The following is a 72089-nucleotide window of genomic DNA, read 5'->3' on the forward strand; positions in this document are numbered from 1 at the left end:
TGTTGCCTACCTCACTAGAATATTGTTTCAAAGGAGGTAACTTTAAATACTCCTATGGATAACATATAGTAAAGGCTGTATAAGTTGTGGTTATTTTCATTAAAGTGAATTACTTTTTTGCACTGTAAGATTTACCATTCCAACTATAGTCAGCTTTGGCTAAAAATAAATCTTATCTGCTTAGGTAAACACCTATTAATGGTGGGGCTTTAGAGTAGGCGTGTGCTCTGAATATTCCCAGAACCAAGAGTGCTTAAAAATACTATTAGCTGCTGTATAGCACAGGGAGCTCAGCTCGGTGCTCTGTGATGACCTAGATGGGTGGCATGGAGGGAGAGGGAGGTCCAAAAAGGAGGGGATATACAAATACGCAGAGCTGATTCACTTTGTTATACAGCAGAAAACTAACACAACAGTGTAAAGCAATTATCTTCTGCTCAGAGTGATGGCAAGATAGAGTAAAACAGGGGCAATGGTGGTGTGTGTGGTGAGGGAGGGTTGGTGTGGACATGGGCAAGCGGAAGCAATCTTCTGACTGAATGTACTGATGGATTTGAAGGTGGTGTGCAAAGAACATGTGCCGTGCACATCATCATCAGCGATCCACCTCAAGTTACCAGTGTGTTAGTGGCAGAGGGAGGATGGAACACGGGGTTCCTAAAACCCAGCCAGATGCTTCCTCCGGCACCATGCCATCTTGGGAACGTGGAGGCTACACCTCTCCTCTGATATTTTATGGTTATTTAGAGTTTAGCTGTAGTACAGTCTGCATGTGTCAGTGCCTGATGGGAGAAAGTGAATTAATTAAAGTCTCCTTGCGCTGTTATTTATCAGTTTGTCTACAGTTTTCATTGTAAGGCCAAGTTATCCCAGAGATATCAAGACTTTCCTTGGTGGAGTACCAAGCATGGGGGAAGGAGAGACTCAATCCTTAGAAAAGTTCAAGAGGCTAGAACTTTGAGGAAAAGGGACAACTCAGCCTGAAAGCTTTGAAACTTGCTTCTGAAGAAGGTCAGGGAGTGTGTGTGTGTTGGAGGTGTTCAGTCAACCAGAAGGAATTCTGAACAGCTTGGCTTTTGCTGTGTATATGGAATGGAACTGGGTTTTTTCTTTTCTTCTTTTCAGTAGATTGTAAAGATGGTTACAAAAAAAAATTACCAGCTTCCTGAGGAAGAATGATGGGACATTAGTCTGGAAACTACTTTGTAACTATGTTTCTGTGTATTTTAGATATTTTGGCTTAAATTAAAGGTAGCAAAAACATAGTTTATGCTATGATGTAGGTTTCGTTTTTATCAAAAAAAAATTTGCATACTACATTACCGAAGGTGGGTTCAGATATTAAGAATAAATGGCATAAAAAAATATTTCCAGAGATGATTAAGGTGAGGTACCTGAATCAGTCACTATTTGCAATTACTATTGTCGTGTGTGATTTTGTAGACCAGGTAAAGATAATTTCCTGCAAAATTCTCCTAATCTAGAACTATTGCTTACACTACTCATTTTGCAGACATTTGAGAGGAAAACATAGCAAGAGAAGGCCCAGTGCTTACCTAGTGTAGAAGTATGCATTTAGTTCTCTAGTCCGCATCATTTATATGTTATACTCTCTGGGACTATAAACTGCTTAAACAAAAGAATAGGAATGAATGGTAGGGAATCAACCACTTTGTTTACTCATTGTAAGCAAACCATCAGATAATCAAATCACAAAAATCTTTGTCTCGCTAGCAGTTTCACTTATCTGAGTATGTAAATCATCGTCTCACCTCTTCACCTTATGTCACAAGAGAAATAGGAATTGAATGGTATCCAAAGTGTCTTGGATACATTTGCTTGCTTTACTGTGCCTTACACTCAGAGTAAAGATAAGGTCTGAGAGTTCTTTTTCCATTTTTAAACCCAAAGCTGATTATAAGTGCAAAACACTTCCAAAATATATACTAAGAGAAATGAATGTATGTTACATTTAGATTAAACAGGAGCTCCCAGGGGAATTTTAGAAACACTTTGGAAGTTGAGGAAGTAGAGAAAAGAATGTATATTTATTCATAGGGCTTATGGTGCTTACCTACAAGAAATTTCAAATATTTCCCTTCCAAACAAGAACATATGCCTAATACATTCCATCATGATTTATAGATGTGAGTTCAGGAGGTAAAGTCATGTGGGGTAAGAAGAAGGTATTGAACAATAGTCAAATCAGTTGAGAGTTGCTTAAGTCATCGACCTTTGTGAATTCTAGTTCTGGTGGCAATGATAGGTGCTTTAAAATATTTAATTATTGAACACTTACTTTGCACTTCCTATGTACAGGACTACTCTAAATACTTTATAAGTAATTAATAGAACACTATGAGGTAGGTGCTGTAATTATCTTTATAGAGGAGGTTATGGAGGTTCAGGGAGGTTAAATAAATTTCCCAAGAACACATAGCTTGTAAGAGGCAAACCTGGGATTGGAACTCAGTCTGGATCTGGAGTCTGTGTTCTCTGCTGCTCCATCTGCTGAAGAGCGAATTAATAAGCATTTGATAGTTGCATTCTATGTGTCAGTCTTTCAAATAGGTCAAGGTGGCTACCGAATTCCTAAGAATGTATACATACAGTTTCTCTAAAAGCTCCAGCCATATAATGCTGCAGTATGAGAAGCAAGGGAGAATATACTCTTGCTGTATTTTCTGTTTTCCCTAGACAGTTTTGTTCTCTAGGTATGCCCAGGATAGTTAAAGGGTCTAAAAACCATTTAACATAAGGAGATGATGAAGAATCTAGGGACATTTAACCTGGAGAAGAGAACTCTTGTTGGGAAAACGACCAGAGCAATTCTAGGCTTTACATGATGTTCATGAAATACAGAGGAAGAAAGAGCATCATTCCCAGCACCTTAAGAAGAGCAAAGAGGCTTATTTTCTAGAAGCCTCCAGCAAACTCCCTGTGTTAGGGTCCTCCAAGAGCAGACATCAAAGTAGGATTATATGTGCTGAGCTTTTATAAGAGAAAGTGCAAGTGTGAAACGAAATAAGGAACTGGGAAGGCTGGAAGAGCTGTCAGACCTTGCCAGAGGTCTCCTGTGCAGTGAGTATGCAGTGAGCAAAGCCTCAGGGAAATCCTTTAGGCAAAATCGGTTGACAAAGGAGTTCAGTGTCTCCCAGGAACCAGTCTGTCTTAGTACCCTTAGGATCCATAAACCAGGGGATGGATTTCAAAGTGCAGCACCTGGAGCCTGTGGTCAACCACGCTCCTGTGACAGGAGATGCGATGCATTCTCATGGCTGCTGTGTCTCTCCTCACAGTTCGTTGGTCCATTATTAAATTAATCTTTGTATCAGGGGATTAAATGCCCTGATTGGCTGAGGCCTGATTTCTTGAACCAGTCACCCTGGCAAGGGGGATGGGATTTCCCATAGGCCCATTAAGTCCACTGTCTGAGTTAACTTCCCCTCCAGCATGTGGGTTGTGGGGAGGAGGGATTGATACCTAAATAAAAATCTGGGAACCCCTAGGAAGGGGAAAGGGGGATAACATTTATGGTTTTGTAATTCTAATCCTGATCTAACACCAAAGCCTGCGCTTTGTTTATCTGCATCACAGTATTTCTTAAAATCTATGGTGAGCAGGTATTAAAAGTCGTGGTGTTTGGGGTGGGAGAATGGGGATCAAATTCTGTCTCACTGAAAATCATCCAATCTATGACATATGACTAGTTTTAGATCACGTCATAAATTGTTGATGACCTCACATCTTGAAGTAGGAATACAGCAATTGTAATAGCGAATATTTACAGAGCAATAATTATCTGCTTGACTGTGCTTTATATCCACTCTCACGCTTAATGCCCACAGTACCCTGTCAGATAAACATTCTTACCAGCTCCAGATGAAGTAGGAGGACACTAAAGGCTCAAAGGGTTAAGAAACTCTGCTGAACAGAGCAACAGAGCAACAGAACAGAAGTGGCTGATTCTCTGATGGCAACGTTGTACCATCTCTTCCTCCTCCAATTCTCCCTCTATCACTTCCCCAGCTTTCTTCAACAAAGCTTTTGAAAAGTAAGTTTGCTTTCCAGGAGCTGTTCTCTTCTAGGTGAAAATGGGAGAGCTGGGTGTTCTCTCAGGCACTGTATTAGTGGCATTCTGCCAACGTTGTCTTGAGATGGCTGTTGAAGGCTCTTGAGGCTGGCATGATGACAAGTGGAAGGGCAGGTTGCCCTTAATGTCCAGTAACTGCAGGTAGCAAAATACAGTGCAGTGCTTTAGAATCATAGTGTTTGGCTGACTTTGTAAAGAGAACTGTTCTATGTATCCATCGTGGGTGCTCAGCTAGGTATGGATACACACCAAGATCACATGCAGCTGGCATTTTAGGGAACCCATAGAAAGACAGACAAGGACCTAAATAACGAGGGCCATGGAGAGAATTCCAGTGGTCATCTCAGTAACAACTTATTTCATTGCAGTAATCTTTACTGTGGTGTGCCCTGCTGTAAAGAATACAAGTCAACAACACAGATAAATGAAAGGGTGATTATCCACTTTGAAAAGGCATAATGAGTTTACACGAGAATCTCTTAAATATCAACAAAATGCATTTAAAATGCAATTCATTATGTACAATACTTCACGTTTTTTTCCGGAGTACAGCCATTGGGTTAAGGGCTGTTCACATACACATGTTTTGAAGAAATATATTTCAGATTGATCTTGCTGAACCCAAAACACATTTTTATATATCTATAATACATCCAGAAATATTCATGAAGGCCCTACTATGTGCAAGGCCCTATACTACACTTTTATACTTTGACTAGGTGGTTCTGGGGTGAGGCCCAGATTCTGCATTCCCAACAGGTTCCCAGACCACACTTTCAGTAGCAAGGGTTTCTAGAAAATCAAGCTGGGAAACTGGGCAGAAACGTAGAAAATATGAGAGGCGTGGAAACTCCTAGCCCAGTGTCAACCACAGGATGAGTCTGGGAAGGATGCTTCCTGCTGTCCGCTAGTGGTTGGGCCTCTGGTAACCTCACTGCCACCAGCACTAGCTGCTGCATGCCCTCAGCTTCCCCGGTTGTTACTGGACACTGGGTGCTGTAGTCCCTGAAGCTGAACTGAATTCCTATTTGCGGTAATTGCTCCTGCCTCTGAGACCTGAGTGAGACCATTTGGTTGAACAAGCCAGGGGAGCACACCTGTACTCTTTTCCTTGGAGAATGGGAAAAGCTGGTGGTATCTACTCTTTTCTGCTTCTGTAGTGGGGGTCGGGCCCTGCTTTCAGCCATGACTCACAGTATAAGAAATTCCCCAGGGCTTCCCTGGTGGTGCAGTGGTTAAGAATCCGCCTGCCAATGCAGGGGACACGGGTTTGAGCCCTGGTCCGGGAAGATCCCACATGCTGTGGAGCAGCTAAGCCCGTGGGCCACAACTACTGAGCCTGCGCTCTAGAGCCTGGGAGCCACAACTACTGAAGCCCATGCACCTAGAGCCCGTGCTCCGCAACAAGAGAAGCCACTGCAATGAGAAGCCCGCGCACCACAATGAAGAGTAGCCCCCGCTCACCACAACTAGAGAAAGCCTGCGCGGCAACAAAGACACAACACAGCCAAAAAGAAAGAAAGAAAAGAAAAAAAAGAAATTCCCCAGACCTAAGAAGGAGTTTCAGATGCTGGACAGCTAAAAAAAAGAAAAGAAAAGATAAATGTCCACTATGAATGATGTGAGTTTATGTGTATAAAAAAGACTCATTTAGGCATGTAGCTCACCTTCACATGAGCCAATGCACGGAGGTAAAATTCCCACATAGCTTAACCTTGGGCTCACCACTCCTCTCCCAACCTCAAATGGAAGAAGTGGCTCTCCTGTGTTATGTGGCATGCTCATGTGGCCCCTTTCCAGAACATCCCCCTGTTCCAATTCTCATTTGCTTTATTTCATCTCCCATTTCACTGCAAATTTTTCTTGTGTCAGGAAGTTTTTTCTGGACTTAGTTTGTGAGGGTCAGTGAGCTCCAAATGTATCCCATTCATCTTCCTGATGGGATTTATAGGGTAACTTCTCCAATATTAAAAAATAAACGTAAATCTTAATGTTGTGGCTAAGAAGAATGAGAAATGTCAAAGTGTATGCACATTGGTTCCCCTTTAAAGATCACTCTTCCTCTCCACACAGGAAGCTGGTTTTCATTAAAATGTGACATTTATCTTCCCAAAGTGAATTTGTCTTGCTACAATAATAGAAAAATGTCACAATTTGCTGCCAAAAAAAAAAAAAAATACAGGAAAAGATAAATAGTAGTTTTTAATGAAAACCTTAATTTTAAAATAACGCTTTTCTTAAATATACAATAATCTAAGAGAGGCAAAAAATGTCATGAGAATTCAAATAAAGTGAATTCTAATGTCCTCTGAGGAGAATACACTGAACAAAGATGCTTGTTGTCAAAACACTGCAAAGCACTGCAATAGAGCCTTTCATTGCTACATACGTTCCCCTGTTACCAGTCATGAAATGCAGGAATTGTAGATGATTAGGAATGGAGATGGTAGGTTTAGACTTTGTTGGGTGAGATGGGGAAAGGGTGCCTGGGACAAGCAGCCACTGGATGGAACTTCCCCACTTTTTTTTTTTTTTTTTTTTTTCGGTACGCGGGCCTCTCACTGTTGTGGCCTCTCCCGCTGCGGAGCACAGGCTCCGGACGCACAGGCTCAGCGGCCGTGGCTCACGGGCCCAGCCACTCCGTGGCATGTGGGATCTTCCCGGACCAGAGCACGACCCCGCGTCCCTTGTATTGGCAGGCGGACTCTCAACCACCGGGCCACCAGGGAAGCCCGGAACTTCCCCCACTTTTAATCATATGTAGACACAGCCTTCAGTAAGAGGGCTCAGCTGCTGAAGTGGGTGTGACTTCTCCAGGCCGGACAGACTGCCCCAGGGCTGGCATTACAGACCATAGTTAACTTAAAAACTAACTATGCATAACTTAAACATTAACTTCACAGACGTAGCTAATAGAAGAAGCATTGGGCTGGAGGTCCCAGACCTAATTTTAATTCTGGCTCTGACCCTCTTTCCTCATCTGAAGAATGAAAGGATTGGTATAAATGTTCACAAAGATTTTCACTCTTTTCAGATTGTGGGGTCCTAAAGATGAAAAGACTTTCTCTCTGCAACATGCTCTGCTGGGAGGAGAAGGGCAAGGATAGGAAAGGACTTTAACGAGAAATGGAGGAAATGATAACCTTCAAAAGTCAGAAGTAGGGCTTCCCTGGTGGCGCAGTGGTTGAGAGTCTGCCTGCCGATGCAGGGTACACGGGTTCGTGCCCCGGTCCGGGAAGATCCCACATGCCGCGGAGCGGCTGGGCCCGTGAGCCATGGCCGCTGAGCCTGCGCGTCCGCAGCCTGTGCTCCGCAACGGGAAAGGCCACAACAGTGAGAGGCCCGCGTACCGAAAAAAGTAAAAAAAAAAAAAAAAAAAAAAAGTCAGAAGTAGCTGGAGAAAGAGGAAAATATGGAGAGGCCTTTGGTGGGTAGATAATAAGAGGACGCCTCGTCAAAATACACCGCTGTTGCTTCTCCCTTTCCCTGGGGCTGAGGAATGGAGGGGACAGTTCGACACAATCATTCGCTGATGGTTCTAGTAGTTTTACTATCTGTTTCCGAATGAGATAATCGTAGTAACTCACTACTAGGCGAAATGATATTCTGATTATAAGTGGGGACAAGATAAAATCAAGTCTCATATCACAGTTTCTCTTCCATTGATCCTTCAGACCCTCTTTTTGAATAAAAGACCAGTAATCTCTATACTTAGACCTTGAAACATGATTCAGAACCAAGGTAGAGATAAGAATCAGAAACCAAACCCTAGCCACAGCCATGCAAGAGTCTAAGTGAAGGTGCCTGGTTTTTGTTTTTATATACATTGGATTTCAATATGTTCAATATATTGAGGAAAGAAAAAGAGGAGGCTGGCTTTTTAAAAAAGAATTTGTGGGCTTCCCTGGTGGCACAGCGGTTAAGAGTCCACCTGCCAATGCAGGGGACACGGGTTCGTGCCCCGGTCCGGGAAGATCCCACATGCTGCGGAGCGGCTGGGCCCGTGAGCCGTGGCCGCTGAGCCTGCGCGTCCCGGGGCCTGTGCTGCGCAACGGGAGAGGCCACAACAGTGAGAGGCCCACGTACCGCAAAAAAATAAAAAAAAAGAATTCGTTTTTAATCTTCTGGTAGTTGAGATTTACACAGATCGATAGATTTACTTACTTTATTTTTAATTTTTGCCACTTGAATTATAATATGCCTTTTGGTATGGTCCTCTTTGGGTTCCTCTTGTTTGGGACTCTCTGTGCTTCCTGGACCTAGATGTCTGTTTGCTTTCCCAGGTTAGCGAAGTGTTCAGCTATTATTTCTTTAAATAATTTCTCTGCCTCTTTCTCGCTCTTCTCTGTCTGGGACCCCTATAATGAGAATGTCAGTACATTTGATGTTTTCCCAGAGGGCTCTTAAACTATCCTCATTTCTTTTAATTCTATTTTCTGTTCATCCTGGGTGATTTCCACTACTGTCTTCCAGTGTGCTATCTGTTCCTCTGTATCATCTAATTGATTGTTGATTCCTTCTAGTGTAGTTTTCATTTCATTTATTGAATTCTTCAATTCTGTATGGTTCTTCTCTACATTTTCTTTGTTAAAATTCTCACTGTGTTCATCCACTCTTCTCCTGAGTTTGTTGAGCATCTTTCTGATCACGACCTTGAACTCTTCCTTGAGTAGATTGCTTTGCTTTTCTCCACTTCATTTAGTTTTTGTTCTGAGGTGTTGTTTGGTGCCTGCATTTGGAACATATTCCTTTGTCTCCTCATTTTGCCTAATTTTCTGTGATTATTTCTATGTAGTAGATAGGTCGGTTACATTTCCTGCTCTTGGAGAGGTGGCCTTATGTAGGAGATGCCCTGTGGGGCCCAGCAGCACACTGCCCTCTGGTCACCAGAGCTGTATACTCTTGAGAGCCCCCTCTGTGGGCTGCGTGGGCTCTTCTGTTGCGGTGGGCTGACTACTGGCAGGCAGGGCTTGTGCAATGGCTGCGCACCTGCTGGCGTGGGCCTGGGTCCCAGCATGGTGGGCTGGGGTGTCCGGGACTGGTGCTGGCCCACTGATGGGCAGTTAAGCCCCTGCTTCTAGTAGGTTAGAGGGAGGACTCCAAAGTGGCACTTGTCAGCACCAGTTTCTTGCGGTAGAATGAGCTCTCAGAAATGCTTGCTGCCAGCTTCTGTGTCTCCAGGGGGAGTCCCAGTTGCCTCCTGCCTCTTTGGGAAGCTCTCCAAGATCAGCAAGTGTGTCTCACCCAGGCTCCCTTCAAACTACTGTCTCCGCACTGGGACCCAACAAATTTATAATTGTGAACCATTGGAAACAAACATCAATTGTGAAGGGGTAAGTTAAAGAATTAGGAACTCTGATGATGGAGATCAGTGTCGCTCAACCTTTGACCTGTTTCCACATCATTCCACGTACACATCCTACTCTTAACCGGAAGGGAATGGAGGACATAATGAGAACCACGGATGCAGAGCTGTGCTTTATTGGCATGGAAAAATGTCCCAACACTGCTGACTGGAAAAGCCAGGATCTTTGACATGATGTAGAATTACATCTACACATACACATCCATAGGTAACTCTAAGCACATTCAGCAAAATGCAAATGGTGGCTGTCCTTAGAGAGTGGGGTTTCAAGTGATTTCTAATATCATATTTGTGCTTTTCTGCTCTGTTTGAATTCTTATAATGAGCATATATCATATTTATACTCAGAAGAAAAAGCAGGAAAGCATTTTTAAAAAGAATAATAAACATAAGCAGTAGTAAATCAGCAATAGGTTTAAAAAGCTGGAAAATAATTTTTTCTCAGAATATAGCAACTCAACAGAATATTAACAGTTTTTTAAATGCAGCACAGTTTGGTGGTCTTGTGTTTCATTAGTTTTTATACCATTTGTATGGTGTATATAAATACATGCTGTAAGTGGAATCCACCAAAGTATTCAGATAAAAAGTGAGATCTAAAGATGTGATGTGGGTCAAACATCTGAAACTTTAGTCAGAAATAATACCAAATGGTTAGCTGTTTTTTATCATTTACAAAAAGTATGTAAACGATGAAGTTTTCATTTGTCATGCAGACATTGTTAGAATTATTGAGACATAGCTTAGAGAGAAAGGGAAGAGGCGTTTGGTTTTATACTTGCTTTTTAGAAGACATCTGTATGAAAGAGAAATAACAGTGTCAGTAACATCTCAAATACAGAGGACATCTAAAGGTACAGGACACATCAGATGTATATTTCAGACATAGCGACAAATTTCAAAGAGCAGTCCATTGTTAGAAGGTTATGCAATGTTGAAATACTAGTTTGGTACTCAAGAGGTAAGGTTTTTAAATGGTTATCTTTCATTAGATTTATTCAGAAATTTAGTATGTGAGAGTTTAGTGTTAATAAAGAGTTACAAGGCTCAGCAGACAATTGGAATAAAAGATTTTGAATTGAGCAGAAATACCTCTCCTCCCTGCAGACTTATGATTATGTGCAGTGAATGAGTGTTGGCGTTAGAATGCTAAACCACATAGCACATACAGAATATTAGTATTCAGTAAACAATCACGATTGCAGTCATCAAGTGCCGAAAGTCTGCCACGTGTGTTCCCAGCCTCCTTTAAAAGTAGTGCAGCTGTTACATTAATGGATGAGAATCCGGGGTAATATCAAGGAATAAAAAATTGTTCAGTTTGATTATTTCTAGGGGGATGTCATCTTCAAAATGTGCCTAATTCGATAATACCAGGGCATTTCTGAGAGACGATAGAAAATAAGGATAATGTGATGTGAATAGATACATTATTACTTTCATCTCTTTTGACATAAACCATTCTATAAGCAAAATGACAGCAAAGAGGTGAGAAATAGGGAAGCAGCCTCTTCCATCTGTAGAAAATTGCGTGGTGGGCTGAGAGCCATGGGTCAGAGGATCAAGAGTGGACCCCAAGCTGACTGGCTTCCCCCTAATAATTGCAGTAGTAGATCACATTCATGGAATGTTTAATATGTTCCAGACCTTTCGCTAGCTGCCTCACATGGATTAGATCACTTGACCTTCACCACCACCCTGCAGGGAAAGAACTGTTATCACTGTCATTTTACAGATATGAAAATTGAAGCTTGGAAAAGCTAGGTAACTTCTCAAGGTCACATAGTAAGAAGTGGAGCTGGTATTCGGACTCAGATATGCCGATGGGTCCCTCAGTCACTACATTTCATTGCTTCCCCGTGCCTGCTGGCTAAGGAGGGCCTTCGTGTATGTAACCTGCCAGAGCTCTCATCCTCAATATCCCAATCCAGTTTCTTTTCGGGAAATTTGGAATCTTTTTTGTCTTATGCCTTGGAAACACTTTCTGTCAAGCCAGGTTCAGGCTGTTTTTATCCTGTTGTCCTTGAAATGCTCTCTCTCCACCTGCCTTTCCCCCCCAACCCCCTGAAAGCTCTTGAAGTTGATCTACAGAAGAGTTAAATACATATGTAATTAGAAAGCAAGAGGGAAAGGATGGGCCTGGAAGGGCTCAGAACTGAAATTTGGGTGTTGAACCCTCTGGCAGTATTCTTCCTTACTCTGTCTAGTGACTTGAATATGGCCAGCAGACATGAAATGTTCCTGGAGATTTGAGTCACTATTGGAATTCAACTTCTTCTTGGTTCAAATTCTTTTTAAAAATGAGACCAGACTTACTCAGGGTAGGGAATGAGTGGTAATCCATTTCACAATTAAGGCAGTCTTCTTTTTTTTATTTCTGTTGGAGTATATAGTTGATTTTAAATGTTGTGTTAGTTTCTGCTACACAGCAAAGTGAATCAGTTATACATATACATATATCCACTCTTTCTTAAATTCTTTTCCCATATAGGTCACCACAGAGTACTGAGAAGAGTTCCCTGTGCTACACAGTAGGTCCTTATTAGTTATCTGTTTTATAAAGGCGGCCCTTGTTACCTCCATTAACCCAGAGAAAGGTTGCTGGGAACGTGTGCCTCCAATTTTCTTGCTCCCGTTTCCTTCTTAGAGGGAAAATAAGGTGATTTCATTTAGACGTTTTTACTCTCAACTCTATTTTTTAATAAAGAATTTAAGTTATTTACTTTCATCCTTTGAAAGATGAAATCTCCTTGAAACAGTGTTGACCACTTAGATCACTTGGGTTATGTATCTAGACCAGGACATTATACTATTCATTAATGGTAGCAATAATAACCATTGGAAATACTAGAATTCATTTGTAGAGAAAATTCCAGATATCCTCAAGACATCTTCAAAGTGTTGACGAGCCTCAATTAATAATCAAAATCCATGCTAGATCACTGAGATTTTAGATAAGAATTCATTCTTAAAAATTTTGCTACTAAACATGGTGTAATCATTTTCAAAGATAATAGAAATTTAATAATATATTGAGTAATGGAACTCAAAACTGTCATGCATGACTACTAGATTAGACTTAGCATCTGTTGAGAATCTATCGTTGAAATGGGCAAGCACAATTGTGATTTGTTACTAAAACGGGAAAAAAATGACGAAAACATCTCTGCCCAATTGAAGAGGTCATCCTTCCTTTATCTTATTCAGCTTCCATAATGAAACTTGTATTACTACTTTAGTTTGTTTTGTTGTTTTGTTATTTATTTATTTATGGCTGTGTTGGGTCTTCGTTTCTGTGCGTGGGCTTTCTCTAGTTGCTGGGAGCAGGGGCCACTCTTCATCGCAGTGCGTGGGCCTCTCACTGTCGCGGCCTCTCTTGTTGCGGAGTACAAGCTCCAGACGCACAGGCTCAGTAGTTGTGGCTCACAGGCCTAGTTGCTCCGCGGCATGTGGGATCTTCCCAGATCAGGGCTCGAACCCGTGTCCCCTGCATTGGCAGGCGGATTCTCAACCACTGCGCCACCAGGGAAGCCCCTGTTTGTTTTTTCTCTCTTAGCAGCAGAAAAATTTTATTCCTTTTAAGGACAATTAAACCACATCCAAGGCCTTAGCTTACAGTCACAAACCAACGTAGCCATTAAAGCATTAGATATTGAGGTATAAGACATACAATGAGGGGAATGCTTTGCCATCAGAGGGTGACACCAAGCTTGCTCAATGGACAGTGAGCTCTGCTAGTGAGTAGGCGAGGTTGAGGGTAAGTGCTTACCTGCAGAACCGAAGGAGAACAGCTGTGCTCTACAAGTACTGAAGCATTTCAGACCACATAGGTAGGGATATACTTTCGCGATGAAGGGAAGGGGAGAGAAAGCGAAGTGCCGCCCCCCCCCCCCACGGGGCATTCGGCTGCCTTGCAGAGGGCCACGGCGGAGAAGCAGACCTCCCCTGGCCCACGCTCAGTGACTTCTCTGCAGACCTGGGCGGCGTCCTGTAGCAGTGAGTCCTCTGAACTGGCGCCACGGTTCACCGGAAAAGGCCTCCATCCATCAAGTTCATAGAGGTGGCCATCCACGTTGTCAAACAGAATAAAATGAACGTTCACTTTGTCATCTACCCGACATTGGCCTTCCTGTGCCACGGCATCATGGGTTCCCTGGAGGGCCTCATTCTTTTCAAAGCATTTTGCTCTGTCTTCAGGGTACAACTTCTCTGTTTCAGAAAGAAACTGTTTCGGAACTGACCCATCCTCGAACTCCAGTTTGTCCTGATTATTGGCCACTGCATGAATGAGTGTCCAGTGGTTCCACAGGAGTTGCCAATGGTCTGCTTCATGAAGTACACCTTAGGGCTTACTTCTTGTCTCTTCAGCTCTTCAATCTGTTTTTTCCTGAAGTTCTCACGCTGGGCCGTGAGAGGAAAGAGCCGCAGCAGCGCTCAGGCAGGCGCTGCCCCCGAGCCTGGAGACTTCTCCTCCAGGCTCAACACGTCCTCCAAGCGCCACTGGCCGGCGACCCCCAGCCGGGCCAGCACCTTGTTCAGCGTCTCCGGGTTAATCTCCATCGGTCTGAGCTGCATCTTCGCGAACTAGGGAAGGAAGCACAACCCAGAGAAGAGGAAAAACAGCCACTACTTTAGTTTTTGTATCTTGTCCAGATTCTTACTCAAAATATTAGCCAAGTCATGTACTATCAGTGCTTCTCACTATTTAATTAGGTTCAAAATCTTACCATTTTATCAAGTACAGATGGATTCGAGGACTGAGAATCACCAATATGTCTGTATGAAAGACTCCTGGGAGATAATGAGCACGAGGAGATTTTTTATTAGGAAGAAGGAAGAATTGAATTAGTGAGCTGGATCTATATGTCTATTGCTAAGCTTCAAAGCTGCCTGCTTCTTTATGCTTATATTAGAAGTAACTCAATTAAGCAACAGATTTTTATTGAGCATAAAATATTCTGGGCAAGGTGATACATGAGGGATATTCCCATACACAGAGGAGGGTAACACATACTCTAATTTAAGGATTTAGATCGGGAGATTAGAAATATGTACATAAAATATTATTAAAAAGTATAAGGTAAGTGTGAAATGTCAGTGTGAGCAATAAATGCTGAAGGAATTCACAGAGTTTGCTTCAGGTTAGAGTAATCTGGGGAGGCTTCATGGAGGAGGTGGGATCCGATCTGCACTTGAAAGGATGCCTTGATGGACAATATTGTTGCCTAACCACCATCCATTCACCCTTCTTTGCATATCTTTCAGAAACCCTCTCCCATGCAGGACACATACCTCAGGGAAAGCAAACTCCATCTTAAACTCCAAGGGAGAATCCTGATTAGTCTAATGTGAAGTCATCATGGTAATCCTATCCTCTCTTTCTTCCCCTCCCCCCATGATTTGTTCAGGGAGCCAAACTTAATGCCAATCAGTGACTGGCATTTCCCCTAGCAATGGTCTAGGAGGTCCAATCAGTCTGAAAGGAAGAACCTTTGTTCCATAATTGGGAATAAGATTTTTTTTCTCTCCTACTGTGCAGGAAAAGGATGTTCGTTGCCCTGATTGCCTCTGGCAGTCTTTTTGAGCTCATGAGGGCCCCTGGCACGTGGAGGAAGGCTGAGGCTGGAGAATAGGGGAGATTCAGAGCTGGAGCCCTATTTGTACTGTGCCTGGAGCTTGATCTGCCTCTAGATCTCCTATTGTATGAGACAGTACATTTCTTCAATGTTTAGGCCAGATAGAGTCAGGTTTTCTGTAACCCCCAGCCAAAGTCATGCAAACTGCTATCAAATAGTAGAGTTGATTCCTTTCCTAGCATATATTTACCTCTTTTCCTAACAAAGGAAATAAATTAAATGCTATTTTTTTTTTTTTTTTTTTTTAGGGGGGAAGGGCAGGAATCCCTCTACCATTTTGCCTTGTGGTTTAAATGGGAGAGACAGTCTATTAGCTCCAAGTACGTCTGGATGCCATGATTGATTCAGACAGACATGGGCATAGGAGACAAGAGAAAGTTGCTGAGGCTTCTGAAAAGAAGCTCCTTTCCCCTGGGAACTACCAGGTATATCTTTCTCTACTCCCCTGTGGGTCGGGGAGCAGAGATGGGTTGTGTTAGTTTCCTAGGGTGGCTGTAACAACTCACCACAAACTAGGCGGCTTAAAACAGAAATGTATTCTCTTCCAGTTCTGAAAGTGTTGACAGAGCAGTGCTCCTTCTGAAGACTCTAGAGAAGAATCCCTCCCCTGCGCATTTCTAGCTTCCGGTGGTTGCAGGCAATCCTTGGCGTCCCTTTGCTTGTGCTGCACCACTCACGTCTCTGCCATCATCTTCACATAGAGACACACAGGGCGAGAACTGTATCCAAATTTCTTTAGTCTTATAAGGATACCAATCATTGGATTGGGACCCATTCTAAACCCAGTTCGACTTCATCTTAACTTGATTAAGATGAATCAAGGGACCCTATTTCCAAATAAGGCCATATTCACAGGTTCCCAGTGGACACGAGTCTTAAGGGAACATTATCCAAGCCTGTACAAGGCCTCTCGCAGCCAGTTTTGCCCTCCTGAAGGAAGCCAGCCTGAGAATGAACCATACAGAGTCAAGGTGATCTCAAAGTAAATGACGTCATTAACCTCTGGAGAAAACCGCCTAAAGTTTATTTTACTTTGGATAATTTAATTTATTTAAGCCAGGAAATTTCTCTTTTCATTTAAGTCACTTTGTGTTGAATTTTCTTTTGAGAGTTTCAAAAAGACTTCTGAGAACTTGATACGAATTTTGTTGAGAGACGGGAAAAGGTCATGCTATATAACAGGGAAAGGCAGGAGGAAAAAATCATGAGGATAAAATGAAAGGAGTGTTGGAGTGAAGGTTTGGCTAGAGGGGAGTATTTATTGGAGGAGCAGAGGGGCATAAAGTTGTACAGATTGGTTAGTGTACGTTTTTGGAGGTCTGGAAATGTCAAACTAAATAATTTGAACTTTCTTCTGCAGGCAGATGGTGTATAAGATGGTTTCTGAGCATGGAAGTTGAATCAATTAACATGATGTTTTAGGTTAATTAACAGTGAAGTGCAAATTATATCGGAAGGGGACAGAAATCAGATCAGAACTGACTGCCTTGATGTTTCCCAATGCAATCAAGAGGAGAGACCTAGCTTCTCATTTCTGGACTGGGATTCAATCCATCCTCCTTACCTAACCTGGCCTTCTTCCTGTTCCTAGAACAGACCAGACTCATTCTACTGGGAGGCTTTTGCATTGGCTGTTTGTCCCAAACACTTTTTATTCCTGATCTTTGCATGGCTGTGTCCTTCTTACCATTCAATCGTCAACTCAACTGTTGCCTCTTCAAGAAGACTTCCCTGACCAGTCAATCTAGAATAGCCTCTTGTCCCTCTGTCAGACTGGCGTATTTTGATTCTCAGTAAACTGAGTACCATCTGATAGATTTCTCATTTATTTTTTTATTTTTGTAGCCCCTCCCTTCCCTGCCCCAACTGCAAAATAAGCTTCATAAGAGTAAGGAGCTTGTTGGGTTTTCATGGCCATTTCTCCAGTACCCTGTAGGAGCTCAGATAAATATATGTGGTATAAATGATTAATAAATTTGGCTTTGAAGTTTTAAAATTGCTGAAACATTGAATCAATAGTTTAAATAACTTTTAGATGAGCAAAATTAAATAATTTGGCTAATCGGGAGAGAAACTATTTCCAAAGTTAATTTTGCTCAAAAGGCAGGCAGGGGTGGAAGAACTAAAATGCATATTTTTCTCAGAGTTCCGGAAAGACAAGAGTAATTTTCAAAACAACACTCCTGTCTCCTAAGGCTGTTTCTACCAGAAATGCCCTGGGCATAAAGAAAAGCTCTAGGGAACTTTGAGGGAAAAAATATATATATATATATATATATATATATATATATTTTTTTTTTTTTTTGCGGTACGCGGGCCTCTCACTGCTGTGGCCTCTCCCATTGTGGAGCACAGGCTCCGGACGCGCAGGCTCAGCGGCCATGGCTCACGGGCCCAGCCGCTCCGTGGCATGTGGGATCTTCCCAGACCGGGGCACGAACCCGTGTACCCTGCATCGGCAGGCAGACTCTCAACCACTGCGCCACCAGGGAAGCCCTGAGGGAATATATTTAAGCTTTTCTCTTTCCATTTTCCCTAGTGGCAGTTTCATTTCAAGGCCAGCGGTCTATAACTGGCTCTAGTTTTCTAGAGCAATTTACGTCTCTCAAATGATTCAGAATCAGACTCTTTTGTCATCACTAGAACTGAGCCCCTGATTTGTTGTCTAGCTGTGGATACCTCTGTGTTCTTTGCCTCCACCAAAGTGCTTCTGACCTCAGCGTGAAGCTCTCCATTATTATTTTTCTTGAAATATGCCACAGTGCATTTGCCAGCTCATTATGAGAAATCTTTGTTGCATACAATGAAGACCGAACAAGCCTCAACAAAGTAATGAAGGAGCACATTCTGTGATGCAGAGAACTTTCTGAGCCAGCCTTTCTCCATGGCTCTCCTGGGGTGCTGTTATTTATAATATACTCCTGTGACTTTTTCTGAGATTATAATGAATGAGCTTGTGTACATTACTGATCTGCTTCTTTGACTGAATTAGCTGGTAAATTATTTGAAGTGGCCTCTCCAGGCCATGGGAAAAAAGATCTGTGTTAGCTTGAAGGAACTGGCAAGGCTGGGTAGATTGGCCACTAAATTCAAATGACAAATATAGTAACAGCTCAAAAGGGACACATCTTAATTTACTGTCAACCAATGTTGGGAATGAAACTCTAAGGGCCTGATAAATATGTCCGACTTACTAAAATTTTTATAGTGAGTACTATTTAAAATTACTGGGTTATTGGCTGGAATTTGGAAATTTTTGTCACCCAGAAATTTTTGTTTTCCTCCCTCTTCTCCCACTTCTTCCATTCCCCTCCCCCTACCTTCTCCTTCTTAGTAGTTTTATTACTTATGGCATTTAATCAGGAATGTCTTTTGAACACGTACCCTTTGAAAAAAGACCTCTTTTTAAAGTAAAAACCTCAAGGAAATTAATGGAGTATAGAATAGTAATTTTAATAACTATTTGTATATTTTAAAATGTTTGACCAACACTATGTGTTTCTAAAGTAAGTAATTTTGTTTTTATTCTTGGAGAAGATATAGTTCTCCCATAAATAATTTGTAAAAGTTGTAATGAACCATTTTTTTAATTAACTGATATGCATACTAGAAAAGTTAATGTACCATAAACTAAATATGTATAAGTTTATTAGCGGGTGTGCCTGAATTTAAAATTATCTTAATAAATGTGTGCATTTAACTGACTGGTTACATCAGGAAGCTGTTTATTTATTTCAGTGACGGTGACTCTCCTAAAACGTTTCTGGACTGTCTCTTTGGAGGAGAGAGTCCAAAAGCAGTGTTAAAAAGTACAAGATCAACTCGTGTTATAATCTTTGGGATTATGAAATGAAACAAGAGATTCTACAGCACTTTGATTGATTTTCTTGTGCGGTTCGGAGCGTATGGGGAGTCACATTTTGTAGTACAATAAATATTCCTGTTTCCTATTTGGTTACTGTCTAATTTGCTTCTACTCTTCAGAGGGTAATGTTTCAGATTCCTAGTAATCATTTGACTTCATTCCTCTTTTGGAGCCAAGGAGCCCCTTCCACCACTGCAGGATACAGAACAGGGCATTTGCAGGCATTCCGGGGCGCATTTTAAAGGCACCTCATCTCCCATCCCTGCAGAAACCACTGTACTGCAACAGCAATGGAAGACTATAAAGTAAGAAAAAAACTGTTAACTCCACGTCCCTGAGATAAAAATCTGCCCTTTAACTATGCATCTCTGAGTTCTCTAACAATGAACACAGACAGATTTATAGGGGGCCAAGACAGTTCACTGGTGAAACAAAGAAACAGTGGGAAATTTATGGATTTCAGGCACAAAAATAAAGACAGGACTGTACTTGAATGAGGATAGGGACACCACCTCATTAATCCTGGTTTCATCAGCATCCTTGATTCATTAATTCATCAAATATATATTCAGCATCTGCTAGGTGTCAGGCACTGTTCTAAGGGCTCTAGTAGCAAACACATTTTCCTTGTCCTCATGGAGCTGGCATCCTGGTGGCAAGGACAGATCTATCATCTGTCTATTCTATTCTATCTGGATATGTGTGTGTGTGTATAAAAGGTTTAAGTAGTTATAAAAGTAATGAGGAAAAGTTCAGTGGAGTATGAAAAAGAAGGTGATGGGGACATTATTTTAGAGAGGGTTTGAGGAAGGCCTCTCTGGGTGGGGATTGGGGAGGTATTTGAGGTGAAACCTATTCACATCACAGAGAAACAGAAAACCTAACAATGGATACTAGACAATGATATCCTTTGTAAAATTCTTTGGCCTCATCGCCCTTGGAATTTTTTCTCTCGGTACCTTTCTCCTGAGGCTCCCAAGCCCTGCTCAGCTCTCTTCCCCAAGCTCTGTCCTCCCTTCTCTGGTTTCCTCCAAGCCCTGCTTATTTCTTGTGCAGAGAGTTTATCATTTTCACTATTTCCTCACATTATTCTGACCCTTACCCCCAGACTCACACCACGCTTGAGATATTCTTTTCCAAGATGGTTCTGTCTCTTAGTATAAATCCGGTGCCAGCTATCACAATTATTTTTTGCTTTATCACACTTTGGAAAATTCTCTCATTTAATTGTCATAGTAACAACACTATGGAATTATCTCCATTACAGTTGAAGAAAATGAGATTGGTTAGAAGTTTTAAGTAATTTACTAAGGACAAACATCAAATGACAGTGTTAACACTTGCACCTGGGTTTGTAATATGAATAATGTCATATACACATATATACATCTATCACATATATACATACGGGCTCTGGAATTAAATATACCTGAGCTCAAATACGTGGCTGGTCCTGGCACTACTTAGGTATGTGAACTTGGGCAAACTTCTTAACCCTTCTGAGCCTCAGTTTCTGCATCTGCAAAATGCGAGTAATAGCAGAACTGATCCCATGCTACTGTTGAGAGGATTAAATAAGACAGTGCATGCGATATGTTGTACCCAGTAACCTTAATGATACAGCACCTTATACATGTAGCATGGACAACCTTAGCTAGAAGCTCTGTGAAATAAAAGTGAAAAAACTTGTTCAGTATCAACAATAAATGTATCTTTAAGAGAAGCAAATCAAAATCAAATTCAGAAATGTTTATTTTGCAGACTGTGGGGCGAGGATGGACTGGCCTCTCCCCAAGTCCTCTACTCCTCACTTGGAACGCAGCTTCATGATGCTGCTTAGCCAGGACATCCCATCTTGTGACCTTCAGACACAGACAAAGTGACACCTGGGAATAAAAGTCTCATTGAAAAGCGAGCATGTTTTCATACTTAGGGATTGAGGTCACCAGGATACGGAATAAACTATCAGCTGTTTTGTTAGCAAATCCTTACTTATTATTTATATTTTCATAGGCAAGCCTCAGTAATGCTGCAGTCTTCATGGTATTTATGTAGGGGTGGATGAGACATTCGTATAAGGAAGTTGATCCTTCTTGCATGGAAAACTCTTCATAACTCTTCATATCTGCATCATAGGATTATCACACATTTTACTTCTTGATACGATATCCTATACTAGAAATAACTATTTTAAAAGTCTGATTTCTTATGAAATAAGAAATAACTTGGGAGATGATTTGATAGAAGAGAAGTGAGATCTGAAAGTTAAGGAATTATTTAACAAATTCAGATTTACCCAGAACAATTCGGTTTAAACCCAATTACCAAAAAGTTGCAGTTTTTTATGTTAATGGATAAAGAAGGTAGATAATCTCTAGATTATCTAACAAACCTAAAATGAACCATTGCTTAAAATGAAGGTTTAGCAAAAATGTCTGATGAGTGTCCCTCTCTTGTTTTTCCTGTCCCCACTATGGAGAGGGTGCCAATGAACAGTAAAGAGAAGAAAAATGAAAGAGACTGGTGACTCCACCTTGACCACTGCTGGGTGGTCGCACTGTTAATTTAGTAAATGGGAAAGCTTACGGTAAAAAGTGGTTTATAAATCAGAAGGATTTAGTTGTTACTGTTACTGTTTGTATTATAGTCCCTTGAGTGGTCCTCTATTTCTGAGAGCAGATTAAAAATAAGCAGGCCTAAACTCTAGTGGGTATAAATTGGGAGAAAACTCAGAAGGGATTTTTTTTTTTTTTTTTTTTTTTAATATGAGGGTTGTTTAAACAGTGAGTTAACGGCAGCCACAGAAACACACTCTTTGACAATCTGCAAAGTCTGAGTGGTTCCGGGATGGCTTCACTGCAGGTCTCTCTGAGGGAAGGAAGTCAACTTTCAGGGTGTGATGACCTTGGTATGTTTAAAATCACCCAACTCACTCAGAATCAAGACATATACCTAGCATGCTAAACTAGCAAAGGGAAATGAAGCATCGTTTAATCTGTCCTCCTATAGAAAAATAAGAATTTAGTTTGAAAGAGTTTTTAAAACCGTCAATCACCAGACTAAGGACGATGCTCAGGACACCCTCAGAGTCGGTCAGCTGTACCCTGTGACCAGGTGAGACGATGAAAACCTGCAGATATCGGAAAGCCCTGGCTCCTTCCACACACAGAAGCAGACCTACTGTGCACACGGCCGCGTACGCTACTGTAAAACCGTATCAGGTGCCGTTCCTCAGGACGGCGCATCTTCTTCCAAAACTTGTATTGTTTCATTAAGTCAAAAAATATTCATTTAACAATGACCATGTGCAAGACTGAGTTAGGAACTGTAGGAAATGCAAAGGAAGAGGTTATGAAACCCTTTTTCCAGAGCTTAGAGTCTGGTCCAGGGTTTCTCACCCTCACACCGTTGCGGTTTCTTTGCAGTGGGGGCTGTTTTGTGCTTCGCAGGATGTCTAGTAGCATCCCTAGCCTCCACCCACTAGAGATGCCGGCACTACCCTCCTCCCTTCCTCCATTCTAATTGTGACCGGCAAAAACATCTCCTGGTATTTCTCCATTGCCTGGGCAATGTCATCTGGGGTCAAAATCGCCTCTGTTTGAGAAGCACTAGTCTAGTACTAATGATAAAACATGTACATAAATAACACTAAGATAGTCAACGATGGACACGAAATACAGACAAGTGCCATGGACAATTACAGCAAGTAAAGATTTCTTTTGGTTGAAGGCTTCCTGGAGAAGAAAGCATTTACAAGAAAGTCTTGAAGAATTCCTAGAATTTAGAAATAGAATGAAAAGAAGGGCAGCCCATGTTGTGGAGATACCAAGGAATGGAGGCATGGATGGCGTAGTTAGCCTGTAGGAAGTCATGTCAGATGGGGTATTGGGGCATTTCCTGGAAGGTCACTTACCTCTGATTAACGAGGGTTTATTCTGTGCTTCGGTTCTGATGGGGACATTCCTCTAGGGATAAACTGTGGGTCAGATGTATGGGAGTTGGAGGATATTGAGAGCTGGACTGTAGTGTTGGCCTGGGTAGTGGGTTATTAAGAGTCTAGGAGACAGTGAGTGGCAGGGTTGGGAGAATACAGACCTGCCAAAAATTTAAAAGGTAAACTTAAAGCTTAGGATTAAAAAGAAAGAGGAATCAAATATGACCCAGCTGTTTGGAGCTTGGTGGTATTATTAATAGAAATGGAAAGTGTTGGAGAAAAGCAGAGGTAGGATTACTCTGTAATGGCCTGTATGGGAAAAGAATCTAAAAGAGCGGATGTATGTATAAGTGATTCACTTTGCTGTACACCTTAAACTAACAACACTGTAAATCAACTATACTCCAATAAAAATTAAAAAAATTTTTTTAAATAAAAAAGAAAAGATTAGGGGGCTTCCCTGGTGGCGCAGTGGTTGAGAGTCCGCCTGCCGATGCAGGGGACACAGGTTCGTGCCCTGGTCCGGGAAGATCCCACATGCCGCGGAGCGGCTGGGCCCGTGAGCCATGGCCGCTGAGCCTGTGCGTCCGGAGCCTGTGCTCCACAACGGGAGAGGCCACAGCAGTGAAAGGCCCGCATACCGCAAAAAAAATAAATAAAAAAAAAAGAATGAATAAGTGGATGGATGCAGGCAGGAGGGGCTAAACCAACACAAAAATCAGCATAAGAGGAGAATATTTAGAAGGTGGATCTTCATTTTCTAATGGGCCGAGGGAGGCTGGGGACTGGAGGTGAGCTGACGGGACATAAGGGCAGAACAAGCAGGAGGCAGTGATGAACTCAGTATTCCAAGAAGAACATTAATATTCCAGAGTTTCTGAAGCTTGCCTCCCAGATGCTGAGCCTGCCTCTGAATTCAGCTTCTGATTTTTCGTTTCTTTTTTTCTTCCTTGTCTTCCTCCACACTGAAGACAATTTGTTCACAATTTTCTGCAAATGAGATGACAGAATGGGGTGCATATTCCCAAGGCACACACTTGAAAAACTGCCTCCTCTCAAGCTTCAGGTTTATTCGGAAGCCATTTTCGGGTCTGGCCCATCATATTAGCTTCAGAGATGCACCACAAATGTGAGTTAATGTTGTGGCGGTTTCATTATTGCCCTCAGCTGCCCATTTTAATAACTGTAATTTTCTAATACATTTATTTATTGTTTATTTTCCTAAAGAAAATTTTAATCTTTTGGGAGAATTCACTTAAAAAAAAAAGACGGAAATCAATTCATTTGTGAGGCATTGCCTTGCACTTAAATATGGGCTGCTCAGACAGCCGGTGTGAGGTACAACACGCTGGAATCCATGTCACCTAGACATCTTGACAAGGCTTTCTCAAATATATCTTCCACCCTCTTTCTAATCTATTATCTTTCTTTGCCTTCACCCCTTCTCTTTTGGTTTCTTTTTCTTCTGTTTTGCTTTATCTCCTTAATGAAGTGACACTGTTATTCATATTTGCATCCCTCACATAGTAGTTGCTCAACAAATGCTTGAACTAGTGAATGCTTTTGCTCTTCCTTTTTACTCTCTTTTGCTCTTCTCTTTCCTCATACTTCGCCCTTTCTGCTCAGAGGGAATAGTACACATCAAGTCACAACTATAGACCCTTCTAGAACGTTGCATAAGAACTTTGCCCCAGCACCCGTTAGTGTCGTCCTTTTCATCACACCAACCTTCTCCCTGGTGTACCCAAGTTTCCTAGTTTCTATTCCTAAACTGACACTTCCCAGTATATGTTCTATGGAGCACAGTCATGAGAAGTTAATTTGTCCAAAGCGACAAAAAAATCCATAGCCACCTTATTTCGTTTAAGTGTTTTACCAGGTATTTCTCAAAGTCTTTGAAATTTGATTTTTCAAAGCCTTTCATGTGCCAGTAAGAATCTCCAACAGCAGGTAGAGAATGCAGTACTTTTCAAATGTTTGACCAGAGAACTTATCTCCCTCCTCTCTCAGCCCAAAACTTCTCACGGAGACACACTTGCAAAGTGCTCCCCAGCCTGTTTGGCAAACATTCAGGACAGGGTACTCTTCACTTAGGATGCAGGCATCTGCTGGACAAGGTTCATTCCCTGCACAGAGAAGGGACTGAGATTGATATAGAAGTTTGAGAAGAGAATATTTATTGAAGATCTACTCATTTGCAGACATCATGCTAGGGACTCTGATAATAATTGTAAGAAAAATATACATTGACATGTTTTATCTCATTTAGTATGTATCCCTTCATTAATACCTTGAGGCAGATACTATTCCCTTCATTGTATAGATGGTGAAACAGTGGCTCAGTTGGTTGACTTATCCATGGCTCACAAGCTAACAAGGAGCAGACCTAAAATTCCAGACCACATTTTGTTTGAAATGAAACCAAAGCTGGAACATTTTTTCTTACACTGACTACTTGAGCAACTGTGGCAACCATTAGCCAATCTACCTCATATGTAATAGTGAAAATAGGCACAAACACAACTAAGAAAGAAGTCTTAGACAAAAAGTGGACAAGGAGTTGGAGAATCAGGCAGGACTACTGGGTATGGTTGTTCAGGTTGTGCACTGTACCATTTGAGTGAAGTCACATGAATGGCGCTCTCTACAAGAAAGAGTGCAGTATTCAATGTCAGCAGACATATATGCCAGCTCTGGGAAAGGTAGCCAGGTACCATAGTACTTTGAGTTTCAGGTGCAAATGTAAATTTTGAGCAAAAACTCAAGACAGAATAATAACCAGTTTTAGGAAAACAATATGTTATATGTGAAAATGCACTAAAAACATATTAGAAACTTGGATATAGTGCAGATTGGCCAGAAAGAGCTGATACTTTGAGATAAAGCAAAAATCTAGCAGGGAGTCACTTTGTCACTTTCATAATAATCATGTTTCTAATATCTGTGGATTTACTCCCCTTCCCTTTTTCCTTTATTTTTTACCAGCTTCTGTCTTTAAGAGTTTCCACTTAAGCTGCTGTGTTCTCCACTGATGGCTGAGCCGGTCCTGACTGGGGCAGGAAGAGATATCAGTAACCTCACACACATTACCTGGTAGAGTCTGAATGTGATGCTTTGGCCTTCAACCCAGGTCCAATGTGCCAGGATTAGCCTCTGAATCCCAGCCTCTCTTGTCTCCTGTCACATTGGCCCAGTCATACAACAGGTTCTCCATGTCCAACACAAAAATTCCTTGCTGAGACCGGCAATCTGCTGTGAAAACCAGATTTCTGATTAGGTTTTGTCCTCAGTGAGCCCTCACCTAACGTCTGCAGGAGACTGGAAGATTACTGGCCAAGGTTTCCATCGTGCATATTGGAAAACACACAAGCTTTGGTGTTACACCCTCATCAGTACAAATTCCAGCCTTGTCGCTTACTAGCTATGTAAGCTAAGGCAAGTTACATAACCATGTTGGACTTTACCGTTCTCATCTATGAAAGGAGCACAATGTGGACTCCCTCACATGAGTTAGATCATCTATAAGGGCTCTGATGACTCTTCCCCTTCTTCTCTGAGGAGGACTCGTGGGGTAGATATTTGTTAGGTTGTTTTTCATTGCAGAGAATGGTTACTCAACTCAAAGTCATTCAGACAGTGAGGACATTTTTTGGCTCATACGAAAAGGAATCCAGCCTAAGGTTGGTCGATCCTCCCATTTAATTATGTCATCAACAGCTAAGGTTACCTCTGTCTCTCCACACAGCCATCTACAAAGAAGACTTCATCCAAAGGTGAATTCTCTACTTGGTAGTGTGGCGGCTTCGAGTAACAATCAGTGCCATATGCTTTTCCATTCACTTTTGGAGGAGGGTGAGGAGAGAGAAAGGGAGAGAGAACCTGAGCTTTGGAACCCAAGTCCTTCCAATTCATTTGCTTGGACCAATTTTAGTCATAACAATTATTGATGCAAAAATTGCCTGTTAGGGAAATGTTAGACACTGACTGGTCTAAGTTCCTGAACCATCACTGGTCAGTGAATTACCATGATTGACGAAGGCCAATAAGGGCCATTCTTAACCCTTAGTGCTCTGGCTTTGGTTTCAAACAAGATGTGGGCTGAAATTCTAGGTCTGCTCCTTGCTAGCTTGTGGGCCATGGACAAGTCAACCAACTGAGCCACTGTTTCACCATCTATACAATGAAGGGAATAGTATCTGCCTCATGGTATTAATGAAGGGATACATTTTTTCCTTAGATTCTACAGGGTGAAAAACCCAGAACTTCAGTTCAGATCCCTACTCTGGCGATTACCAGTAGGGTTACCATTTCTGAACTTCAACTTCCCCATCTAAAAATGGGAGGTAAAAATAGTACCCATCTCATTAGCTGGTTTTGAGGATTTGGTGAAATAAAATTTGTGAGGCTCTTAGCACAGAGCCTGGCAGGTGTGTTATTATTAACAGTACCAGGAACACCTACAAATTCTAGACGTTATTTTTACTGTCTATGCCTAGAAATGCAGTGCCCCTTCCTGCAAGATTCGATTGTTGTCTGATTGCTGGATTCCTGCCATGGGCCCCTCTGCACCAGGTTGGCTGACTCGCATGTGAATGCTTTATACCCTCTTTATATTATTCATCTGACTGTTCAGCTACTCATGAGGGGTTGACTAGATTGGTCCCTTCTCTCTCTCCCATCACGGGCCCATCCAATCTAGATTTATACCTCTTCCCTGATGACATAGGATATTGAAATCCCTGCTTGCTTTGCGGCATAGCAAACTCATATTTTGATAATTTTCTTGGTAACCAAGAAATGATGAAGCCTTGGGTCAACTGGCTGGGCAACCAGGGTCTTCTGTCTTATACTGGCATCGAATAAAAAATGTCTTCTACGGTTCTCATTGCTAAGATGCCGACTACCCAGAATTGAATATTTCTGTTTGACACCTGCTTTGGTTTTTTTTGTTTTTTTCTTTTGCTGTACGCGGGCCTCTCACTGCTGTGGCCTCTCCCACTGCGGAGCACAGGCTCCGGACGCGCAGGCTCAGCGGCCATGGCTCACGGGCCCAGCCGCTCCGCGGCATGTGTGATCTTCCCGGACCGGGGCACGAACCCGTGTCCCCTGCATCGGCAGGCGGACTCTCAACCACTGCGCCACTGCGACACCTGCTTTTAAGCTAGACTTGCTTTATTAGCATCCCAACCAATAGCATTACTGCATCTCTTATCGTCCCATCTCTTCCAGAGATGGATATCACACATCCCCAGATGTTTTTAAATTCCCACAGGTTTTACTCCTTAAATAGGGTTCTTCCTCTTCTGGTATGTCATTGTTATCCAGAAATATTAAATCCTATTTCTTCCACTTGCTTTGATAACATGAACAATTCTTTTCAATCTACCCAGTTATATTCTGAAAGGTGCAACGAACTCTGTGGGTTTGCAAATTTTCGTATTTTAATTTCGGATCCTTTCTTCCTCTTTCTCGCTCCTCACCGTGGAAGACTGGAAGTGACATACGATGTGCAGCCCTTTAAAAATGTGGACTATGCTTGTAGTGATGCATAGCTCGTGACAATGGCTCTTGGCTGTTCAAAAGATTGCAAGAGGAAGCTGGTGGCTAGTCTGTTGCGAAAGTCCAGGAGACCCAGAGGCTACAGTGGCAGTTTCATGCTGGCCTGAGGATAGGAGTAAAGGTTACAAACAGATGGTAACTGGAGTTAGCTGCAGATATTTTCATTTTCAAAACGGCAGCACCAGGACCCTACTGGCAGTGTATGCCATCACAGTGGGAGAAACCAGAGCTCGGTGGCAGGCTCTGGCCTCACCGGGAGAGAAGCAGTGTGCGCTACTAAGGGAACATTTGGGAGGGTGGCCCTCCCCTCCCCGGGGCCCTGAGCACAGATGTGCACTGCTGGCTGAGACCTACATCTGGGAGGGTGATGGCCCACAAAGAGGCCACAGATGGTGGCCAGAAATGGTGCCAGACAAATGTTGGAGAAAAGTCCTCTCCCTCCCCAGAAAGGTGTCTTCAAGGGTGACACTTCCTACTTGTGTATTTGAAGGAGAAAAACAAAATCTAGGTGACAGATACTGCTGCATTAATAGAGGACCAAAGGGAGAGGGGGATTTCTTCACTCGAACGCGTTGGTGTTACCCTCCTCGTTTTATACTGTCTGGTGTGCAGCTGCCCCCAGGAAGGGGGATGGCGGCCTGGAGTCCAGCAGCATCTAGGAGAATCACAGCCGTGCACTTTGATAAAGAAAAGAAAGAGGAAACTGAGCACAGTTAGGGTAGCTGTATGTGCTTATGCACACTCCGGTGCATGTGAGGGCAGGGGCACTCCAGTGCATGTGAGGGCAGGGGCACAGGCACACTGCTCAAGAGGGGACAGCGTAGCAGATGCAGTCCTTGGGGGGAGGAAAGAAGCGTGACCCCTTTACTTGGCTTTCTTTCAGGCTGGGGTGTTAGAAGGCTTCTCTCTCCTTGCAGATTGAAATCTCTAAACATTCCAGTACCTCGGTCTCTGGCATTTCTGCCCCCAGGGTCTCTGCTTAAAGGATTTTGCTGCTTATCTCACTGGCTTCTGATGGTACACAGCCCCTGTCCGCTCAGCTCACGTGGGCACCAGGGCTGAGCTTCTGTGACTCCTGCCCTCCGGCCACTGCAGAAGCTATAAGCCCTCAGGAGAGGGTGAAAAGATGAAAGGATGCGTCTCTGAAGTTGTGAGAATCTGGGGCTTACAGGGAACCAAGCTTGATTTACATTGAAGCTTTGCTGGGATCACTTCCCGCTGACATATTCAGGATGCTGGCGGAGGCTTCCACTTGCCCACTTCATTCGCAGTGGAGCTATTTCAGAAGTTAATTAACCTGGGCTATTTCCCTCCTTTGGAACTCCAGATGGGCTGAAAATTTGCCTTTTAAAAATGACCCACATCCTGGGAAATGGCGAAAACAAACCCTCTTCCATTTTTATTTTGGAAGGCTCATTTTTTTCTTTAACTCACTTAATAATTATTAATTTACCTCTACCACATTTAGATTTGTTAATATGTATTTTTTAATTGCCTATGTTGTGCAAATTGCTATGTTAGGCACTTGGAAGAACACAGAGAAGTGGTAAACCCAGTCTTTGACCTCAAGGAATTTGCAGTCTTAGTGTGATTATAAAACCTGAAATGAAAATTGATGCAACATTTTAGATTATGTGAAAAGTCCCAAATGACTGGGATAAACGGTAAATGCTCTGAGAATTTCTGAATCAAATATTTCCTTTCTGTCACTTTGCTGTTTGGAGTTAGTGTGGTTCTGAACCCTGCGTTCACCAACCCTCACTGTGTGACCTTGGACGAGTCTCTTGCCCTTTCTAAACCTCAGTTTCTCCTCTTGCAAAAAAAGGGGGGAATAATATAAACCTCTCAGGAGCTGAGGGGAATTAAATAATTTCATGTATAAGAAGCTTTCAGCATGGTGTCTGGCACATAAATGGTGCTGAACAAAAGCTGTTATAATTGTTAAACACTTGGCAATTTTATTTGCTCCTGTGTGCTCTGAGCAGGCCGATGGCTGAAAGCTCAGAGACACAGGCCCCATGGTCAAGTACAGCGTTTGGTTTTCAGGATTTTTAATGCTACCTGGGGCAAAGGATCTGGGAAAATGTTTAAATTCTGAGTATCCCTTGCTTCCTACTCCCTCCATTCTTTAATCCCTAAAATAAATGTGGGGTTAGGGATCTGACATACAGTTGACCCAAGGCTTCACCTAATGAAGTGCCCCAGACCCTGGACAGCTGTTGGGAAGGACAGAGTCATGGGAGAGGAGCTGCATTCAAAATCTAGAAAGGATATTCCATGAAACCAGCACCAATCCCTGCTTGCAAGGAGGGAGTGATTCAAGAGGAGGAATGTACAGGGATTCCTATGTCTTACTTAGGACAGCTTGCCATGTTATATTTCTTCCCCTTAATTTAGTAGGAAGCATCTGACCACAACTTTAGTTGGTGCTGATGCCTCAGGAATAGGGCCTGTGAGGATGGAGGTTTCCAGTGCTGGTACATATACACAAGTAAATTCCCACTTCCATGTTCTAAAACTTCCCTAAAACTCCCCACCAGCGTCATGTTCAGAGCTGGGCCTAGTGAGTAATGGCCCCAGGGGAAGATTTCATTTTGCTTTTAGCAGGTTTTCTCCCAGTGGGGTAGGCAAGTAGATGGTCCTCTCTCATGGGCCAGCTTCCCTCCCTTTACCCCAGGACACCCAGCAACAGCAGGTGGGAAGAGAGACAGCTTTGGAAAGTTGATTCTGTCTGGGCTTTCCACGTTGCTCCACTGAAAGCTACTGTGGAAAAGAACACAGGGCTTCCCTGGTGGCGCAGTGGTTGAGAGTCCGCCTGCCGATGCAGGGGACGCGGGTTCGTGCCCCGGTCCAGGAAGATCCCACATGCCGCGGAGCGGCTGGGCCCGTGAGCCATGGCCGCTGAGCCTGCGCGTCCGGAGCCTGTGCTCCGCAATGGGAGAGGCCACAACGGTGAGAGGCCCGCGTACCAAAAAAAAAAAAAAAAAAAGAAAAGAGCACAAAAGTTTGAGCTCTAACAACCCCTCAGTTTCAAAAATGTATCCGCCTGTGAAATTGTTTCCAGGCCTCAGGGTTTTCTGTCCAGCTCTTCCCAGGCCCTGAGCACCAAAGCCAAGCGTTAGGAGGACAGAGCTCCCGCCCACATTCTGGAGACTGCTGTTCTCCCATCAGGCTCATGACTGTGTTTACTGGGACTTGTGCTTATATTCAGGGCTGCTTTACGAGCATTCGCCGTAAGGCCTCTCCCCTGGGGGCCAGAAGGGCATTTCGTATTATTGTAGGACACCAGGATAGACCACCCCAAAATAGGCCTCTAGACATAAGCATTGTTTTGAGAAAGAGAAGACAGAAGAGAAGCTCTGGAAAACAGAATAAAAGCTGCCCTTTTGTAAGGACAATTTACACTTGTAAAGGAAATATCCATCTGTGAGGGGGTCTCGCTTTCTGGACCAGGAAGAGAAGGATGGCTCTAAGTCAGAAGAGACTTATCCATGGAGAAGGCCCAGGCTGCAATCTGCGTAACGAAGTTTACCCTGTTCACCGTGTCACTGTTCTTGGTCCCCTTCCCACCCCTGACCTGCCCCACCACAGTCCTTTCTCTGATGTAGCTGAAGGTGGTATTTCAGCCTGAATTCTAAGCCGCCTCCCTGAGTTCCTCATTTCCCTCGGTGAGTCCCATGTATGTGAGATATACATGTGAATAAACTTCTCTGTGTTTTTCTCTTGGTAATCGGTCTTTTGTTCCAGGGGCCCTGGCCAAGAACTTAGAAGGGTAGAGGAAAAATAATTTTTTCCTACCCTGCAGGGTCAAAGTCATGAAGCACCTTTCCTTTAGATGTTTAACATGCTCTCCAAATAAACTTCTAGCCAGAGATAAGGGGATCCAAGGACAAGGCTGAAACCCACACCAGACACAGGGTGTGTGTGCATGTGTCTGTGTGCACACAGAATTCTATGAATTTCTTGCAAACCGAATATATTACATTGTATGGGGGGGTGGTTAAAGGTATTAAATTGTTAAATGCCAATATTTAAATCATACAACTTTTGTAACCTTGGTTTAGTCTCCCTCCTCCCTTTTAAATATAGTAGGGTTATAGTCTCCAAATTTGAGAGTGACTTTTTTTTTTTGATTTTCTAGACGTTTTTAATGTATTTTTTAAATTATACTCTTAACAGTAAATTCTTACAAAGATGTTTCATGATTACATCATAACAAGCAATTGTTTACTGGGACAAAGAAGATATGCTAAAAGACAAATGAATTATTATAATTAAATATGCACAACTTATTGACATTTTTCTTAAGACAAAAAGACTGGGATATATCCGCTGAAGTCTAGGCATTCTGCCATCACTTCTGTTACCAATTGGAGTCAAAGTTTTAAAATTCCTGTGATCTTGAATGTCTTGTTAAGTGTTAGAGGGCTTTTTTTTTCTTTTAGCTACTAGATTTTTCAGGAAAAATTCACCTGCTTTATATGAAGAACACACCAGAGGGCCACTTGCAGTCTAATGAAATCCAAGTTCATTTCCTGCTTTTTTCCCAGTATTTGAACTTTTCAGGAGTAATGTATTCTTCAACCTTAAGGTGGCGCTTTGTTGGCTGCATATATTGTCCCAAAGTCAAACAGTCCACATCGGCCTCACGAAGTACTTCCATCGTTGCATATACTTGCTCGTCATCCTCACCTAAACCCAACATTATAGATGTTTTAGAATAACATCAGGTCGAACTTCCTTGGCATGTTTCAGTACACGTAGAGACTGGTCCAAATTGGCCCGGGGATCACAAACTTTCCTCTGTAGTTCTGGAACTGTTTCTACATTATGTGCATACACATCTGATCCTGACAGAGTAACTTTTTCTGTTGCTTTAAAATCTCAGAAATCAGGGGCGAGACATTCCACAAGGATTTTCGGATTCCTTTCCTTTAAGTAAGGCACCGTCTTTGCAAAGTGCTCAGCTCCTCCATCAGGCATATCTTCTCGATCCACAGACGTCGGGACTACATAATCCAGACCCCACTCTGCAATTGCCTTTGCAGTATTGTAGGGCTCCTTGGCATGCAGTGGAGGTGGATTTCTTGCAGTCTTAGCAGAACAAAACCTACAACCTCTTGTACATGTGTCACCCATCAACATAATTGGAGCAGTGGCATATCCTCTGCCTCCCCAACACTCTCCAATATTGGGACACCGAGCTTCCTCACACCCTGTATGGAGATTTAAATTCTGCATTGTATTTTTCAGTTTACTGTAATTTTTTCCCCATGGGAATCTCTGTCTTTAGCCATGGAGGTAGTCTTAACCGTTCTCCTTTCTGGTGTTTTATGCCTCCTTTATACTCATCCCAGGTGCTCTTGTCTGCTAGATCACCAGATACAAAATCTTGAAGGTCTGGTCCATTCTGTAAAAATTCCGTTTTTTTTTTTTAAATCTGGCAAGGAACTTACTTGACTGGACTGCGTAAATATCTTCCAAATACCCAGGGGCCCACGCTGTGGACTGCGCTCCCGCAGCATAGAGACATCCCTCTCTTCTTTTGCTAGTAGGGCCAAGGGATCACTAATTCCCAGGAAAAGAGAGATGGAAGAAAAAAGAGAGTGACCTATGTTTAAACGGCCTGGATATGCACGAAAAGTTGCAGTGAGCTTTCATTATGCTGACTGTAAACCAAAAATACATGGTACACAGTATGACAAATACAAGGATATTTATGGCAACAAGAGGGAAAATTGATAGAAATTAGAAATGTTTTGGAAAATCTGGAAGGAATGTTGTCATAAATATGGAAATTTCTCCTAGAAAGTGTAGGTCCCTCTGTGCCACCAAGGGAGAGTCCTGGTCATCTTTTTTCCTCAGCATTGACAGACCATTTTGGTCTCTTGAAAATTATGTAATTTTGCATTTCTCCATTCCTCACATTACATCAGACACAATGGATACAAAAGCAACTTGAATATTGTTTGGTTCTCTTTAATGCTAATTACTATTAGTACTGGACTATACTCATTGGCATAGCTATGGTCTAGAGTTTGAATTTGCACAACCTCAAATCTCAGAGACCAGATCTAGAGGTAGCTAGAAATCTGTGAAGTGTTGACTTTCTAATGCAGAGGGCTGTTTAAAAACAGCTCCCCGAGATGAGGGCTGGAGTGCTTGCCCCTTAAGTGTGCGGATCTGAGAGTTTGGCTCTGAGAGGTGTTTTGGAAATATTTGAATTGGCCTGAATTCCCATGTTCGAGGCAGAAGTGTGGGCCCTCGAGATGGATTGTTTGTTGTGGTTGCAGTTGCCAACACTGCTTCTCAAAGTTTAAGAGACGTGTCAGTCAGTGGTGATGCTATTCTCATCTTTTGTGTATGCTAGAGAGAAGGACATCCCTAGCAGTGGACAGGCTTGAAAGCAAGTGTGTATGTGTTTGTACTGAGGAGAGAATGGAAGGCCGGGGCGGACAGAGCACTACCAGACTGGTGGAGAGCTCTTTGGTACCTTCCAGATAAAATGCCCCCTCCCCCCCGAGAAAGCAATAGATCAACCATGAGCTCTGCTGAAATGCCTTTCACCAAAGGAGCTACTTCTCTTTGTTGAGTGAAAGTGCAATTTTAAAAAGATGCTGACTCCAGTTGGTGCCCAAGTCAGTCCCTAACTATGACCTCTGTGGGTCTCCCAAGGTGGCCAGTGAGCTGAAACCAACATTTCAGAAGATCAGAGACTGAAGGTCCAGCCCTAGGGAGTAAACTGTATGATTATATATTCTGGGAAAAGTTAGACTGAGCATGTGGATAATAATAATTACATAACTGAACAACTAAAAGGAAAAGAAAAGGGAGTTGATTTATGCCATTACAGACTTAGTGCCTACTAGTTAATATGATTTGATTTCTTCTCTCCTTTAGTCTTCCCTGCCCTCCGCAGGGTTATTTGCCAAAGAGTGAATCATGACATGCACTGGTGTCTCATAAAAATTAGAGAAGACCTAATCACCTCATGAGATAGAAATCATGATCATGAAAATTAGAGAAAACCCCTCTCTGAAAGGCTTCTCAGGAGATGCAAAGAGCTATAGTTGAGATGATTTCAATGTCATACTCCTTTTCCCTCTCACTCTCTAACTCTTAAATTTCTAGAGAACATTCTCTTAACGGTGGTCAAATAGTAATAATAATAATGGTAATGATAAAGAAGAAACAGATAATAATGACTTGTGGCTGAAAGAAGCCTGAGTACTTTAAAACAACTGAACCTGCTGAACAACTTCAGCTTTGCCTCCTATGAGCTGCTATCTTTTTTTTCGTGTGTGTGTGTGTGTGTGTGTGTGTGTGTGTGTGTGTGTGTGTGTGTGTGTGTGTGTGTGTGTGTGTGTGTGTGTGTGTGTGTGTGTGGTACGCGGGCCTCTCACTGCTGTGGCCTCTCCCGTTGCGGAGCACAGACTCCGGACGCGCAGGCGCAGCGGCCATGGCTCACGGGCCCAGCCGCTCCGCAGCATGTGGGATCCTCCCGGACCGGGGCGCGAACCCGCGTCCCCTGCATCGGCAGGCGGACTCTCAACCACTGCGCCACCAGGGAAGCCCTGAGCTGCTATCTTGTAGCAGGATTTAAAAAAAAAATTGCATGATGTAGTTACTAATTATATAACTTGAGAATTAGACACTAGGACATGTATCCAGTCTCTATTACTATCCTAGAGAGAAACAGAACACTGAATTCTAGTAGTGAATGTATCATTTAGAGTGCTACATCAGCTCTTCAGAGGGAAGCATAATTTCTAGGGCTGAGGAAGAAGCAACTAAAATCACAGTTTACATGGAACCGTTTGATCACTGTCTAGGTTAAAAAATGAGTCTTCTGGTTTCGTTGTTGCTAGTTTTCTTTCTTTGCCATGCTGCTGGCTTACTGACTGTGTGTGTGTGTGTGTGTGTGTGTGTGTGTGAGTGTGTGTTCAGTCATTTGCACATTTGTGTCTGTGGCATGCTTATCTAATCACGGCCTCCTCAGGGTCATCATCTACAGTCATACAGATCGTGCACTGTGCAAACCCCCTGAATAGGGCAGTGATGCTGCGAGTCAAAATCGGGACCATCGCCAGGCTTAACACAGGCCCCTAACAGAGAAGAAAAAAGAACTACCCTCATTTCTCCTGTGAGCAGGGGAAGGAGGTTAAGCAGGACAAAATTCTTGGCTAAGTTGGAAGGGACTTGGTAGAGGGAGTGAGGAATCTTTTGATCTTCAGTGGTAGGTGTGATCTTAAAGAATAGAAGGTAGATGCTTGGGGCCTTATGTAGACATGGTGGTTTCTCTAGCCCTGGGCATTGGCCCAGGAATTTGCAAAGTTCCCAAAGCAGCTATGAAATCAGGTCCTGGCCTGAGAGCACTGGGGCCTGAGCTGTGGAAGCAGCCCTCCCTTCTCCTGGGTCAGCTTCCATCTACTTTCCTCTTTGGCCGTGAAAACCCTTTGGTTTTGGTGGTGCCCCCCACCCCCCATCCCTCTGCATGAGAGTGTGGCTGGAGAAACCAAAGAAACTCATCCTTGGCATTAACTTTGCAACTCTGCACTTAAAGTTTTCCCAAACTTTTTATACCCTTATACTTTCTCCTAGAACTTTCAGGTGGGGAGAAAAATTCTGATTTGATCCTATTTGAATTGTTCTGAGGGTCATGTCCAGGCACCAGTATTTTTTAAAAGCTCTGTTGATCCTAACATTTATCTTGGGTTGAGAAAGGCTGTGATGGAGTCAGGGAGTGAGCTGGAGCTGGAATCCAGATGGCCTGCTGGGGGCTCTTTACTTTCTACGTGTCCACCTGTGTTGCTAGTACACCCCCTCCAATCCCCTTACTCATTCCAAACCTTGACACAATTCCACTGGGCATCTTTCAACAGGGCTGCTCCAAACCTTCACAAAACTCAGTTGGGCATCTTTCAACAGGGCCGCTCTTGAGGCTGGAGACCTCTCCTGGCAACCAGAAAAATATGTATGGGAGAAGGTAGCTTGTCTCACTGGGCTGACCACCTTCATGTGACCTAGTGTTCCTTCCGAGGGAACACACAAGCCCATCTGCCCTTTCCACAGGGGCTCCGCTTTAGTTGGTGCTATCAGGCAAATCCCTGCCTTTCAGGATATTGGCAGGTCTGTACCTAGACTTTGGGGGACTCGAATGTCTGGATCACAATCTGAATGGCAGTATCCTCTCTTTGTGGAATGCTGGGGTCATCCAGCAAAGCCACAGAGGAATGGCTGGCATTCTATTGCTCAATCTGGACTCAGAAAATTCTTAGAGAATGGAATTTTTCCAATGAGAGGAGCAATAGAAGTTAGACTAAAGGGACAAGTTAAAGGTTGGGGATAGGTGGGTGTCTGTCTTCTGACTAGGATACTGGTGGTTTAATGACTGAGAAATATGCACTAAGTTATATATGGAGACTCGTGATTCTGTGAGATCGCCTGGCAGATGAGAACATCTGTGATCAGTACTGGAAGCTTCCAGAGGCTTTCACTTCCCCCAGTGCCACAGACGGCCATCTCTAGCTTTCGGCAGCCCTGCTCCATTTGTGTGCTCTGTCAGGGATAATGAAATCAGACAGGCCCACGGAGACTTCTTTTCCCTCCTCACAAATTTTTAATAAAACTATTTGAACAACAGAGCTGGGCATCTCTGAAGCCTGAAATTAAAGCAATAAGATGGAAGATGACTCGCTTGTCAGTCTGTACAAATTCCAGGGGAGTTTTTCTAAATCTGCCGACAATGTGAGCTCTCCATCTGGAGTCTTTTCTTCCTTATTTTCAGAGGAAGAAAATCCAGCACCAAGGAAGAGAAAAAGGGACACTTCATTTTCTGCCACTAACAGCATATGAATGAAACCCTGAATCGGGTTTTCACAAAAATTTGGGGAGAGAATCGCTCTTGAATACGTAAGGGTCCCCCATTCCGATTTCCTGAGACAAAGTGTAGTCACAGTTGTTTGTTCGGTGACCGCCGCTCAGCCATCTGCCTTGCAGGAGGAATGGCCACTGGAGGTTCCCGGACTCGCTGGATTCCCACTGTCACCTTGGTCTTGATGTCCACTCTCGCCCTGGCGCTGGTGAAGGAATGCACAGCGCACTGGTCTCCAAGAGCTGGCACGCCAGGGGCAGAGCTGACAAGAGACACTCACAGAAGTCCTGTAATGTCATGTCAGGTGGTGCTAGGTGTCATGAGAAAAAATAAAACACATGATGGGGCAGTGGGTTATGGAGGACAGGGATATTTCAGACAGGGTGTTTGTGAAAGGCATCTGAGCTGCAGGTTGTAAATTAAGTATCTCTATGTTGGCTGGCCCGTTTTTCAAAGCAAAGCTCTTGGCATTAATTCTGCAAGTAAGATTATTTAGTTTTCTAAAAAAGAGATTTTATTTAGCCCTGGCTGAAATTTAACAAAGAATTACTAGCTCTCTCTTTTTTCCTCCTCTCCCCTTCCCCTCCCTTCTCCCTCACCTCCCCTTCCTCTCTACCTCATCCCCCTTCCTCTCCTCTCCTGTATCTTTCTTTCATCTTTCTCTTATCTTGACCACCTATTCACAGCCAGGAATAAAAATGAATGCAAAATATTTCTATCCCTTTATACCTTGGGGGATATTTCTAGAGTCCTTAAGCTCTCTTAACACCCATGGGAAAGCTTGCAGCAGCTCATCTCTGCTGTCCTGTACCTTCTTGCTGGGACCCCCAAAATGTAAATCTGACTGTGGCTATCTGGGGCCTTGGGCCCAGACTTCCTATAATGTGTATGTAAAAGATGAGTATCCTGCTGAAAGTGCCTAAAGAAAACAGTGAACCACCAGTCTAAGTTCTGTACTAATGTTACCTTATTTTCCACACTAAGGCATCGAAGCTAAATGAGGTACCCATGGTATACCATAACCATTTGCCTTAGAATAGAGTTGGAGTCTTCTTCTGTGCACATGTATTCAGGGCTGTACGGCTCAGTGTCCTGGCAGGGAACACAGTTCCACGCAAGCGATTTAAGTGAAGAGAATGTAGTCCCGGGGCTACTGTGAGTAGTGAGGAAGGGGTGAGGGAGCAGGGAGTGCATGGTGAGGCAGCCAGAAATTAGAGAGCAGAGAGCCTTTATCACCTCCAGGGCTGGAGAAAGGGGAACCTGCTCAGAGCCCACTGAGAACACGAGCCCCGGAGGCAGTGACCTGGCAGGATGCTGGCTGCCTGTCAGAGGCAGGCGAGGAGCAGAGGCAGAGCAGAGAGGAAATACCCAAGCTGGCTGTCTCTCCTCTCACACTCGAGCCTCAAAGCCAACCAGAAGTCAGCAGTCTGGGAGCGGGGAGCGGGGAGAGCTTGCCCCTGGGGTATAGAGCTGGGACGGAGAAAGGAGCCAGAGGAGGGCACATGCAGGATCTGGAGCACACGCACCGGCCTTCCTGCCCACCTGCCTAGGAGATGCTCTGTCTATGTGCGTGTCTACAGTGGCTGCTACAACAATCGATCCTTCTTTTCTTCTTTCAGCTGTAACGGCCAAATACTGAGCAGCATCACATTTGGTAAATGGGCTCCCTGATCAAAGTGCTAAGGTGACCTAATTCAATCCCAGCTTTAAATTTCATCTATTTTTAGCAGTTGGTCTGTGAAGACTTGATCTGACCATGTGTGTCCTGCCTGTAGTCTCTCCGCTCCCCGAGTCCGTCTTTTGCACTTGAAGAGAAAAGATCATTTCGAAAGAATTTAATGATTTCCTTTCTAAGTAAACGCGTAAGAATTTCCCCTTCTATTCAAATTTTGGGGCCCGTCTATAATTTTCTTATTCCTTCTTAATGTTTTCTTTCACAGAGAAATGTAGGACTTGAAAGTCATCCTAAGGTCATTTTCCTGGAGTGGGAGCCACAAAGATGAAAGCACAGTTATCTGGGGTGGGGAAGGGGATGTCGTCACAGCCTGGTTCTTGCTGAAGCCTTTCTAATGACTGCATTTTCTGGCTCTGGCTACAGTTATTTCATGGGTGATATTATGAGCCGCAGCAGTTCGTTTCTTAGCTGAAATCGTTTTCTTGGCCTTGGCCGAGAGGTGTTTCTTCCCCAATGAAACAGACAGCCCTTGAGAACTTTGCCAAAAGCACACATTCACACAAACCTACCCGATAAATCTGTGCTTAAAAAATGCAATGGCTCAGCTAATGTTTATTGTGACAAATGGTTGCTGTCTACCTCTTTGCCCACTTTGAAGACACATCTCTCTGCTGCATCTGAGGAAGAACCCTTTCCTCTGTTGTGTTCCACGGGTGAACAGAGAGAAACCACCTTTAAACTGATATTGATCCACAGGCTTTAACAACCCAAAGCCCTACAAAGGGCATGTCAGCTCATCTGAAAGCTGGGTAGCATTCATAATTAGACCTGGGGGCTTCCCTGGTGGCGCAGTGGTTGAGAGTCCGCCTGCCGATGCAGGGGACACGGGTTCGTGCCCCGGTCCGGGAAGATCCCACATGCCGTGGAGCGGCTGGGCCCGTGAGCCGTGGCCGCTGAGACTGCGCGTCCGGAGCCTGTGCTCCGCAACGGGAGAGGCCACAACAGTGAGAGGCCCGCGTACCACAAAAAAAAAAAAAAAATCTCAACTTCTTCATGGCTTTTTCTGATCTCTCCCTAATGACCAATCTCGTTCTCTTCTCTTTCCCCTTGTTTCCCTAGGCTCGAGCCATGCACTGGTTTCGTCTCTATCCTTCAAGCATCTGAAACAAATTCTTCCATCAGTACCTCTACACTTCCAGGCCTGTCTTAACTCGAAATGTCCTCTTCTTAGAGGTCTTTCTCCGCAGATCATGCTTTCGAAAATAGTGCCTGTATTGTACATACTCTTTTACTCACCATATCACCCTATCTATGTTCTTCATAGTAATGATGACAATCACGTTATTTGTTTTCCTGGGTTGTGCGTGGGTGTGTTTCCTCCACTAAAAGCTCCAAAGTGTAGGACCTCTGTCTGCAGTATCTCCTTTGGCAAGAACAGAGAATAACACGTAGAGACACTCAAAATATAATTGTTGAACAAAGTAAATGGATAATATTGGTTAATATTAATTTCCAGTATAAATCATTTGTGAATACAAGCAGGTTCAGTTCACGGTCCACATTTTCTTAGGGCCTAAGGCTTCTGATGCAAAGAATCACAGCAGTCTCAGACTTTGCTGTAAGGCATCTCCCCCAACCCTGGGTGGAATGGGGCAGGTGGGCTGGAGTTAAGTTGTAGCTTTAGTTTATGAATTAGTGAAGTTAACTGACCACTGAAAGAAGAGCTCTGGAAAAGTGTCCACCTTCCTCTTTTTTCCCCCATTTGGGTGCAAAGATGGGTAGTGATAATAGTTCTGATGAAGAATTTTTAATGTATGTTTTATTCAAAATGAAATAATGCTTTTTAAACTTTCAGCATTCCTTTCCTGCCAATTGGATATCATTTCTTTTGTAATAGTCTGTAGACATATCAACTGGTACAATAGCAGATCTTATATATTAATTTTTATGCCTTTCTTTCTTTTCCACATTTCCTGACACTTTCTATATAGTCACTAGAGGGTCTACATTGATACAAGGAGAATTAGATTACTGTATCCAAACACCAGAACAGGAAAAACATAGTTAATTGCAGGTTTGTTTATTTCTGCTCTTCAAGCATCCTAAACTGGTTCTTGTATCAGGAACCAGTTACTAATGGGGTTTCATTTGAATCAAAAGCAAGGGTTCTGAGGGACCAAACATTTCACTTAAGAGTTTATGCAAGAACAGAGCTTGAAAAGAAAAACAGAGCAGGGGTGCTAAGGACAAAGGGAACAGCAGATTTTGCCCACCCCACCCCTTCTTGGGGCACAGAGATTTAGGGGGGACTCGACCTGAAAGGGCCAGACTTGGGGGTCCAGGGGAGGGAGGAGAGAGTGCAGAGGTGCCAGAGGATAGCCAGTGGCCAAAGAGCTGTGTGGAAGCCAAGCAAAGCTACAGATGGCCATCTCCTTATTGATTATACAGGGTAAGGGCCAGTGAGGTGGGGCTCCAATGTGCGTAGGGGGACTTTCCTCCACAAGCTTCCTGGAGCTCAGCCCTCAGCAGAAGGCCACCCACCTACACCCTGAAACTTAGCAGAGCCCGCATCTAACCCCCCAACTGAAAGCCACTCTGGGCACAGAGGGTGAGGTCCTTGGAGCCCTCAGAGAGGCAGTGACAGGTGGAACAGTCACACACTGGGTGGGTCTGGGAGTGGGGATTCCCTCCATGTACACACTGCATTTCACAAGGCAGGAGATGGTAGCTAGCAGAGTCTGGGCCCATGCCTTATGTCACAAAAAGCCCAACCACTGTCTCAGTTCTAATTTAGAGACCTCCTATAATGTCCTTGGGGACTCTGGCCTTGACAAAATAAAATGTGGAAAGCAGTTTTGATAATGTAGGGTTCCAGAAGGTAAAGACACCCACATCACTGGCCAGTTACTGATGTCATCACTGCCCAACAGTGAGGAGTGAGGCCAGCCCACATTCAAGAGTTCCCACATTTGGAAGTTTATAGCAATACAATCCTACCTCAAGAAACAAGAAAAATCTCAAATAAACAACCTAACCTTACACCTAAAGCAATTAAAGGAAGAAGAACAAAAAAACCCCAAAGTTAGAAGAAGGAAAGAAATCATAAAGAACAGATCAGAAATAAATGAAAAAGAAATGAAGGAAATGATAGCAAAGATCAATAAAACTAAAAGCTTGTTCTTTGAGAAGATAAACAAAATTGATAAACCATTAGCAAGACTCACCAAGAAAAAAAGAAGACTCAAATCAACAGAATTAGAGATGAAAAAGGGGAAGTAACAACTGACGCTGCAGAAATACAAAGGATCATGAGAGATTACTACAAGCAACTATATGCCAATACAATGGACAACCTGGAAGAAATGGACAAATTCTTAGAAAAGTACAACCTTCTGAGACTGAACCAGGAAATAGAAAATATAAACAGAACAATCACAAGCACTGAAATTGAAACTATGATTAAAAATCTTCCAGCAAACAAAAGCCCAGGACCAGATGGCTTCACAGGTGAATTCTATCAAACATTTAGAGAAGAGCTAACACCTATCCTTCTCAAACTCTTCCAAAATATAGCAGAGGGAGGAACACTCCCAAACTCATTCTATGAGGCCACCATCACCCTGATACCAAAATCAGACAAAGATGTCACAAAGAAAGAAAACTACAGGCCAATATCACTGATGGACATAGACGCAAAAACCCTCAGCAAAATACTAGCAAACAGAATCCAACAGCCCATTAAAAGGATCATACACCATGATCAAGTGGGTTTTATCCCAGGAATGCAAGGATTCTTCAATATACGCAAATCAATCAATGTGATACGCCATATTAACAAACTGAATGAGAAAAACCATATGATCACCTCAATAGATGCAGAAAAAGCTTTTGACAAAATTGAACACCCATTTATGATAAAAACTCTCCAGAAAATAGGCATAGAGGGAACCTACCTCCACATAATAAAGGCCATATATGACAATCCCAGGCCAACATCATTCTCAATAGTGAAAAACTGAAACCATTTCCTCTAAGATCAGGAACAAGACAAGGTTGTCCACTCTCACCACTATTATTCAACATGGCTTTGGAAGTTTTAGCCACAGCAATCAGAGAAGAAAAAGAAATAAAAGGGATCCAAATTGGAAAAGAAGAAGTAAAACTGTCACTGCAGATGACATGATACTACACATAGAGAATCCTAAAGATGCTACCAGAAAACTACTAGAGCTAATCAATGAATTTGGTAGAGTAGCAGGATACGAAATTAATGCACAGAAATCTCCTGCATTCCTATACACTAATGATGAAAAATCTGAAAGAGAAATTAAGGGAATACTCCCATTTACCATTGCAACAAAAATAAAATACCTAGGAATAAACCTACCTAAGGAGACAAAAGACCTGTATGCAGAAAACTATAAGACACAGATGAAAGAAATTAAAGATGATACTAACAGATGGAGAGATATACCATGTTCTTGGATTGAAAGAATCAACATTGCGAAAATGACTATACTACCATCCCTATCAAACTCCCAATGGCATTTTTCACAGAACTAGAACAAAAAATTTCACAATTTGTATGGAAACACAAAAGACCCCGAATAGCCAAAGCAATCTTGAGAAAGAAAAACGGAGCTGGAGGAATCAGGCTTCCTGACTTCAGACTATACTACAAAGCTACAGTAAGCAAGACAGTATGGTACTGGCACAAAAACAGAAAGGTAGATCAATGGAACAGGATAGAAAGCCCAGAGATAAACCCACGCACATATGGTCACCTTATCTTTGATGAAGGAGGCAGGAATGTACAGTGGAGAAAGGACAGCCTCTTCAATAAGTGGTGCTGGGAAAATTGGACAGGTACATGTAAAAGTATGAGATTAGATCACTCCCTAACACCATACACAAAAATAAACTCAAAATGGAATAAAGACCTTAATGTAAGGCCAGACACTATAAAACTCTTCACGGAAAACATAGAACACTCTATGACATAAATCACAGCAAGATCCTTTTTGACCCACCTCCTAGAGATATGGAAATAAAAATAAACAAACAGGACCTAATGAAACTTAAAAGCTTTTGCACAGCAAGGGAAACCATAAACAAAAAAAGACAACCCTCAGAATGGGAGAAAATATTTGCATATGAAGCAACTGACAAAGGATTAATCTCCAAAATATATAGGCAGCTCAATATCAGAAAAACAAACAACCCAATACAAAAATGGGCAGAAGACCTAAACAGACATTTCTCCAAAGAAGATATACAGACTGCCAACAAACACATGAAAAGATGCTCAACATCACTAATCATTAGAGAAATGCAAATCAAAACTACAATGAGGATCACCTCACACCAGTCAGAATGACCATCATCAAAAAATCAAGAAACAATAACTGCTGGAGAGGGTGTGGAGAAAAGGGAACCCTTTTGCACTGTTGGTGGGAGTGTAAATTGATACAGCCACTATGGAGAACAGTATGGAGGTTCCTTAAAAAAGTAAAAATACAATATGACCCAGCAATCCCATATGACCATATGACCCAGCAATCCCACTACTGGGCATATACCCTGAGAAAACCATCATTCAAAACGAGTCATGTACCAAAATGTTCATTGCAGCTCTATTTACAATAGCCAGGACATGGAAGCAACCTAAGTGCCCATCAACAGCTGAATGGATAAAGAAGATGTGGCACATACATACAATGGAATATTACTCAGCCGTAGAAAGAAACGAAATTGAGTTATTTGTAGCGAGGTGGATGGATCTAGAGTCAGTCATACAGAGTGAAGTAAGTCAGAAAAACAAACACCTTATGCTGACACATATATATGGAATCTAAAAAAAAGAAAAAAGGTTCTGATGAAAGTAGAGACAGGACAGGAATAAAGACACAGACATAGAGAGTGGACTTGAGGACACAGGGAGGCGGAAGGGTAAGCTGGGATGAAGTGAGAGAGTGGCATGGACATATATACGCTACCAAATGTAAAATAGCTAGCTAGTGGGAAGCAGCCGCATAGCACAGGGAGATCAGCTCGGTGCTTTGTGTCCACCCAGAGGGGTGCGATAGAGAGGATGGGAGGGAGACGTAAGAGGGAGGGGATATGGGGATATATGTATAAGTATAGCTGATTCACTTTGCAATACAGCAGAAACTCAAATACCATTGTAAAGCAATTATGCTCCAATGACGATGTTAACAAAAAAAGAGTTCCCACATTTGACCCTTGAGGGAGTAAATACTTTATACTGCCTAGACAAGGCCTTACCCTCCCTAACCTTTGTAGACTCGCAACCCTGCTACCCAACTATGGAAGCCAGCAGGGCACTGAGAAGCGGAAGGAGAGAGCAGCGAGATTAGGACGTCTTGAAACTTCACGTTCTCTTATCCATCACCCCCGCTCAAAAGAGAACTCGCCAGTCCTCCCAGCACTCCGAGTGGGCAGCTGCCACAGTGGTTTTCCTTTTTTCCCCCGTGGAAAGAGAGGAGGAGGCTTTTAGTATTTCACCCTGACACTTTAGTGAGTTATTAGGGACATTGATTGTCTAACCATGGGCTTCCTCTTATTATTCCTGCAAGGGGCATAGTCCTTTGGCTCTGGGGAGACACCCTGAAATGCTGAATGGCCCAGTCCTTGGGATGGCGGGGTCTCCAGCAGGCTGGGAAGAACAGCCAGTGGCCGGGGGACCCATGCTCTGCAGTCTCCAATCGCTGTTGGGTCTGTAATCAAAAGCCAACACGGACACCTGCTCGCCATTTTGCCGTGGGCACAGCTGCTGTGACAGACTGACAGTCTACGGGGCAGAGGTGGCATGTACTGTACTTGTCAATCCCTCTGCTGTCCTCTTTTCTACTGCCTTTCCCACCCTCCTGAGAATATTTTTTCTTGATTTTTCTTTTCCTGTTTTATTTCAGTGACCCTTGGGTTGAGGCAGTTTATTTTGCCCAGCTTCCTTGATCTAGTGTTTGTCTGCAAATACCACTATTTGCAAGGGGGACTGGATCCTGGTTTCCAGATTCTTAGTAAATGGAGACTCTGCAGTGACCAGTGGTCAAGCTAGCTTCCATTCTGCCTTCCATGAAAGAGTTAATCTTAAGGCTCATGTTAGCACCCGCTGGGCTCCCTCCCTGCTTCCCTGGCTGATGGGCTGCAGGGCTTACCATATTAGGAGAGTGTGAAGATTCAGCTCCCCAGTGTACACAGCAGGAGCTCTTCTGTCAGTCTGAAATGCAGGTGCTATATTTAGTAACAGGCCCTGCAGAATAGCAGCTGCATGTGGGAGGGGCTGCTGGAAGGCAGTTGTGTGTGAATCTCTACTCCAGTCCCCAAGGAGGCTTGAAACTGAAGCCCTAGGAGAGACCTGGGCTCTTTCTCCGTCCATCTCCTCCGTCCATGGCATCTTTTCTAGGTTGGGGAACGAGTCAGTCCCTTTCACCTCTGCGGCTTTTTTAACATGGAGGAAAGGAATACTGATTGTTGAATGAACCATCACTCAAAATGTCGTAAACAGCGATTTCCCTCCCTCCAGCCCTCACCTCTTCTCCCATATCAGGTTAACTAACCACTGATATGATGCATGGAATAATTTTATTGCCTTGTTTCCTAAGTATAGAGAAATCATAAGAGAAATTGCCTCCATTTGGTTTTGCAGGAAATGTATCTTTGGTACTAAAAGGATTTTATTTCACATTGCAGAAGGCCCTGGGTCTAATGTCTTCCTTTGTAAAATATAATTGTATAAGTAGAAAATAATCATTACATATGAATTTATTTCTTATAAGCCCATACAAATTTACATAATATAGCAACATTCTATGAGAGTAAAAATTAACAAAAGATAGTCTCGTAGATAAAGTTGTTAACTCATTTGATGATATGGAAGTAAGTGCCTCGTTGAACTGACTTACCATAACGGTAGCTCTGTTTTAAGGGTAGTTTATCCAGGAGCGATGAGTTCCAGGGGCAGCTTTGCTCTCTGTCTCTGTCTCTCTCTTGCTCCTTATCTCTGTTAAATTTTCCATTTCAATTGACTTTAGAGACTTTAGACAAACAGATTTGGCCAACATCGTTTCTAACTGTGAGGCTTGGGAAATACTTAGAATATGGGATTCTCCTTGTTTCCACGTATTTACGTCTGCTACAAAACCCACTAATTTCCTTAGACTGTTGGTAGTTGGGTGGAGTTCTAGTCAAAATATTGCATAGGTCTGAAGTTTCTGGTTGGGAAATTCACTTGAATAAAAAGCGAAAGCCATAGCATGTGTAACCACCATTGTCTACCGCTGGAATGCTTCTGCTTCAGAGCTCCAGCTAGGATGAAATGATTGGGTCTTTTAGATGACTCTGGTTGAAGCTAACAAACTGTAGTGCAATCTAATATGCATGACTTGGTTAGAACCGCCAACAATTTGATAAATTGAAGACCTTTTGGATACTGCACAAGGATAATGGGGATCCTTGTAGGAAAAGAATTTAACTGGGTCAGGAGCACACTCTTTTGTGTGTAGTCCCAGGGCTGGTCATTATTGTTCAGCAAAAGTACACACAGCAAATGTAAAATGTGCACTGTGGCCAGATATGGAGGGAAGAAGTTAACCATGGCCCTTGCATACAGACCCAGAGGGCCCCAGAAAAGCTGAGGTGGGGCAGAGACTGGGGATGGAGGCAGAGTCAGTGCAGGAGGGAAGGAAGGCAGAGACCTGTGTTCTGACAGCCCAGGCAGAAGCTGGATTCAGGATGAGACCCCACCAGAGATGACGGTGCCTGCAAAGGCAGGCGGGGTCGGCAGTGGGGGGCACGTGGTAATAGGAACCTCAGGGAGGCAGCGTTTAGAGGTCAGATAATCAGGTGCCAGGGTCCTGCCTCTAGGAGACCAGGAATCTGGGGTGGGATGGTAGTTTGGAAGAGATGGGGGAGAGCAGGCGAGGGATGCAAGGCAGAGATGAATTCAAAGAGGAAATAAAACACTTAAGGTTTCAAGACAAGGGCTCAGGCAGAGACAAATCAGCAAGAATCTAGCTTCCAGATAATTACAGTTCATAATAATGATTAGGATAACTAATGTTTATTACCTATTATGTGCAAAGCATGGAAAACACTGAGCTAAGCACATTGTATGCACTGTCTTGTGTAATTTTTTTTTTTTTTTTTTTTTGCCCTGCCACACAGCTTGTGGGATCTTAGTTCCCTGACCAGGGCTCTCAGCAATGAAAGTGCAGAGTCCTAACCACTGGACCGCCAGGGAATTCCCTGTCTTGTATAATTTTTATAGTAATTCTATGAAGTTGATACTCATATTCATCATTAAATATATGGGGAAACTGAGGCACAAACAGGTGCTTGGTTAATAAATAGTGGAGCAGAGATTCAAATGCCAGTCTCTGATTAGAACCCCAAGACTTACCTACTTCACCATACTGACCCCCCAAATGCTAGAGATCTTGAAACAAGTTTAGGGCTTAGTTAAAAAAAAAAAAGGTGGAAGCTGTTTCTTGAATCATTATTTTTCGCTCCATAAGTTGGATCTGATGCTTCGAGTGCGTATCATATGTGAGAGTTTGGTCTAAGTGCTGGGCCTACAGAGATAAATTTGACAAAGTCCCTCAAGGAATACTGACGAACACATAAATCACAGCACGATGTGCTAAGTGCTTACAGAGCCAGATAAGTACTAAGGGCGAGGTTAATGACAAAACGAACCAGAGAACCTCCATACTGTTCTCCATAGTGGCTGTATCAATTTACACTCCCACCAACAGTGCAGGAGGGTTCCCTTTTCTCCACACCCTCTCCAGCAGTTATTGTTTGTAGATTTTTTGATGATGGCCATTCTGACCGGTGTGAGATGGTATCTCATTGTAGTTTTGATTTGCATTTCTCTAATGATTAGTGATGTTGAGCGCCCTTTCCTGTGTTTGTTGGCAATCTGTATATCTTCTTTGGAGAAGTGTCTATTTAGGTCTTCTGCCCATTTTTGGATTGGGTTGTTTGTATTTGTGATATTGAGCTGCATGAGCTGCTTGTAAATTTTGGAGATTAATCCTTTGTCAGTTGCTTCATTTGCAAACATGTACCAAAATGTTCATTGCAGCTCTATTTACAATAGCCAGGACATGGAAGCAACCTAAGTGTCCATCAACAGATGAATGGATAAAGAAGATGTGGCACATATATACAATGGAATATTAGCCATAAAAAGAAACGAAATTGAGTTCTTTGTAGTGAGGTGGATGGACCTAGAGTCTGTCATACAGAGTGAAGTAAGTCAGAAAGAGAAAAACAAATACCGTATGCTAGCACATATGTATGGAATCTAAAAAAAAAGGGGGGGGGTCATGAAGAGCCTAGGGGCAAGATGGGAATAAAGACGCAGACCTACTAGAGAATGGACTTGAGGACACGGGGAGGGGGAAGGGTAAGCTGGGACAAAGTGAGAGAGTGGCATGGACATATATACACTACCAAATGTAAAACAGATAGCTAGTGGGAAGCAGCCGCATAGCACAGGGAGATGAGCTCAGTGCTTTGTGACCACCTAGAGGGGTGGGATAGGGAGGGTGGGAGGGAGACGCAAGAGGGAGGGGATATGGGGATATATGTATGCATATAGCTGATTCACTTTGTTATAAAGCAGAAACTAACACACCATTGTAAAGCAATTATACTCCAATAAAGATGTTAAAAAAAAAAAAGGAACCAGAGAAAGCTTGAAGGGGTGAGATTTAAGGATTCTTGAGGGAACAGCAGCAGCTGACCGGGTTGACAGGCAGTGAAGGATGTTCTAGGTGAAGAGGGAGAATTGCTTGGATCATCAGGGATCTACAAGCACCCTGGTATAGGTGGAGCAGTAGGATATGAACTGAGAAGGTAGGCTGAAGCCATATAATAAAAGTCCGTACATCCCAGAGTGAGGAGGTTAAGGTCCATTGAGTTTTGAACTAGAGCTCCTAAAAATCTCTGTGCTAAGGTCAGGACGGATGACAGGGATGATTCTGTAGGCTACGCTAAAATTTATAGCTTGGAGTTAAGGAGAAATCCTGAATTAAGCAAGCAGCATGGCCTGGTAAGATTCCAGATAAACAGGATCCAAGCCAAAGAATGCCCTGCAGGGTCATAATTGTCTTCTGGAATAAACAGAGACGCCACCTTCCCTTGCCCTACGACACTCTCGGCACATTAGCCTGAGCTTCTGATGAAAACTTATCCCAGGACTCATAAAGATTTTCAATTTCCTTTTAACCTGCAAGAAGCTGATTAAATTAAGCACTATTGATCCCCAGGCTCTTAAAATAGAAACTCATTTAAAGGGATCAGCAGTCAGAATAACATACAGTGTCACCCTCTGGTTCCCCTCTGTGCCACCCTCCCTGGGTTCTGGAGATAGGATATTTTTCATGGAGAAAGCTCTGTCGTCTTGTAGGTTTCCCTGGTGAACCCAACTCTCCACTTCAGTAGCTACTTGAAGAAAAACAAACAAACAAAAAACCATCACAGAACCAGACTGACTCTAAGTTTTGGATAAAAACCTCAAATGGGTGCTTGTCAACGGCCAGGAATCTTACTGTGCCTCCATAGAAGTGCACTTATGTCTTCTTCCAGATGGTTGTTTCACACCTTCTCTCCAACTTCCCACACCTGCCTTCTTCAACGAATGACCTCGTCTTGTCATTAAGAAAATACAAGCCCTCAGAGTGGAAACCTGACCTTCCTGCCAGTCTTCTCTACAAACCTGCTCAAACCTGTGCCCATCAGCGGTCAGCTTCTGCACTTGTGATCCGTGTTCTCTATCCCCTAACCTGCTTAAGGACTTTACCCACTTCCTTGATTCCCCCCCGCCCTTTTCTCCATCATCAATTTCTTCTCTACTTGCTCAGTCCACAGTATACAAACATACTTTAGTGTCTCCCACTTTTAAATCTTACGTTTCCCAATTCCACATCCCCTACCTGCATACACTTTGTATATTTTATTCCTTCTGGGACAAGCTGTCTAAGTCTGGAATCTCTGCTTCCTCACCTCCTATTTCCTCTTCAAGTCTTCCCAATTTGGCTTCTTCCCACATTACTCCCCTGAAACTGCTCTTGGTGTCTATTCTGCACCAGTACAGCTAAGATGATTTGGAGCAAACCACGCACCCATGCTGACTGACATGAATTTAAATTTGTGATCACTACTGACAGGTTCTTCACACTGCCCAGAGGCTACACTACATTTCTCTGGTTTATCTACACTCCTAGTTCCTGAGTATTTTATGTTCTGTCTTCTTGGAGCTCCAGTACGTTCCCATTCTCAGTCTAGTAGATAACCTTGTTTCCTACGCTCCAGTTTTACAGAAAACAGTTTGAAGAGTACTTCCACAGTGCACACGGCTGAATCCAACCTTCTGGTGTGTTAACTAAGGTGTCATGGTCCTCGCGAAGGTCAACCTCTCCATTTGTGGGCTAGATCCCACCTTCTCTCACCTACTCGTTGACTGTCCTAGTAATTCTGCCCTGTCCTTGTGCATCAAACATTTCTCTCTACTCTAGATTATCCCCAGCACCCTACAAGCATGTGTTGCTGCTTTTGTGAAAAAAGAGCAACAACGTGGCAAGAACAAAATCCTCTCTTGGCCCCATTTCTCCTCCAGTTCTTACTCCCATTTCTTTTTCTTCTACTTGTTACCGAACCAGGTGAACTAGGTTATTTTGCCTGAAGCACAGCAAGCCGAAAAGGGTGAGATGCGGAGGTCTGCAGCAAAAAGGGGTTTTATTCAAAATGCAGCCAAATAAGGAGAGGGGAGAAGTCTCAGATCCGGCTCTCCGGAGATAAGGAGTGCAGCAGTAGGGAAGGGTGACGTGGATCTGAGCTGTACAGAGGGTTACCAGAGCTGGGGTGACCAGCTGACACAGGGAACGTGAAGGAGGTAGACTGTAGGGGAGGTGGATGTGAGAAGAGGTGCAGGGAATCAGGGAGAGGAAGGAATCTAGGTGGACTCAGGTTTCTGGAGAGGGGAATTTGGCACATTAAGATAGGGGATGTCGGAAGAGTTGGGGAAAGTAATGCTTATGATTTGGGACATTTGTGAGAAAAATATCTTTCTGGTAAAGAAGGTTGTATTTTATCTCATACAACTGAGTAAACAGGGGCTTAGAGACAGAAGATAGAGCTTAATAATGCTAGTTCTACCACTTACTGGCTGAGCGACTAAAGGGGCAAGTTGCTTAAGCTCTGCCTCCACTTCTCATTTATAACATGGGAATAATAATCAAAATAGCTCGCAGAGTTGCTATAAGACCTAAGGAGACACTGCATACAAAGACCTAGCCCTGCCCAACTAATTGTAAATCCTCAATCCATGGCCGCTATTTAACTCTAATGATACATAGCTGTGACAACTTGTAGCTAAAATAAGTAACTTTCGCAAAGGTATGTAGGTTCGTTTTGCCCGACGCAGAGCAAGGCAGATGCTGAGACGCCGAGTTCTGTGGCAGAGAGCTTATTCAGGAGGCAGCCAAGCGAGGAGAAGGGAGAAAGTCTCAGAACAGCCTCGCCAGAGAGGCGGGGCTTGGGGTATTCATGGGACGAGGAATGAAGCCACAGGAAGGTCCAAGGCGTGGGGGGCGTGGGGAGCGTGCGGGGCGTGGGGAGCGTGCGGGGCGTGGGGAGCGTGCGGGGCGTGGGGAGCGTGCGGGGCGTGGGGAGCGTGCGGGGCGTGGGGAAGCTGATTGTTAAAAGGTGCGGGAATCGTGGTTCTGCGTAGGCGCAACTAAGCTCCAGGCCTCTGCATGTTCAAACGTGGAGGAGCTTAGCAGCATCTAAAGGTGGATTTTCGGCCCTCTGACATCAAAAGGTAACTGAGGGGGGCTTCCCTGGTGGCGCAGTGGTTGAGAGTCCGCCTGCCGATGCAGGGGACACGGGTTCGTGCTCCTGTCCGGGAAGATCCCACACGCCGCGGAGTGGCTGGGCCCGTGAGCCATGGCCGCTGAGCCTGCGCGTCTGGAGCCTGTGCTGCGCAACGGGAGAAGCCACAACAGTGAGAGGCCCGCGTACTGCAAAAAAAAAAAAGGTAAGTGAGGGGATACTCAAGTGTGCCCGGTTGGATAGTCCGTGGTCCTATCCAGTCTTAACCAGTTCAGCTCCAGCTAGACACAGCTGATTCTTGGTTCAGCTGAACTAGACACAGCTGACCGCAACTTCTTAGAAAAAGAACTTGGGCAAAAATACTGTTCAGGCTCCGTGCTGCTTGGAGGACATGCAAGTCTTCTGTAGCAACAATTAAAACAAGCTTGATTAGCAATGGCAGATTACAGGTGAAATGGATTGGAGTGATAATTACGCATGGCTTCACTTTTATAGCTAATTTCTTCCAAAGAGCAGGCTACACTCGATGTCTCTGGTTTCACTCCTCCCATTCTCTCCCGAATCCACTGCAGTCAGGCTTTTACCCCACCAATCTCTTGTTCCACTCCAAGAAAACGCCTCTTAATGAGATCAACCAATGGCCTCTACGTTAAGTCCAAAGGTCCATGCTCTTGTTTGATGTATCAGCCGCATTTGATTGCCCTTCTCCTTGGAACACTTACTTCACCTGGTAACCAGGACATCACACTTGCCCAGTGTTCCACCCACCTCTCTGTATACTCCTGTCAGACTCCTTTCTGGTTCTTCTTCATAGCCTTAGACATTGGAGAGGGCCAGGGATCAGTCTGTAAACTGAGTCTCTTTTCTTGCTACACTTGCTCTCTTGGTGGTTTCGTCCAGTTGCATGGTTTTTTAAATTCCAGGTATGTGCTCTGATTACTTCCTATTTCATATCTTACTCTGGTTCTCTTCCCTGAGCTCCAGATAAATTTATGTGTCCAAATGCTTATTCAGCTTCTCCATGGGTATATTTAATAAGCACTTCAAGGTTAATAAGTCCAAAACTGAATTCGTTTTCCCCCCCCAAAAACCTGCTTCTTCTGCAGTCTTCCTCATCTCAATAAATGACACCTCCATTCTTTTAAGTTTCTCAGACCAAAAACCTTGAAGTCATACTTGTCTTCCTTTTCTCTCACACATCCCTCATCCAGTGCATCAGCAAAACCTGTCGGTTCTACCTTCAAAGTATTTCCAGAGTCCAACCACTTCTTACCATCTCCACTGTTAATAATCTGATTTAGCCATTATCACTTACTGCCTAGATTATTGCAATAGCTTCCTAACTGGTCTCTACTCTTTGTTTTTGGCCTCTGCTTCTGTTCTTGCTTCCATATAGTTTATTGTTAACAAAGCAGCCAGAGTGACCCGTTTCAAACTCAAATCAGGTCATGTAAATCATCTACTCAAAACCTTCCGACGCCTTTTCATCTCACTCAGAATAAAAGTCAAAGCGCAGGCTCTGTCTACAAGACCCTACCTGTCTGACCCCATTCCTTCTCTGCTCTCTCCTCATACTCTTCTTGCTTCCTCTGCTTTGACCACTCTGGCCTCCTTGCTCTTCCTTCACACGCCAGGCACACTCTTGCCTCAGGGCCTTTTTAATTAATTTTCCCTCTGCCTGGAAAACTTCTCCCCAGATATCTGCATGGCTCATCCCTCACCTAAGGGCCTTACAGAAATGTCCTTGCTGTCGAGGCCTTCCCTGAACAGCCCATCTAAAACTGCCCGCATGGCCCCCCCACCACTTCCGTGCTCCTTTCCCAGCTTTATCTTTCACCTTTGCACTTATGCTATTTTACATGCTGTATATTTTATTTATTTATCTTATGATCTGTGTCTCCCACTGAAAGGGAGACTCCAAAGGGCAGGGCTCTTTAAAATATTTCACTCGCCACTGTATCTTCAGTACCTAGAAGAGTGCCTGGCACCAAATAGATATTTGCTCAGCTGTTAACAGGTTGAGTGAGATAAGGACAGAAAAGATCTAAAATCTTAGTCACCTGGGCGCAGGCACTAAATAGGCAGAGAGTTGGGTTTAATCAGGGTTTGGTTTCACCCAGCAACCGCTACCTTCTCCCAGCTTCCCACTGAATTACCTGCAAAACTTTGGAAAAATATTTCATGTCTCGATTAGAAATTTTCTAACTACAATTAGGGAATCATAAAGTGTCTACCTTCTGTCATTAAGACTAAATGTGGGGACTTCCCTGGTGGTGCAGTGGTTAAGAATACACCTGCCAATGCACCGGACACGGGTTCGAGCCCTGGTCTGGGAAGATCCCATGTGCCACGGAGCAACTAAATCTATGCGCCACAACTACTGAGCCTGCACTCTAGAGCCCGTGAGCCACAACTACTGAGCCCAAATGCCACAACTGCTGAGGCCTGTGCGCCTAGAGCCCATGCTCCACAACAAGAGAAGCCACTCTAGTGAGAAGCCCGTGCACCACAACAAAGAGTAGCTCCTGCTTGCTGCAGCTAGAGAAAAACCCACGGGCAGCAACGAAGACCCAACACAGCCAAAAATAAATAAATAAAATAAACAAATTAAAACAAAAAGAATCTTTTTAAAAAAAAGACTAGGGCTTCCCTGGTGGCGCAGTGGTTGAGAGTCCGCCTGCCGATGCAGGGGACACGGGTTCGTGCTCAGGTCCGGGAAGATCCCACATGTCGTGGAGCGGCTAGGCCTGTGAGCCATGGCCGCTGACCCTACGCGTCCGGAGCCTGTGCTCCGCAACAGGAGAGGCCACAACAGTGAGAGGCCCGCGTACCACACACACAAAAAAGACTAAATGTTCATATACACAGGTAGTACTTAGAACAATGCCTATGACAATAGACAGTACTCAATAAATGCTGTCATTACTCTTGTACTAATCATTACTATGGAAACACTCTTCCTCTGCCTCCATGATACCACACATTTCTGTCTTCCTCTTACATCACTGGCTACTCGGCTCTCTCCATCACTGGCTTTTCCTCCTTCACCCGACTGCTGAACGTTAGAGTGGGCCCCAGAGCTCAGGGCTAGCCCTTCTTTCCTCCGCCGCACTTTGTCCCTAGATGATGTTATCCAGTCCCCCAATCTGATGTTGCCTGCTTTCAAATTTGCATCTCTCCCATTTATGCTGATGACTTTCAAATTTGTATCTCCAGCCCAGGCCTCTTTCCTCTCACTTGAGACTAGCATTTCCCACGAGGAAGACCACTTACTTGGTCTTAACCACTTGGGTACCTCACAGCACGTATTTAAATTAGCATGCCTGCAGTGGTTTTGAAAAATAACCACACATTTCTGATAGTCCTTCTTTCTCTCACTGAGTGTGAGCTGGACTTAGTGACTTGCTTCTAATGAATAGAATATGGTAGAAGTGATGGTGTGTGTGGCTTCTGAGATCAGATGAAAAAGGCATGTAGCTTCTCTCTCTTTTAGAGTCTTCACTCTGGGAGACCAGCTGAATACCCTACAAACACTCAAGAAGCCCTATGGAAAGGTCCATGTGGTGAGGAACTGAGGCCTCTTGCTTACAGTTGGTGAGGAATTGAGGCCATGAGAGTAAAAGTGTGGGTCCTTCTGTCCCAGTCAGGCCTCAGAAGACTGCAATCCTAGGTGATGTCTGGATGGCAACCTCATGAGAGCCCCTGAGCTAGAACCACACAGCCGGATGGGCTGATGTTTCAGAATACCTGCCTTACAGAATGTACAGAGAATACATATAGTATGTATACTTGCTGTTTTAGGTTGCTAAGTTTTATGGTGATTCGTTATGTGTTAAAATCTCCAACTGTGATTTGTGGATTTGCCTGTTTCTCCTTTAAGTTGTCAATTTTTTGCTTCATGTATTTTGAATTCTTCACTTTATCTTTTTTCTTAACAGTTTCTAAAGCATGCCATGGTGTGTCCTGCCTTAGGGCCTTTGCACATGCCAGTCTCAGATCACAATGCTCCACTCGGGCTCTTCTTTTTCGTGGCTGGCTTTTTCTTCTCCATCAGGGTCAGTCCAATTGTCATCTTCCCAAGAGATGACTTCCCCAATCACTTGTATCTAAAATAGACACCCTCCCCTCCACAATCACTCTCTCTCCAGTTATTCTGCCTATGTTCTTCATGGCAATGATCATAATCTGTAACTGGGTTGTCAGTTCATTTACTTGCTTCTCTTATTGTCTTGGGTGCCTCACTAGAATGTAAGCTTCCTAAGAATAGGGCGCCAGTCTGTCTTACTTACCTCCCCATCTCCAGAGTCTGGTAAAGCCCCTACGATATAAAAGAAGCTTCATATGTCTTTGGTGGGTGAAGAGAATGATACAGAACGAAGAACATGAGATGGAGTTCTCTCTTCTTGGAGCAATCATCATGGGATTTCCATAACTGTTTCACTGTGGAATGTAGCAAAGAACAGAACTGAGTCCTAGAAGCTGGTATGGCTCCGCCTGGATGACTTAGCATTGGAGTATTTGTTCTCTGCTATACTTTATATAGTATTTAATGCACTTCTGTGGAAATTTGAGTTGTGTGTGTGTGTGTGTGTGTGTTAAAATAGATAACACATCTTCACTCAACTGTAGAACAAGCCCCAGCAGGGGCACTGGCATAAATGTAACTTCAACTCAGAGGGATAGAGCGAGAAGCGAGTCCTCATTTAGAGGGAAACCCACTAATTTTGTATAACCAGATCTTTCAAGCAACCTCTAAGCTTCTTGCTTAGGAAACCAGATTTCAGACATACGATCTTGTTTCCTAGTTCCTCGTGCACATACATAAAAGTTGCTTATGTGTAATTCAGGTACGGGATGCTGGGTACACTATAGATTGCCAAAATGCACTGATTTGATTTTCTGTTGGCCTCAAAGTGGCAGTGTGACCCAAGATCCCAGGACTTACACAACGAGAAAAACAGAGACTAGCCTTTGGTAATTCTTTGGCTCAGACATAGATCGATAATGCCTGGGGAAAGGAGTCTTATTTTTTTCTAAAATATTAATCAATTGTCCTTCATTAAAATATATTGATCTAATGAAAAAGAAATAGAAATTGATCTTTATCCAAACTTTTCTGTGCATGAATCTTTTGACAACCATGAAAATTAAAAAAAAAAATCAATTTATGTGTAAGTAAAAAGCATGATAAGAAATTAACATTAATGAAAATTGAAAAGTATAATCCTATGGACCAAGTTTCATTGAGGATGTTTCTTTGTAGCCTTCGGTTTAACAAAGTTTTCAAGCTCCTCTGCTTAGAGGTAAAAGAAGTTTTCAGTTTCCTGTCTATTATACAAAAGGATGTCCTAAATCCTCTGATCTTCCCCAGGACACGACCCCACCCAAGTCTCCAGGGAAAGGCCTTTGTCTTAGATTGCAGGCCTTCCCTTCTGCAGTTTCCCTCTGACCTCACCTTGAGACAACTCCTTCCTCTCCCTCAGGCTTTCTGTGTGTTCTTGCTTCCTTCCTCTCCCTCCCCTGATCCTCCTCAGTCAGACCTGCCCTTGAATAAACAGAGGCATCCTGAAGTATTATTGATTGATTCTAGTTACTATGTTGTTTTTAGATATTTAGTAGTTGATCAGAGAATAATTCCTCTTTGTGGTTAAAGTCATCGAAACAAAATTCGACTTGTGAAGTTTTATCCATCAACCCTCTCACAAGAGTTTCCCTGAACGCATGGCTTGTAGGAACTACAGTACATTGGCTTTGGAGCAAGCAGGCTTGGGTTGATCCTTCATTCTGCCAGCTAAGTGGCCCTATGTAGATCACAGCCTCACTGAACCTCAGCATTCTTTCCTTGTAAAATGGAAATTGAAATGTCTATTTCACAGGGTTGCTGAGAGGATTAGGTCAGATAATACATGGAGACCTTCTTGCAGAGATCCTGACACACACTGGGCATTCAGAACATGAATGTCTTTCTCCCCCACTTTTCCTTATAGGTACTAGCAGACATGGATCCGTGACATTTCTTAGGACCCCTGCCGAGCCTTCCATAATTACTTTGAGCTCCAAGGGGGTGGGGTGGGGGGCTGCTGAGCTGAAACAGACTGAGTTTTTCAGGAGGCAAGGGTCTGGGTGAACTGCTAGAATTGTGGTTGCCGAAGGACTTATTTTGAGAGACAAAGGGGATCCTATCAGCACTTAAGAATAAAAGAGCAGGGGCAGGTCCCACTGGATGCCTAAGACACAGTACTAAGTAACTAGATAGAAGGCTCAGGGATCCCATCAACAAGATTCATTGCAAATATTCTGTGTACTAGGCACTGGGCAGGAAAAGAATAAAACATACTCTTCATGAAGGCAACAGTCACAGCACTGCGGAATGTACTGTAACTGTGGGACAAACTCTTGAAGACAGAGAGAAGTATCCTAGAATTGAATAATCCAGATAACACAGTATTATAAGAGGGTGTCTCAGTCATCTGTTGGTGAATAACAAACTACCCCAAAGTTAATGACGGAAAACAATACGGTGTTACTATGCTCATTGATTCTGTGAGTCAGGAATTGAGAGAGGACACAGCGGGGATGGTTTGTCTCTGCCTCCTGATGCCTGGGGCCCCAGCTGGGAGGGCTGGAATGACTCAAGACAGCGGGGGCCGGAATCATCTGGAGGCTTCTTCATTAATATGTTTGGCACCTGGGCTGGGCTCAGCTGACCCTGAAGCACCTACACGTAGCCTTTCCATGTGACTTGAGCTTCTTCACAATGTGAGTTTCAAGAGGGAACAAAATGAGAGTGGACATTCCAAAAGAACCAGGCAGAGTCAAATGGTTTTTATGACCTGCACGAACAGATAACAGGGAGTGGCCCGTTAAGAAGCTGACAGACTGTTCAGTGTGGCTGGCCTTCCATTTATGGCTGGTGAAGTGTTGGAACAAGAGTCCAGGAAGTGTGGCAAGGCCAGATCAAGAGCGACTTCACAAGTCTCACTGGGAGTTGCACATTGTTTTGTAGATAATTAGAGAATTATCACTGGAAAATTTTGAATTTGAGAGTATTTTAGAAAGGCTATGATGGCAGCATAAAGGAAGGTTATTTGAAGGAAGTGGGACTGGATGAAGAAAGGCCATTTAAGCCACCATTGCAATAGTTAAAGAAAGGAGGAAGACCTTAACTAAGGCACTGACAGTGAGAGTTGATAGCTAGGGACTGCTTCAAGAATTACTAGGAGGTCGAATTAATAGGACATAGTGACTTCTAAAATGTGGCGCCAGGGAGAGGAAGGAGCTAGGAAGGCCTCCCAGCCTTCTGTTTTCGGTGCTGGCTGGATAGTAATGCTATTTAAAGACAATGAGAATCTCAGAGATGGAATAGTTTTGCAGAAAAGATGAGTTCAGTTTTGGATGCTTTGAGTTGGAAGCACTTAATGGGTCTCTCAGTAGAAGACATCCAATAGACAGATTTATGAACCAGGAGCTCAAGAAAGACCTGGCCTAGAAAAATAGAGACCCGTCACCCTATTGGTGGTGGTTGATACCATGAGATTCAGTCAAATTGTCTAGGAAGAATAGAAGAGGGGATAGATGGAACCTCCAGCATCTCCTACATTTTTTCAATGGACAAAGAAAAAGATGGTTTTAGAAAACATTGAGAAGTGTTTAGAACAGTGGGACAAGAATGCAAAGAGGCTGATATAATGACTGAAGTCAAAAGAAAGGACAAATTCAAGAAAGAAAACAGGGCCAGAAGCCTCAATGCTACAGAGAGGCCAAGTACAATAAAGGCTAATAAGCATCCTTTGCAGGTGTCAGGGCCACGTCTACAGCTGAAGGAGTTAGTCCCTAGGGGAGGAAATGGTTAAAGTCATGGCAGGGCCCCTGACTTCAGACAGACCTGTGATGAGTGCAAATTACCAGGACAGAGACTCAGGAACAGGGACCAACAAAGACGCCCAGCGAAACAAGTTGGTGGCAAAGATAAAGAGGGTCTCAGAGGCCAGGTGTGAGCTTATTTTTCAAACATATGCTCAAGATTGGGGGTGAGTGAAGAGCAAAGGTGAATTGATGCCATGCCTCAGAATGGCTTAAACGTCTTTTTTTTCCCGGGAACTAGAACAGGCCCAAACCTATAGGAGAAAGGCAAATGGAAAGCTTTTGGGGAGCCATCATTTTTACTTAAAGTACTTCTTTGTATCTGAATTAGTCTGTGCAGTAAAAAGGGAAAAAATATTAAAAGAATATTGGTATCTCTCTCATAAGTGAAAGGATGAACAACCAAATCATAGGAAACACTGGTGTGCAGTAGAGAGAGCATCAAGAGAACTGCAACTGGGGAGTCAAACTCTACCAGCATCCTTCTCGATCGCCTTCTGAGTTGACTTCATTCTCCAGACATAGAGCACTCTCTCACTAGCAGCGCTCAAGTTTGATATCTCGTGGGTCTGCCTACTGGAGAGGACCAGTTATCAAAATGTCCCCAGGGACAGACTCTGATTGGGTCTGGTGCCCACCTGTGGATGAATCAAGGGTGACTAACAATCACATTTCTGGAATGGACAAAGTGGGGGAGGAGGACTTTCCAGGAGTTGGGCGAGGAGCTGGGTTGACAAAGCAATTGATGCCCAGTCTTCTTCACCTTCAAAGAGGATTTATTATTCTCAGAGGGCCTGGGCTTCCATTTGCTCTAGAGACTTATTAATAGGGTGACCAGATGTCCTAGTTTTGTCTGGGCAGTCCTTTTTTTTACACCTGTTGTCTTGATGCAATTATTAATAGCACCCTTTTCACTTTCAAAACTGTCTTGCTATGGAAGATAGATCAGTGGTCATCTTACGTGTTGCTCTTGTGACTCTGAACTGGCCAGAGTACTACAGGAAACAGTCTTTGAAGGGTGGTTAAAATTATAGATTGTGACGTCCTTTAGGATAGGTTATTCTTTATGGAGCACTGCAGTACTCAAGACATAATTGACACTCAGTAAATGTTGAATCAGGGAACAAATGTTATACGAAGCTTTCTCCTCCAAAGTATTCGTGAAGTCACTTTTGGAAACATTTTCCCAGTTCTGTGTAATACTATGTATAATAGAGCATATTAGGCTAATAGTGTGTATCCTAGAATCTCAGAACTAAAAGGAAATTTCGACTATTTAATCCAACCCCCTTCCAGTTAGATGATAAACTCTGAGTACAGCACTTGTATTTGTCTTGTTTAGTGGAGGCTGGATGCCCAGAAGCTGGCAAGTAATAGGCATTCAATAAACGTTTGATTCTGTTCACAATCCTTGCTTTCCTTTGACCGTATTTCCACCATGAGTACCTCTGGTGGTGCTTGAGCACCGCTGACGCTGGGAGACTCCTCGTGCTTGAGGAAACAGCCCACTAGTCTCTGAGCAGCTTCTGCATTAGAAAATCCTCTTTTTTCCACAGTGAGCCGGAATCTGACTCCCTGTAGTTTTCATGTGTCCCTGGTTCTCTGTTCCTGAGGCCACCCCTTCTTCTACAGCACAATCTTGAGTCTGCCTTCTCCAGGTTAAACCACTGCGGTTCCCTTTTCACATCTGATCTGGCTTCCAGATCCTTTGCCATCCTGATCGCTCTCTTCTGGACACGTTCAGTTAGTCCAAAACCTCTAAGGCAGAGTTCAAGGATGTGTTTTGACCATGATTTTAAAAAGTGATAATCTCACTTCCCTCCTTCAAGAAAATTATGTTTCTATTAATATCAAGCTAAGATTGTTCAGACTATTTTTTACCAGTCACAGTACTGACTCATGTGTAGTTTCTCATTAATTATTTTTAATTAGGTACAGCTTCAGTATTTGAAGTCTCAATGGAAAGAGAAGCAGCAGTAGTTTTTTTTTTTTTAAACACGTTTCTGCTAACTCTCTTCCATCATTTATGAAGCAATCGGTTTATTGAATTGTGTTACAGCCTTGCATTTATTCCTGTTAAATGTCACAGTGTTGGAAGCAACATGCCTTATAAGACTCTAATGTTTTGGGGGTGATAACTTTGATATCCAGGATTTTGACTCTCCCATCTTGTTCTTATCCTCTTATCTAATGAGTGGAGGACACTTGAGAGAAAGTGGCAGTCACTGGATCCGAGCCTGGGTCCCTTAAAGAATAGTTTCACGGGCTTCCCTGGTGGCGCAGTGGTTGAGAGTCCGCCTGCCGATGCCCCGTCCGGGTTCGTGCCCCGGTCCGGGAGGATCCCACATGCCGCGGAGCGGCTGGGCCCGTGAGCCATGGCCGCTGAGCCTGCGCGTCCAGAGCCTGTGCTCCGCAACGGGAGAGGCCACAGCAGCGAGAGGCCCATGTAACGCAAAAAAAAAAAAAAAAAAAAAGAGTAGTTTCACAGATCTAGTAGCCTGGAAGGCAACTAAGAAGTTACAAGAATGCACATCCCATGAGAAAGAAAGAATTTTGAGAAAATTGAGACTTCCACAGTGAATGAACTGCCTTCGGAGCTATTTCCTGGTTGCTGGTAGGTTTAGACAGACAGGATAACCATCTGTCCAGGATGTTTTACTGGGAATTTTTGCACTGGCTGGGACTTTAGACCAGATTATCTCTGAAGATATTTCCAGCTCAGATTCCACGGACAGTACACATTTACTATTAATAGCCTGTGGTGGATTTTTTTTTCTCATCCCGTGGCTGAAGGCCATTTCATTTCATTCACTAAAGGTAGACTTTAAAAAATATGGACTAGTTATAATACAGTCCTCTATACTATAGTGTTCGGAAGATATATTTCTGGAAAATTTAAACCACTCTGTGTTTCAGATATGTTTCATTTCAAGTGAGGATTAAATTTTAACTGAGTAAGAGAAAGCGAAGGCTGAGTATTTATCTGTTGTTGGCTACATGTTATTAACGAATGCTACCATAGGTATGTTGTATTTGTTGGTAAGTGTACAAACTCTCCTGCTTCTCATAGGATTTACTCATCTCTCCCTACACTCATCCATCAGTTCATCTATCCATCCATCTTGGTAAATGTAAATTATGACACTGTTATATATTGAACAGAATATTGTAACCTTCTCAAATAGGTAGTAATTATACAACGAGCCTAGATAACTACAGCAAACCGAAGTCTAAGAAAATGCTTTGAGGCTAGAAGGAAAAAGGAAATAACAGTATCAAAGCCCCACTAAGGGAGGTGCCAGATTCTGGCCTGTTATTTCTTATGTGCTCTAATGCAAACCTTAGAACTTTTCCACAGGAGGTTACATGCGATTAAATATAACTTTTAAGTGCCCTAGATTATTAGGGTGGTCCAGCTGTCTTTGAGATACTCAAATGGATTACTATGTTATCACTTTGAGAAAGGCATTCAAGAAATTTCAGACAGGTGGTGAATGAAGCCAGAGTAATATTTGAATGGAGAGAAAGCATAGATGGCTCTTTCCAGATCTTCTCACTGGGAGATCACATAGCAAAAGCATTTGGGTTTAGATATTTTTTCTTATTTTAAAAAAATTAGGTATATACCTTTCTTGTCCAGAGAATGCTAAACTTGAAAGCCGATGGATCATTTTGTGTAATTTTGAGTTAAATAATTCTCCATGCTGTAATTTTTTTTTTCTAGTTAGTTTGTGCCATTTTCTGCTTTCCTCCGTGTGGTCTTATTAGATCATTCCAGTTCAACATTGAGAAATGGACTCGGTCCACCAGAACCACTTCTTTTTTCACCAGAACCTCAGATGACCTTCAGAATGCTCGTCACTGTGAGGTGTGATGGAGAAGAATCTTAGTAGGACTCTTGTTCTTCTCTGTAAAAAAAAAAAAAAATGTTACCTATGTTACGATGATGATCAAGGATTTATTAACATTTCATTTTTCTTAAGAAAGACTTGCTTTTTATGATAGGCCACGAAAATTCAAGGATTTATTCTAGAATAATTTGGAGTTTCCTCTCTGTTAATGTTTTACTTCCAGAGGGCACAGATAATTAGTAACCTAAAACTCTCAGAAGAGGAATATCTTTTCCTTACCAGCGGCCACAATAATTTCAAAGTATAGTAGGTTAAACCACTTGGTGTTAGTCTGTATTCTAATTGTGCTTATGAGGTTTATGGGCTCCGGTTGGAATTAAAGTACAACGAATATAATGCATTTAATATATTAGCAGCCGTGCAGACCAGCAGCCACAAGTGACACTGATTTCTTTGTGTCCTAATACCCAATAGTATATTAGTACAACATAATTACCATACTCCAACTATGCTCTCTGTCTCCAGGGACCGTTCGAGCATTTCTCATAGTCCGTGGTAACAAAATAAAGGTACTGAGCGGTGTTTCCTCTGGGCTTGAATGCAATATTTTGTAAGCTGATTTTCATCCACATACACATTAAGGCTAAGTCAGGGATATGGGGGACTTGAAATTCCACTTGAATCCCTAAATCGAGCATAAGGAATGAGGATTAATGTGCCTATGGTCTTTGCTCTGGGAAGTCCAAGGGACCCTGGTGGACAGCAGGGATGATTTCACCTTGGCAGTGACATCTGCTCAGAGCGTGGCTAGTTGGGAAGTTATAGGCTAGAGGAATTCAGCCTTATGTGGTTTCTTAAAGGAAGCCTACTTTCTTGAATAGAAAATAGTCTGTGGGTATAAGCTCCCAAACGGTATGAGCCATGAGTGTTTAACTTACTGGAAAGGGTGAGACTTTTAGACCTAGTTGCGAATCAGCAAAGTCGAACAAAGCAAACCACCTTGGTCTTTTTGTCGCCTAGTTCTTCTCTAGCTAGAATTTCTGTAGCGTTTTGGAATGAGACATTATTTTTCTGCAGATGGGAACTGGCCTCTGCACAGCCTATAGTAGCCCCCTTGGCTCATCGATAACATCCCTCTGCTCTTGTGAGATTGGGTTCCTCAAGACTGCCCAAATGTAGTCGCCAATCTGCCCTTCTTACCCTGTTCTCCCACCACTCTCCTTCTCTTCGTCCTCACTCCTCATCCGGTAACATTTGGACATTGTCCAGCGTCAGGGATTTGGTTTCCCGGAGGATATGTTTACTCTTCCAGTGGGACAGGTACAACATTACAGCAGGCTTCTACTAGTTTTTGATCTTGCCCTATTCCCAGCAAATAATTTTGAGCACTCATCTCTAATACATGTTTAGTTATTTATAAATGAAGTAAACTACTGTAGCAGTAGATTTATATACATGTATATATATTTATATACATTTATATACTGTTGAATTTTGCATAAATTCAATTTTATGCAAATTGAAATGATTCCATTAAAATAAATATAATTAGAAAATCTGTTATTTTCTCCTGTACCCCAACAGATCATCTTGCACATTCCCTGGAGAGTTTGCACCTCTCTTCGGAGATCACTGCATTGTAATTCGGGTGTTTGTAATTATGTGCTTAAACTAGACTGTGTACTCTATAAGGCTATCCAGTGCATTCAGTTTTATACTCATGGAAGTTAGCACAGCATCTCGGACATATAATAAAAATGGCTTTAGTGATGGTTCTTTTGAATGGATCCATGAATTTCCACCTCTGTCATTTCTCTCATTACTGCTCCTCTCAAAAATGTTTTTCCCTTTCCTTCCTTTTCACCTGACAATCTACCTGTCACTCAAGGCCAAGTCGAAGTCTTTTATCCCCCATGAATCCTTTCTGTCACTCTATATCTCATAGTACCTTTCTTCTCACCTATAGAAATCGTTGGCTTTGCTGCTCACTTGGCATGTCTCATTCAGTGTCTGATGACATATCTTGGATGACATATTTTCATGCATGTATATTTTCAGGAAGATTGCAAGCTCTTCTTCTTTGCCTCGAACACAATACCTTACTCTTGCTATAGTTACATAAAAGTCTCTATAAATATTCATTGAACAGATGACAAAGTTATCAATTCACACAGCTACATTTTTGACTCAAAATTGTCATAAGTGTGTTTGACATTTTGCTTTCTTGTAGACATTTAAAAACAGCTATTCCTCCTGCAGAGCTCCCCAACTGGCTCATATTCTCAAAGGGACCCTATTTGCAAAACCAAGGTCATGAATTTAGGAAAAAATTGGAAAACGCAACATGTCTCTTAAGCATGCGTGTAAAATCACAGTTCTGTAGTTCCAGGAGCAGCGGGCATGGGGCTCCTCGAGACATACTCATGCATGATTTTAGACCACTGTGACAGATCACATCAACGCTTTGGAGCCTGACCATAGAGTCAGTGTACTTGGTTTATTTTAAAACAATTGCGCATGCCTTTCGACATTGTTATGTTCTGTTTACGATCTAAATTTTTAAGTTCTGAGGACTCACACCTTCCATTCAAAAGACTGTGCTGTGTTCTCTGGGCATCTCCTTGGAATTGAGCTCCCAACAAACGTGATCTATGGATTAGGAGTGTCAACCTTTAGATGTTGGCAGCCAAACCAAAGGATGCAGAGTTCATATAAATTAAGACTTCGGCGAAATCTTGAGCAAAAATGATCACTGTCTGATTAAGCAGGCATGGTAATAGTCCTGGGTTTAAGTTAGCCACATTTTCTGCAGTCCTACTTTATGCCCATATAGAGAAATAAGGAAAGCATTTTCTAGCTTAACAAAAATATTTCTAGTTGCCTAGAGCCCAGAAATGATTATAATTTTACTTTCATATTTTAAAATTGCATGATTTCTTTCTATCAAAAACCTGGTAGCATTTTTAAAATTCTCTATGGAGAATGCTTAATAAATGCTTATTGGATGACTCAGAATAGAACATAAATGTGTTTATTGGTGAGGGAGTGAGATTCATGTTCAACTAAATCTCCCATTTCCCCCTCAGTGTGTATCTTGGCAGAGATTATTAATATATTCCATCTGCCTCTAAAGGCATTTGAAGATTGATTCTTTTATTTTGCCCTCATAATAACCCTGAAAGATAGGTGGGGCACGTCCTACCCATCAGTAAACAGATGACAAAACTGGGCCCAGATAGGCTTGCAATTTCCGTTTTAATCTTGGAGACTTTCTCTAAAAACTATGTGTGTATGGAGGGGGAGGTAAAGGAGAAAAAAAAGTGTCATGACTTTAAGAAGTGCATATACAGTGAAAGCAGGATTTCTCAAACTCAGCACTACTGACATCTTGGGCTAGATAATTCTTGGTTGTAGGTGTCTGTCCCCTGCATTGTAGGATGTGTGGCACCATCCCTGGCCTCTATCCACTAAATGCCAGTAACATCTCCCCTCCCTCTAGTCATGACATTAAAAAGGTCTCCAGACATAGTCAGATGTCCCCAGGGGGCAGAATTGGCTCACCATTGAGAACTTCTGAGCTAAAGAGAAACAGAAATGGCTTAGAATTGTCTAGTAAACATAAAAGGAGCCAGAGTCAGTCCTCATAACTTGGTCACACATTTTGTTCACCAGTATTTACTGAGCTCTTATTGTGTGCATAAGTTATCATAAGGCACTAAAGGAGGTACACAGATAAGAAGGACATAACCCAGCCCACAAGAAATTTACAGGCTGGTTAAAAAAAAAGAAAAGGTCATGTAGACAACTGTGACAGGGTTTATTGAATGTATACTACTTGCAAGGCTCTGGACTGGTTATGTTCCATATTATGGTGAGACCCAAGGGGAGATAAGGCCCACTGTAAAAAACAAAACTATAAGGATATTTCCTGTGTACAAAGGGTTTTCAAAGTAGTTGGAGAATAAGGGAAGAACTAGAAAAAAAGGCTAACATTATTACAAAACTAAATGAGCTACTTTAAAAAAATGTATAATAAAATTTTAATTTGATTCTGAATATTAGTTCACAAGGAAGGGCTGGAGAAGTAAGAGAAAGCTTTATGCATATGAGAGAAGAGTGAGCAGTGGGAGAAAACCCTAGACCACAGGCACGCAGACACGGGTCACCCAGATTCAATACTTTGGCTTTTCTCTAATTCGCTATCTATTTATTTCAACAACATTTTATTCTATTTCATTTGCATTTTTGATGACCCTGAAGCTATTTGTTGTTCAGCATCGTAACTTCCCTTCTCTGCTGGCCAGGGCATTTTGATTTTTTTTTTAATATTCCACTTCATTTTTTTCCTTATTACAATTAGAAATTATAGATAATCAAATGAAAATTATAAAATACACATAATCCTACCATCTAGAGACAGCCCCTCTTTAGGGTTTACCCTCATCATTAAACTGCTTTATAATCTATTCTTTTTCACTTAACAATATATTATGAATATTTTTTCCCTTTAATAAATTCACATCTGCAGCATTTTTTAATGATGGCTTAGTATTTGCACTATATAGGTGAACTATAATTTATTAACTAATCTTCTGTTACTAGTCTTTCATGTTGCTTTAAACTTATCACAGGCAGGACTGGGATAATTTGTGTATGTGGCTACATTTCCACAATTACTTCCTTAGAATGATTTCTCAGTAGTTTCCCATATTTTCACCCTCAAGGACTCTTTTTATTATTGTCCCCTCCTGGGTCCCATGTTTGAAAAGATACAATCTACCAAACTACATTTGGTATGAAAAAATTTGTCTTTTTTTAAAAAAATTACTCAGACTTAGATAAACTACTAATCAAAACACTGAATCAGCATGAGATTTAAAAAGAATATTTACTACATTAAGATGATATAATTCCAGCCTAAAGCAAAGACCCTTGATACGCTAGTTGGCCTCTGCAGTCTTATCTTGGGGAACCATATTCTTTCTGTGAGCTTTTCTGAAATCTTAGAATTTGCAAATGCTGTTTTTGCAGCTGCCTAGTGTCGGTTGGGACTGAAAGGGACAAATACTTGGAGTCAGTGAGTTGCTTTACGCTAACAGAAGAGAAATACAGGCATGATTGTTTAAATATGTCAAGTGTTTACTCTCTTTTCTGTGGTCTGATGGTAGATTCCACATAATTGCTCTTTACTTGGAAATACCTCACTCTGGGAACAAATTGCTGGAGAAAAAGGTTTTAATCTGATGTAGTTTTTTTAAAAAATGGCCCAAGTAGACTATTTCTGAAGGTCTGTGACCCAAAGTAGTCAAATGTGGGGAGTCCTGAAGTCATCCCCAAAATGCGTGTTGTTTGATATATATAGCCTGGCTCCGTCGCTTGCCAGTGAGTGACAGCTGCGGGGCTAATCCAGGCAGAAGCCAAGAGCCTCCCTCATTTGCAAAAGGAAATTCACTTTGGCCATTGCTGCTTGTCAGTTACATTGCTTTGTTTAATGGAGTGATGTCCAGAATAGCTCTCTGGACCCAAACAGTAAGGAAAGAACTTCAGTGCTTACTTGGATGTTCTAAATTTAGTTCATTTTCTGAGCTGTCTGATGCCAGCAGGTTAAATGATTGGCTCACGGACAGAGGTTTGGGTTACAGAACTCTCAGGCGGGCTCTTCCTTGCAGCGTTGTGAATTCAGATTAGGCTTTGCAGCGGCTCTGCGTATGCACGATGGTGGTGGTGGTGGAAGGGTTCCCAGCAGTGTTCCAGCAATAACTTCAAGCCAGACTTTTCAGTGTGGGTCCTCTACATGGCGGTGAGTCAGGCTGTGCTGTGGCAGAGAGCCGGTGTGGAGCAGCCTGAACCTGAGCTGTGATTGGAGTCTTGCCAGTACATCTAACGATACAGTGTCTCCCATGGTGTGGGCATCTTATGTCCAGGATAGAGATATTAATTCGTTAAAATTTTTGAAAACATCTGTAGTTGGACTGTAATCTTGCTGTTTCTTAGAGAGTAAAATTCAGTATAGAGTGAAAAAAATTTCGATCCCGTGGCACTCACAGAACTTCACGTAGGAAGCACAGTTACCGTAAAGCAGGCTTACCACGTGGGTTGTGGATGGCGTCAGAGTGAGACTTCCTGATAGAGGATTGGTTAAGGACAATAGCAAGAGTCGGGCTGGAGAGGGCTTAGACACCAGCATCCAGATTTCCGCAGATGCTCTCTGGGGTCCCTCAGAGCAGTAGCTGCCTAATGCAGTGAGCTCTGCACCCGCTTCTAACATTCCCGAGGGCTCTGCCTTTGTCTGAATTCCATATGAGTATCTATAACCTTTTGTTTAGTAAAAGGAATTTCATTGCAAAAAAAAAAAGGGAACAAAAGAACAACTACAGAAATAAACAACAAAGCTTTCAAAACCGCTGCTATGAAATAGCCCGTGAGTATGCAGAGAAAGAAATGGAGGCCCAAAAAGTATAACATATTCACACTTAAGTTCAAAGACTGGAAGTTCAAGGGCGACAGTTGGACC

General features: G+C 42.9%; 2 pseudogenes; both read right to left on the reverse strand.

The window, feature by feature from the left end:
• Positions 1–13011: 13011 nt before the first annotated feature.
• Positions 13012–15287, reverse strand: LOC113620715 (ubiquitin carboxyl-terminal hydrolase isozyme L1 pseudogene; annotated as a pseudogene).
• A 16167-nt stretch (positions 15288–31454) lies between these two features.
• On the reverse strand, positions 31455–33985 carry LOC113621309 (lipoyl synthase, mitochondrial pseudogene; annotated as a pseudogene).
• Between the last annotated feature and the right edge of the window lie 38104 nt (positions 33986–72089).

The sequence above is a fragment of the Aethalodelphis obliquidens genome, unplaced genomic scaffold (genome assembly GCF_003676395.1).
Source record: "Aethalodelphis obliquidens isolate GAN/ISIS:26980383/991018 unplaced genomic scaffold, ASM367639v1 scaffold8, whole genome shotgun sequence".
Lineage (NCBI taxonomy): Eukaryota > Metazoa > Chordata > Mammalia > Artiodactyla > Delphinidae > Aethalodelphis > Aethalodelphis obliquidens.